The following is a 72,089-nucleotide window of genomic DNA, read 5'->3' as shown; positions in this document are numbered from 1 at the left end:
TTTCAATGATGCAATGATTAAGTTGCAGTGATAAAGGAACTTTCATTGGATGGGTTTTCTTCTACTATTCCACTTGGTCAAAAGGAATAAGAAAGGTATAAGCGAAACGTTTGTTGATATTCTTTCTAGGTTTATTTTTTGTGTAAATACTTTCCTCAGGCATTATTTTGTTTTACATGAAAGTTGTGATCTGCAAAATACATACTTTCAAGATGTACATTCAAGCTTGAGCCAAGGGAATCAAGTAGAGGAATTTGTTTACCATTTGAAACATAATGTGTTATATGATCTTGGTAATAAGGATGTTGCTATTGATGGTAACATGGAAAAAGCCAAGAAGTTCATTGAACGACTCCAAATGGTACATCAAATAGTGCAAGATCAACTTGAAAAGAGCAAAGGCAAGTACAAAGAAAGGCACGACAAGCATCGAGTAGATCACAAGTTCCAAGTCAGTGATGAATGGATCAAGATTGGAAAGGTGAGGGAACTATACCCTCACCTACTGGATAACTAAAATTGATCTTTTGGGGTACAAAAGGCTTCCAGTGGGGAGGAATGATCAGGTGCTCAAAATTTAGCTCAAAATTCAAAATTGTCAGATTAGTGTGGAACCTTAACGACTGCATAGTGCTCGTCATCCTAAATCTGGAGCAACTTGTTTTGCGTGAAACAGACACCGTATGCTCCCAGAATCATGTTCTATTCACTTGACCAAACATGAGAATTTTTGCAAAAATTTGACAACACCATGAGCAGTCTGTACTGCTAACTGGGTAGGTATATGTGGTAGGTTGACTGGTCAATGGGCTCGGGGATTCGTATTGTGCCAACTAGCACATTCTCATTGGTGCAATTCGGTGATTTTTTATTGGTTGGATTGGTGGCCAACCACAAGCTGACACGTGGCCCAGCCAAAGGCCACCATGTGCTAGCCCGGGGGCCACCAAAATTATGGGGTTCTGAGCAGCAGCAGCAGGTCAAAGCCGCGACCACCAAGGAACGAGAAAATCCAACCACCAACTGTTACGTAAAAAATTAGTTAGTATTTAATTTTAGGTTAATTAGATGAAAGGGCACGATCATAAGATCATGCCCTTTCCCCAAAGGGTGCCCATGGTGATATATAAGCCAGGAACCCCCACTGTAAACAATCATCTTCGGTCAATTAATCATTAATACATATTTGGTATCGGAGCATTTCGTTCTTAGTTTAGAGCTATAAAGTTCATATTCCATTGTTCTCCGTCACCCTCTATCTACTCATCTTCGCTGTCGTGATCCAAAATCATTGTTCCACATTCATCCATCCTTCCACCGCATTTTTTTTCCCTTCCCACGCTTCTCTCACCGACAGTCCCCGACCACTGCCCCCTTGTTCCTTGTTCCAATTCCGCCGCCTTGTTCGAATTCTGTCTCTGCTGCTCATTTTCCTTGCCACGCAGGACAACAAACCTCCTGCCTCAACCTTTGTACTCGTTCCCTCATGCTCCCATTGTTTCGTAAATCATCGTCCACCAATTGAACTTCACCAAATAGCCACCTATTCCGCGGGTCTCAATTCATTGTGCCGTCCAAATCCGTAGCCTGCGGTGATATTCGATAGTTTTTTGAACAGTCAAAGGTTCCCATCAGTCAGACGTGACTGTTCAGGATAGTAATATATAATATATATTTATATCATTAATTTATATATATATAAGTTATATATATATATATTACATAACTTAATCTAATTATAAGTTATATATATATATATATATATATATATATATATATATATATATATATATATATAGATAACGTCAATTTAATTAATAAAATTAAGCTGGCAAATAAATACACGCCCCCACAAACTCGCTCAATGTCGACAATGACAATGGCGGATTTCCAAAAAAAATTGGTTGAGGTGGAGCATAAGATAAATAACAACAATGATGAGGTCAATAAAAGATTAGATGATTTCCAAATCAAGCTTAAGGGGCAGGCTGACGATATCAAAAGTCTTCAGGATACGACAAATCAAATAGAAATAAAGATGGAGCATCAACGTGTCCAATCAGAAGTGGATCACAAAGAGACCTTAACATTGCTGAAACTTATGTGTAAAAAGATGAATTATACACCTGCACAACTACTACAAGCAGATGAAGAAAATTAAGAGCACAACTCATCAGATTCAACAAAATCAACAGAATCTCAAGAAAAAGCTGAATCCCCAAAAAAATCAGCGACACCCCACCAAGAAATGAGGAACGCGACTCTTACAAACAAGCAACTCTGGGATACCTTGACCAATCAACACCCCTTTTTTTCTCAACCATTAGCGACATACCAACAAAGGGCAAAAATCGAGATGCTTAAATTCGATGGAAACGAAAAAAACAATGTTGCATGGATAAATAAAGTAGAAGAATACTTTGAGATATATGACATCAATGATGATGATGAAAAGCGCAGGCACGCATCCAAGAAAATGGAAGGGGAAGCATATAATTGGTATATGTGGTGGAAAAATACAACACACGTCATTAGTTGGAGAAAATTTAAGGATGCATTCTTTAAAAGATTCCAAGGTGTAAAGGAAGAAGATTTCTTTTCAAAACTCATCGAATTACGACAAAAAGGAAGTGTGGATGAATACACTCAAGAATGGGAGACCTTAGTAACACGATTCACTGGGTTATTAGAATCTCGTCTAATTCAATCATACGTCTCGGGACTCAAAACCCATTTACAAGTAGAACTTGAGATGCATGACATTACATCAATAGAAGTAGCAAGATGAAAAGAAAAAATAGCTGAAAAGAAATTCGAACAAATACTTTGGTCAAAATCAGAAAAAACATATTCAAGATGAAGAATACCCCAGTATGTGGACTCAAATAAAACAAGATATGTTCCACCACATCGTCGTGAAGATGAAAAATCTAATGTGGAAATGCAAAGGATAAAAGAGGGTAAATGCAAATGTTATGGTGAGAAGTAGGACCCCAAACATAGATGTGCTAAAGGAAAAGAACCAAATAACCTATATAATTGTGAAGCAACCAACGATTCAAACAGTGAAGATTCTGACATAGAAGAAACAGAAGATGCCCAAGAATTCTCACTAGAATTAGATGACAGAAGTATTCCGCAAGTGTCACTATCATCTATGACATGTATATCACAACCTCAAACCTTAAAGTTAAAAGGACACATAAAGAAGAACAATGTAGTGGTTCTCATCGACTCTGGTAGCACACAAATTTTTTTAGATGCAACCGTGGCAAAGAGACTTAATATTTTTTCATTTCCCTTACCAAACATGAAAGTGATGGCAGCTGACGATAAGAAGATTGAAAAGGTGGGGAAATGCCATAAGGTCAAATTGCAGATTCAAGACTTTAATTTAGAATCTTCGTTCTTCATGGTACCGTTAGGAGTAGATGTAGTCTTAGGTATCCAATGGCCACGAACTTTAGGTACTTATGCTGCCAACCATCAAATACAATTTATAAAATTCAAATGGGGAGGTCAGAAGTACAAATTACACGGATTCCAAGCACCAGAGAATCAAATTGTATCATCATCTCAGATGATGAAGTTGTTTCAAAAAGGAGCACCCGCTTATGTAGTACAATGTCACCAATTAGAAGTGTTATCTGCAAATATGACCAATGAAGAGTCACCAGAGATACAAGATCTAATTCAAAAGCATGAAAAAACATTTCAAGACCTACCTATGAAAATGCCACCTAATAGGGAAATTGAGCATACAATAGAAGTCAAGGCAGGGTCAGACCTCGTTAACATCAAGCCATACTGATATCCACATCACCAAAAAACAGAAATTGAGAGATTAATCCAAGACCTTTTAAAGTGTGGGATCATCTCAAAAAGTAAAAGTCCTTATGCTGCTCCAGTGGTATTGGTAAGGAAGAAGGATGGTTCATTCAGGCTATGCATTGATTATAGAGGATTAAACAAAATAACAATCAAAAACAAGTTCCCAATTCCCTTTATCAACGAAATGTTGGATGAGCTACATGGTGCAAAGTACTTCTCAAAATTAGACTTAAGATCATGCTACTATAAAATTAGAATCAGATTGGAAGACATACCAAAAACGACATTCCGAACACATGAAGGTCACTATGAATTTAAAGTAATGTTGTTTGGATTAACCAATGCACCAGCAACGTTTCAAGCAACTATGAACGAATTATTTTGTCTAGATCTTAGGAAGTTTGTATTAGTATTCTTTGAATATATTCTAATTTACAGTAAAACTTGGAAAGAGCACTTGCAACATCTGGAGAAAGTTCGTACACTACTTAAAGAACATTAATTTTATGCAAAAAAATCCCAATGCACCTTTGTAAAGGAAGAAGTAGAATACCTTGGACACATTATATCCCATGAAGGCGTAAAGGTGAACCCTAATAAAATCAAATCTATAAAAGAATGGACCAAACCTGTTAATATATCCAAGCTAAGAGGGTTCTTAGGTTTGACGGGATATTACCGAAGGTTTATTAAAAACTACGCACATATAACTGCACCTATGACAAATCTTTTAAAGAAGAATTCGTTTCTATGGGATGAGGAAGCAGGAAGGTGTTTTGAAAAATTAAAGGAAATTATGTCTAATGCTCCCATATTAGCAACACCATATTTTTCTAAACCATTTATCATTGAGTGTGATGCTTCCGGATTTGGTATAGGTGCAATATTAATGCAACAAGGACATCCAATAGCTTTTGAAAGTAGGAAGCTCAACAAAAGAGAACGCCTCAAATCCACATACAACAAAGAAATGCTCGCTATCATGCACACACTAGCTAAGTGGAGGAAATATCTTTTGGGAAGTAAGTTTTCCATTCAAATAGACCACAACAGTCTCCAGCATCTCCTTCAACAAAAAACACTTTCTGAAGAACAACAAAAATGGATTGAAAAAATTGCCGCTTTTGACTTGGAAATACTACATAAAAGAGGTAAAGACAATGTAGTAGTAGATTCCCTATCCAAGAAAGATGAAGAACCAACACTAATTGAAATTTTGGTTGTTGTTCCTGAGTGGCTTAACGAAATTCGAAGTGAGTATGCCAAGGATCCAGAAATAACGACAATAATCAATAACCTTCCCAACAACTCAAAATTTGAGTGGAAGAATGATATCCTATGGTACAAGGGAAGAATCTATCTAAATACAAATTCCAAGTTTAAATTTAAGATACTCAAGGAATCACATGACTCATTGTCAGCTGGACATATAGGATTCTTTAGGACTTATGACAATGCATGTCAATCCTTCTTTTGGAAGGGAATGAATAGCGATATTCAGAAGTATGTAGTAGAATGTGACACATGTCAAAGGAATAAAAGTGAAAATATTATGACACCGGGATTACTTCACCCTTTAAATATTCCAAATCAAAAATGGGAAGAAATATCGAAGGATTACCAATATCTGAAGGCAAGGACAAGATTTTCGTAGTAGTCGACAGACTCACCAAATATGCTCACTTTATGGCAATAAAGAAATCATACTCAGCAAAAGAAATCGCTGAAATATTTTGCAAAAATATATATAAGTTACACGGTTTTCCGAAAGTCATTGTGAGTGATAGAGATGCCAAGTTCAAGGGTAATTTCTGGAAGGAATTGTTCAACCATATAGGAACCTACCTAAATATGAGTTCCACTTATCACCCTCAAACAGATGGCCAAACAGAGGTTGTCAATAAATGTTTGGAGGCCTACCTACGTTGCTACGCTACAGAAAAACAAAATAAGTGGGCTCAATGGTTACATCTTGCTGAGTGGTGGTATAATTCCACTTATCATATGTCAGAAAAAATGACACCATTTCAAGCTTTATATGGGTATGAACCCCCAAAATGGAAGGATCTAGCTGTTGTCCAGACAAATCTACCTGCTGTTAAAGATCAACTAGAAGAAACCCAAAAAATCGTCCAAATATTAAAAGAAAACTTGAATAATGCAAGGAATTGTATGAAGCAACAAGTAGACCGTAACAGAACCGAAAGAGAGTTTGAAGTTGGAGAATGGGTGTTTGTCAAGCTCCAACCATACAAACAATTATCCTTAAAACAAAAAGGAAAAAACAAATTGGCACCAAAGTTCTATGGACCTTATCAGATCAACAAAAAGATTAGCCAAGTTGCGTATGGTTTAAGCCTTCTAGAGACAAGTTGTGTTCACAACGTCTTCCATGTATCCTACCTTAAAAGGGCACTAGGCAACAATCAATCAGCGCAAACAACGCTTCCATCCCTGGATGATGAGGGAAGGGTCATTCTAGAACCAGAAGGTATTTTATCTACTAGAGAAAGAAAGCTTCGACATCGTACAATCAAGGAATATCTGATCAAGTGGAAGGACTTACCCGAAGAAAACGCTTCTTGGGAGAATGAAGCATTTTGTCAACAACATCTGTTACGTATGCTTTGAGGACAAAGCATTCTTTCAAGAGGAAGGCAATGTTATGTAAAAAATTATTTAGTATTTAATTTTAATTTTATTAATTAATTTTAGGTTAATTAGACGAAAGGGCACGATCATAAGATCATGCCCTTTACCCAAAGGGTGTGCATGGCGATATATAAGCCAAGAACCCCCACTGTAAACAATCATCTTCGGTTAATTAATCATACATACATACATACATACATACATACATACATACATACATACATACATACATACATACATATATATATATATATATATATATATATTTCTCTGCGTATCAAGAAGTTTTCACTTCACCAATGCACCATGAAAATAGTTCTTAACTACATTAGAACTCCACGTATATTTAAATTCAAAGAGCGCGCCAATCTAGGGAGAGGGCCAGCTGTGGGGGTGTCGTCCCTTGGGCATGTGCTACCATACGTCCATCGCAACGGAGCGGGGGCTCGGCTGGTAGGGGCGAGTTGTTGGCCTTACCCTGGGCACATGGCCCCATATGGCCACAATTTTGGATTTAAGGCGCTAGCGAACATTTAAAGTGTCCAACAATTTTGCCTGAAAACCAGTGAAATTGTTGCTCTGTTAGCATAATTTGTTTGGGGAATTTGTGGTGCAATTAGTAAAAAACTTGAAAAGGCCATAACTTCTTCAGTTTTTTACCAAATCAGGAGCATAAAGAGCCTACACAGGAAATTTTGGGCATTCTGGAGCCACTGGAATAGGTTTCAAAGCTTTCTGAGCATTATAAACTGATGTATTCACATTTTTTAGCATAATAGAGAGGGCCAAGCCATTGGAAGTTGGACCAAGGAGACGTAGCCCAGGAGGGGTGAAATCCTTCATCATGTGTTGTTGTGATACTATTTATGGTGATGTTTATGTCTGTTATATGTTGTTGTTTAGTCATTTGTTTATGTTAATTTCCACATAAAAATTACCTAAAAGCACTCAAAAAGTCATGTTTAAAATTGCAAATAATCTAATGAATACTTAGGTACATTTAACATATTTTGAAAAGGAATTTAGCACAACAAAACTAATTTTCCCAATCAAATTAAGCGACAAAGTTTTACCCCCAAAAAACATCATTTGATACCTCAAATTGCTCCTAGAAGGTGTTAGACCCCATTTCACCAAACTGGGTCCCACTGGTAAAAACGGTCTCGTGAGTTGATTCCTAGACTTTTTCCACTCCAAATGCATCAAGATGGATGTAAAAAAATATAATGATCCAATTCGGATCACATCTCCCCATTTTGGGAGGCTTTGGGTTCCCAAAAGCTTTTAATGAGTGAGGTGAGGAGATTTTTCCTCCATCTTCTCTCTGGTGTACCATTCAGCTTTGCTTGGAAGTTATCCCTTCAACCCAATCTACCAAAGGTATTGTTTCCCTTGTCTTGTAGTTCTAGACATCTTATGTAAAATGGTATCTTCTGTCAACTCTGCCTAAGCATTTGGTGCCAAATCCTCCATGGAAGGTAGGACATGTTCCTCTTCCTGATCTAGCATGGAAGGCTCATAGAGTTTCAAATTATCTACATTTACAATTGGGTAAATGCGCATATATGGTGGTAAACTAAGTCGACAGGAATTATCACCCACCTTTTCCAGTATCTCAAAGGGACCATACCTTAGAGCCTTGATTTTCTTACCAGGCCCCTGCAGCCTCTCCTTGTTCAACTATAGCCATACTCTATCTCCCACCTTGAATGATTTCTCTATCTATGTTGATCGTGCCTGGCCTTATACTTCACCTGTGACTTCTGCAGTGTTTCTTGTACCTGTAGATGGATCTACCTTATCTTGTCTATATATTTTTCAGCCCTCAAAGCATCTCATGTAAGGTCTTCCTTCACTCCTCCTTGTTGCCCATATGCAATATCCAATGGTGAAGGTGGAAAATATCCAAAACAAGTTTCAAATGGGGACTTTCTTGTAGAAGTGTGGACTACTCTATTATAAGAATGTTTTATATATACCATATTTTCTTCCTAGGTCTTCGGATGCTTCTGGTTGTAACTCCTCAGAAGTTGCACCAAAGTCCTATTGACTACTTTTGTTTGTCCATCTGTCTGTGGATGGAATGTTATAGATCTCTTCAACTTCGTGTCCATCTTCTCCCATAATGTAACCCAGAATGCACTGAGAAATATCGTATCCATGTCTGAAATGATGCTCCTTGGTATCCCAAAGTGTACCCAAACCTGTCCAAAGAACAAGTTCACTGCTTCTTCTCCGCTGACGGTTATTTTACATGGCATCAAAACACCCGTCTTGTTGAACCTGTGAACTACCACGAACAAGTAGTCATGTCCCTTCCTGGTTTTCGGTAAACCTCCCACAAAGTCCATGGAAATTCTTTCCCAAGGACGAGTAGGTATAGGTAAGGGATGATACAAACCTTGTTTCCTATTGCTAAGCTTGCTTGTACAACAAAACATACATTCTCTTATGAACCTAGCTACCTACTCTTACATCTTGGGCCAATACACATACCTCTGCAAGTTAGCCATGGTCTTCCCTACACCAAAGTGCCCTGCAACCTTGGAGGTGTGAGCCTCTCTAATCAGCTACAAATGCTCACCTTTAGGAACACATAACTTATCCAAACTGTAGAGTAATCCAACTTAGAGATGGTAGTCAACAGTGTTGTTATCATCGTGCACATGACTCTGACTCTGCAACTGATGATACACCTACTTGAAGTCCTTATTTTCTGAATATGCCTCTATGTATGCATCATGGGTGAATGGCTCCATGTGCATAAGAGTCCCCAAAGTTGTAATCTTTGATGTGGGTGGCGTTGAAAGAATATTGGCCAACTTGTTTATGCTTCCCTTCTTATACTTGATCACCAAATGAAATTGTTGTAAAACCCCCATCCAGTTGTACTGCCTGGTTTTCTATAGCTTATTATGAGCCTGCAGGTACTATAACAGTTGGTGATATGTGTGTATTATTGTCTCCTTTCCCACCAGATAGTGCTTCCACTTCTTCATAGCTTGCACCTTGGAATAGAGCTCCTTATCGTAGGTAGGGTAGTTAAGCATTTCCCCATGAAATACTTCAGAATGGTAACAAACGGACCTTCCTCCTTGCATCAAGACAACTCCCATAGCATACCCACTCGCATTTGTCTCCACTTCAAAGGGCCATTGCAATTTTGGTAATGCCAGAACTGGTGCTTCACTAATATTCTTCTTAACTCATCGAAACTCTTTTGCTGCCCTTTTCCCCATTGGAAAATCTTGCCACTTTCTGTTATGACATGGAGCGGTGATGCTACTGTTGAAAACGAGGCTATGAATTTCCTTAGGTACCATGTTGCTCCTATGAAACTCCTAACCTCAGTAACATTAGTAGGCACTGACCATTTCATGATGGCCTCCATCTTGGAAGGTTCTATCTTCAATTCTCCTCCACCAATCACATATCCCAAATACACCAAGGACTGATGCGCAAACTCGCACTTCTTGAGATTTTCTAGCACCTGGTGCTTCTTCAATGTTTACAACACCTGTGTCAAATGTGAAATATTCTCCTCCCAGGTAACACTATATACCAGTATATCATCTAAATAGACAATAACAAATGAATCTATAAAAGGGCGCAGTACATCATTCATTAATCTCATAAATGTAGATGGTGTATTACATAGGCCAAATGGCATAACTAACCACTCATACAAACCTTGCCTAGTTTTGAAGGCAGTCCTCCATGTATCTTCTTCTTTGAATCGAACCTTGTGAGTCCAGCTTAGTGAAATACTTTTCTTGTTGCAACTGATCTAGTAGATCATCTATCCTAGGTAGGGGGTATCTGTTCTTGAGCATGATTTTATTCAACACCCTGTAATCTATACACATCCTCCAAGTCCTGTCCTTCTTTGGCACAATAATGATGGGTGACCCACATGGTGATGTACTCATTTGAATGACACCCTATTCCAGTAGTTGTTGCAACTGTTTCTTCACCTCACTTGCTTCTATAATAGACTGCTTGTACAACCCAATATTTAGCAATGGGGAGTCTGGCAATAGTTGGATCTCGTGCTCCACTTCTCTCTTAGGGGGTGACCCTTTAGGCTCTCGAAACACGTCCTTGTATGCCTGTAACAACTCCTCCAATTGCTATTTTTCTTTCTTAGTACACCCCTCTAGGGAAACATTACCTCTTATTAACTCCTCTACAAACTCACTTTCTCTTAAAAGCAATAAAAATTCTTCTTGCTGGAACTGATCAATTTCTTGGCTTGGTTGGCACTTACCAGTGAAATTTTCGACTTTCCTTTGTGCGCTTTGATGATGAATGATTTTCCATCCTTGATGATTCGGCACTATTTAGCTCTCCTCATGAATATTGCATCACACATGTACATGTATGGACTCTCAAACACAAATCCACATACATCAAGGGGAACCACATCCATATCTACTTCATCAATAAAATCAACACTAATAGAAAATCTAATTTTACACTGTTTTGTTACCTTCAACTTTGCATCCTTATGTACCCATCCTAGTGGATATGGGTTTGGATGATCACAAACTTCTAGTCCCAGCTTCTTGACCAGATATGCTAAAATGAGATTTGTCTGCAATCCTCAGTCAAACAAAGCATCAAGATTTGTCTTCTTGACCTATATCTTTACATGGAAGAGTTTGGTCATTTCATTCTCTTCCTGTTGTTTAAGGATACTCAGATTCACCTCCTTCTGCACTGATGTACAGATGATCTTCTCATCCACGTCTGAGTTTCTTTCAACTTGGTTTCTCGAATCAGTGGCCATGAGATTCTTCTTCTTATTATCTTTCTTCTTGTTCTTCGAGTTTAGCTCTAGATGCAACTTCCAACACTTCTCCTCTATATGGCCATCAATGTTGCAGTCGTTGTTATGATATTTTCACTGGTGTGTTGTGGCTGTCACATTTTTATCTTTTCCCCCTTTTTGCTTCTTTTGCCCCTCCTTAAAAGTGTCTTGTTGCTCCTTTTGCTTCTATCCACTTGATTGTGCTCTCTTTAGGCCTATGTTCTCTAAGTACTGTGCCTGTACACAAGCCTCATCCACCATTTTGGGCTTGATTAGAATCACTTGCTCATGTAGATGGTGGTGCAGACCCTGTAAATACTTCAGGAGTACATTTGGGTTCTTTGGAGAGATACCCAACATTATAGCCATCTTTTTGAATTTTGTGGTGTACTCCTACACGCTTTGGCCCGACCTTTTCCTGAAGTAATGCCATCGAATCCACTGGTATTCATCGTACCCAATGGGATAAAACTGTGACTTAATGAGGGTTTTGAAATCCTCGCACTTAGTCATTAGAGGTTCTCCCTCCAACCTTAGAGTTTTCATGTGGCTCTCCCACCAAGTTAGTGCATGGCCCTCCAATTTCAGCCACGTGAATGAGATATTTTTCCCTTCCTCAATCTTATGGACATTGAAATATACTTCAAGTAGCTGCAACCAATGATTGAGCTTCAGAGCATTGAGCTTTTCATGGTACGACTTGATATCAACTTTTGATTCCACTTTAAACAAGGATTGATTCATGGCACTTGAATTGGGTTGATCTCTTTCCGGTTCTTTCTTCATCTGGTTCCCTGTGTCTTCCCGATATCTCGATCCCCCTTCTAATTTGTCCTCTGCATTCGAACCCCCTTCTGATTTTTCCTCTGCATTCGAACCCCCTCCTTCTCCAAATATGCCCAGCTTATTGCTTAGGGCCACCATGAGGAGGTTTATATTTGTGACTTTTCTTTGAGCCACGAAAACCTCACCTCTGCAGGATCATGAGGTTCGTTTACATATTCATTGCCCGTGATTAGGGTTTTACGATTTTATACTTCACCAATATAAATCCATGCAATCTCCACAAAATACCCAAAGAAAACTACTTTGATACCAAATGATTCGTAAATTGCCGTGGATATTCCACTAGACAGTTTGTCACAACATATTTGATAATTGTATATTAAAAATCATGGATTCTACACTAATACAATTTTATTTAATTTCTAGATATGTAAAATTAATTGTACTTAGTGCATGCATGTTAAAGTAAATCAAGTAGAAAAGTAGAGAATGAAAAAATAACCTCTCACACACATAATACACAAGATATGCTCTTTGGGAAACCATTTTAGAGAAAACCCAACTGGAAGGTGAGGCCGCTTCGCTCTCTTTCTCTGTTTGGAAATATGGCTGCAGATAAAAAGAAGTAATGCATGTGGCCTATGGGCTGTGACAATGGACAAATCCTCTATTTGTTCTATACTTCCTATCTCTCTTGGCTAACTTTGCTCATCTATGGAACAAAATTCTCTTGAAAGAATGGAATGCCTCTTCCTCCTAGTGGCCCAGTTATAACACAACTCGGTAGCCTACTAGTGGTTAACTTTGACTACTTCAACTATTAACTAGAGTTACAAAATAGACTCTTATAGAGTATTTTACATCACAAACAAGTGGCTAAACCATTTTCCATGAATAATGGGGTCCGACATGGCATCCTCCCGAACTATAGGTGTGAAAATAGGAAGGTCAGCTTATGAGTGGCATAACTTTTGCATACGGACTCCGATTGATACAAATCTTGCAACGTTGGAAAGATTTCTATGTGTAGAATAGCATGGAAAGGTGCAGAACTTGAGAAGAAAATTTGTACCCCAAAAAAATTTCATTTGATTCTTGAAAACGCTTCTGGAAGGTTGTAGACCCCATTTCGCTAAACTGGGTCCCGCCGGTAAAAACAGTCCCATGAGCTGATTCCTCCACTTTTTCCACTCCAAATGCATCGATATAGATACCAAATAATATAATGATCCAATTCAGATCAGTCCTATTGTCCACTAATCCTTCATTGAAACCCTTAAGAGACAAGTGGTAGAAGACCTACATCCAATACTTGAGCAAGATAGACTTACCACATGGGTAAGGATACACACCCTATCTCAAGTCACCTCCATCAATTAGCCAGATGGGGAGGTCCAATACCAATAATCTCATCTTATGGGTAGGATTCCAACTAGGGTATACTCTATCAAAGCAATAATAGGTGAGATCAACTTACCATAAGGTAAGGATTCACACCCTATCCTATTGTCCAGAGGTCCCTCAACCCCAGGAGACCATACTACTACATTCTGGCGTTAGGAGCTCAACATGGGGGAAGAGAATGCTCAATGTTCTTTATTATTTGGGACCCTTACCTAGGAGGGTCACGTCCATCAGTCCAAGTTTCTCTTTGAATACCAATAACTTCCCTTTTGGAAAAGCCTAAGTGAGTATATTTGTTATCTGCTCCTCAGTTGCAGCCTCAATGTTGTTGTCTGCACCATGTCTCGTATAAAATGATACATGATATCAATATGCTTGGAATTATCATGAAATGTGAGATTATTTTCCAATAGTATCCCACGCTTTTTGTTTCAGTATATCACGGTCGTATCAAGGACCTAATTAAATAGCTCTCCAAAGAGCTTCCTCAACCAAACTGCCTCACAGCTAGCCATGCTAGTAGCAATGTATTATGCCTCGATCATGCTCAAAGCTACTAACTTTTCTTTCCTACTCATCCAAGATATCATGGTGGAACCCAAACTAAAGAAACACCCTAATGTGATTTTCTTATCAATAGAATTTATGGCCCATTCAACATGAGTATACCTTTAAAGTCGTACATCTCTAGTAGTGTATCTCAAACCAAGTTTAATAGTCCCATGCAAATACCTTAGTATGTGCTTGGCAACAATCCATTGTGCATGAAGGGGCTTAGTCATGAATTGAATCAAAGTGTTCATTGAAAATCATATGTCCAGATGGGTTTTCACAAGGAACATCAATGCCCCAATCAACTGTCGATACTCAAAAGGGTTTTCCAAGTCAGGTCCAACAACATATTCGCACAACTTCTTGAAGTTTATCTCCATTGGTGTGGCCAGGGACTTGCATTCTACCATTCCAAATATTTCCAAGAGCTTCATGACATATTTTCCTTGAGAAAGGAAAATCTCTTTGGGTCTTTGCCACACCTCTAGTCCCAGGAAGTAATGCATCAAACCAAGATCCTTCATCTCAAACTTAGAGTCCAACTCCCTCTTACATTCAAGGATCAGGGCACCATTACCTGTCAAGAATAGACCATCAACATATAAGACCAAAATTAAAGTCATACCTTGGACCACTTTGAAGTAGAGGTTTGGGTCAGCACTGCTTCTCGTGAATCCAAGCTTCACTAGGTAATTGTCAATGCGGGCATACTAGGCTCTGGTGTCTTGCTTCAAACCATATAATTCTTTCTTCAACCTGCAACGTGATTCTTCCTTTCCTTCAGTTCAAATCCCTAAGGTTGCTCAACGTATACTTCTTCCTATAGTATGTCATGAAGAAATGTTGTCTTTACATCCATCTGATGAAGGGTCCATCCTTGACTAGCATCAAGGGAAACAATCGATCTAATGGCAGTGGGAAATGGGAGAAAGTATATCATCATAGTCTTCTCCCTCTTTCTGGGAGAAACTGTTGGCATTATGGCTAATGTGTTGTTCTTGATGACAACCTACCTGATAAAGATGTCAACATTATTATAACATGATGATTATGCAGTCTGGTGCAAATGTTACAGGTGATGTGGACAAAGGAATCTTAGTTCAGAGCTAGTTGACTGGTAAAGTTAAAGTTTGAGAAAGTATATGCAGGGCTTGTGAAGAATTATCGCGTACATACACAATTATTGTGAATAAAAGTCGCATACAAAATCACATCATGGTAATTTGGATACCAAGGGTATTTACCATGGTATTTTCCCATAGTAATATTGGGTGTGGTAATGGTTATTTGATCCTATCAAAGAATACCAATGGTATTACTAAGGGATTGGCCTAAGGTATTGGCTAAAGCTAATGCTATATAAATAGATGGAGATCAAGGTGTTGGGTGTGCAAGTATTGGGTTGTCTATGAATGGTTTCATCTGAAACATGTGTGCACCAGACAACAAGGAGACGACTCATATCTGACAGATCTAAAGTATCTTAACATATATTCTTGATTGATTTAATTTCCACAAATGTCTAAGTAGCTAATGTTGATGAAACTATGATGATGGTAATACTGCGATCTAAATGATTTATTTATAAGTCTGTAGTATTGATAGTAAAGGTTGCCGAAAGTGAAATTGTGTTTGTAGCGAAATTTTTTTCAGATCTATAAGCAAGTTTGTTTGGGAATAATCGCGTACATATGCAGATCTATCTCTATAGGGTCGCGTATATGTTCTGTGAAATATTTTTCAGTATGTGAATATTTGTATGGGGGCGTTGTGTATGGTAAGCGTGTACATACGAAGATATTTTTTGTGGAAGTTGCATATACAAACTAGGGTTTGAAATGATGATTGATGGTGATGTCTAGTTTATTTGTTGTTGTTTGTCAATGATGTCTCTATCATGATAATTTGTGTCTAACAGTAAGTATTGAGTGATTGGTTGAATTGATCAGTTTTAATGGTACAGATTTTTGACTGGGTGTGTTTCAATGATCTATGGTCTATAATTGGTTCATAAATATGTGATCGGTTCAATGATGTGTAACTAGTGAAATGGTATATGTATGGTTCAGTTATTGATGATTAAATATTTACTATTCTGAGATTTGTATGCAGGTGTTATACAAAGAAGGAAATTACATACACGAGTCTTATTTAGTACAGTTGCATACATAATTTGTTTTGTTGATTCTGGTTGGGTTTTGCATTCAGCGACTTAATGCTTCAAAAATTTAGTTGATTTGCAGTGTCACGATGCCTCAGATTCAACGCTTTAGTTTGACAGGTTTTCTTGGGTTTATGGTTGATATGGGTCTAGTTTGAAATTTTTATGAATCGTGGCCTACATGTTGTGTGATGGTTGTTTGACAAGTGGATCCAGACTAAAATATTCTAAAAATTGGTCCACAAGGAGATGAGGGTTGCAACCTTTGGAAAGGGGGTGGGAGCTCCCTTCTAATAGGAGCTAGTAAATGATTTAAGGGGGTTGAAGCTCCCTTCCAGTGGATGTTGGAGAACAAGAAAAGGTTATAGCCTTCTGCAAGCGGGTGCATGCATACTAACAATAGCCTGCATTAGTACAAATGTAATATTTTTCTTTATATCATAAGAAAGAAGATAGAGACAACAATCATGGTGGTTTTCTCCCACATTGGATTTCCACCTAAACTCCTGGTGTTCTATGTGTGTTTGTTGTGATTTATTTATGTTCTTTACTGCATACTAAAAATTAATTAATTTATTGATGCAATGATTAAAGATAATTGTTTAGTCAATTTAGTTTCCTAAATTTCTTTGCATAAATTATCAACCGAGGCTCGTAAGCTGATGAAGTGTATTGCACTGTATGTGCTAGTTAACCCTTCTTACTTCGTTGTTTTGTATTTTTTTATATTGTTTTGTTTTGGGGATTTCCTTGATTCCTAATGATGTACAGTCTGAATTATGATAAACTGAGTCTAAATTTCCTAAAGGTGAACTAATCAAAATCTAAGTTAAAGGAAGGAAAAATAGAGCATCTATCCTATCTTGTCATTTGATCCTAAGTCAAAAATTACAAGGTGAAAGTTGTAAGGCCAATCAAAATAATTACATAGAATGAAACTGACTAAAGCACTTTTAGTTGTCCAAACCTTCAATTTTGAAAGATAACTTTCTTGAGATGGCATACAAGCAACTTGCTGTACTTTATAGTCCAAAGAACTAAATCAAATATGCAGAGAGTAACTAATTGATTTCAATCCTCATGTGAAGTGAATGTTTAAACATTTAGTTTAGGATGGATATCAGCTTGAAATGGTGACCAAAACATATATTCACACAGTGCATTAGCAATCTGAACTAGGAAATAAATAACAGAGGAAACAAACAATAAGTAAACTAATCAACAATGCATCCTTGTTATTCTCCACCTTACCCTGTTAAAATAAAACAAGTTTCATTTATGAAATAGATAGGAGAAACAAGACTGCACCATTGAATTCTAACATTATGCTATTGAACAGAATTAAAAGAAAAAAAACTACAGGGAATCAACCTAAACTACAAATACTGCTAAAAATAAATAATGAAACTAAACTGAATAGTAAACAAAATAAAAAAAAGAAAACCTTCCTTTAGTGCAAGGACCCTCTACAACTGACTGAGTTGAGCTGCTAACTAGTTGAACATACTCTTTCAAATTATCACTTGCTCAAATACGACTTCATATTATTAACAGGAAAATAAGTTCCCAAATTACAGAGCTATAAGTCTGAGCTTAATACATACAAAAATTCAAACTTTTTCTTAGTTCTATACAACTGATATTTAAAGAAACATTCCTAACTGTCTTTTGAGAGAATTTAGCTACAGGTGGTCTCCACGTATTACAACAGATCTGCGTAAATGGTTGATCAGCTACAGGTGACTTTAAGTCAGCAAGATGGTTGCGTGAAACTGTTATCACTGGTGGCTGGTTCGAGTCAATGCTACAACAAAACTATCAGATTTATTAATTAGCCACGAAGAGTGGACACAGAGTCCTATTGCTCCCGAGTTTCTTCGTTTGACTCCACCTTTGACTATGGTCTTGAGCTGGCTTTTTTGTCGATCTGGGTTGGGTGACTAGGATAGGATCCATGTCGAGACAATTCCAGAGATGCCCATGTGGCCAGTTTCCTCGTTTGACACCTGTAACCTGTTCAACCATGGAAGTAGCTACGGAACACATGGTTAGCTACAGAATGGGCTATGTTCCGTAGCTAATTTGAAAAAACTTATTTCAAATAGAAAAAACATAAAAGTATAACATTTCAATCATTTAATGTCTTCCTTGAGACAAAATCTATCATTTATCAGTGATGGAGATCTGTCTTTTATGAAAAACAAGAGAAAGAAGTGAGAAAAGTTGTTAAAGAGACAGTAATTCTGAGGTCCAACATATCCCCACTACAAAATCATTGCATGTCCCCATGAAATTTTTCCAAAACTATGAACTCTTCTTTCTTATTGCATCTGCTCAAATACCTCTGCTAGTACATCTAACTTTCTTCTCTTGCTCCTCTTTGAAGTGACTGCCATCTTGGGTTTCTTCATGAGAAGTCTATATTTAAGGTTGATGACTATTTTTTTCAAGTTTCTATTCTTCCTCTTCAACTTCCTATTCTTCTTGTACCATAGCCCTAGGTGCAGTATTGTATTATCATGAATGGCTTTATCCAATTTGCTTTGTTCCTTCAGGGTTTCATTTTCTTTCTTGATATGCCTATTCAATATCTCTAACTCGTAGATTTCCTGTTTGAGAGAGTCAGTCAGAGGTTATTTGTGGATTGATAGGTTGTTCTGTATTGGCTGAGGATCGTAGATCCATTGAGGCACTTTTCTTTTCCATTGATTCTATGTAATCATAAATTTATTGTTGCACTGGGTCTATGTCTGGGGATCCTCTGATGGGGCTGCCTTCAAAATACTGCTTAGGAGAGTTTTGAGGACTGTATGTAAATGGAACATTTTCAGGAGATGGTACTGGGATTTCTTCTTCTAGATTTATGAACTTTGTTCCCTTTGATGATGCCTTCTTTACCATACCTTGAAGTTTAGAGCTCCTTCTAAGTTGTAGGGGGTTTATGTTCTCCTCCTTTGTACCCTTTTTCTCCTTTCCTATCTTTTCCTTCCTCTTGATTTGTTTCCTAATCTCTGTCAATTTTTCAGAGATTAGTTGTTCATCATCTTGTTGTAATGGAGATTCAGGTTTGTTCTCAATAATTCCACCAACTTTCTTTTTTATCTTCCTCTTCTGCTTGATTTTCTCCTTGATCTCTGTTAATTTTTCAGAGATTGGTTCTTCATCATTTTTCTATATTGAGGGCTCAGGGTTGCTTTGAATGGTTAGATTAGTCTTCTTTCTCCTACTCTTTCTGATATTATCTTCTTCAGGAGATTCTGGTGCCTCTTGGAAATGGTTTCTTATCAGAAAATTTTCCCAGGTATCTCCTATTCTTTTCAGATGATACTCAACCAGTATTTTGACCAACCCATGATGGTACATGGTTGTCTCCAGGGATTCTATTTTCTTTTGTACATTTGAATCCATCCTCCTTAGACTGTTTAGAAGGAAGAAAGGGAGGTTGATGTTTCCATTTTCTAGAAAGTTCATCAATAAATGTATATGATAAACATACATGCATCCGAATCTTCCCTCACAGGGAATAAATTTTTGTGATATCAAAAGCATGCTTCATTTATTTTTAAGTGCTCAAATAGGAATTCCTTTTCTAAACACAGTGACATCCATACCTAGGTTCCTGAGGGTTACCTTCCATGAGTCACTATGAAATTCTTTGTTTTGAACCATCTCTCACCAAGTCTTGGCAGTTTTGTAGCCTCTTCTATGTAAGATTCTATTACTGCAAACTTAATGTCTCCAATATCTACTTATGTACCATCGAATGATATAGAAAAAGATTTTGTGATCTCCTTGTGATATCCATCAAACTTTTCAATGAAATCGAGCCATCCAGTCTTTTGTAGCATCTCCTTGAGTTGTGGGTACCCTTCCATAAACTTTTCCCCTACGGACTCTACCCAGACAATGAGTCCCATGGTCTCTGTTTCGTAGAATTTTCTAACCTTCACAATTACTCTCTTGGTCTATGAAATGGACTGACTATAGGTATGGTGAAAAAGAACTATGGGTTTGTGTGGAACAAGTAGACGGTGAGGGTTTGGAAAAACATGAATACGTTGGTCACATCATAGTTTTGACCGTTAACAAATGGAGTTATTAGAGACCGTTTAAGTACGGAGTATGGAGAACGTAGCGGAGGTGTGGTATGATGAAATCATTATAGACCGTTTGGTATTCAATGAGGAAGATGTGGTATCGTGAAGTGGCAGTCAAATCAAATGATGACTTATTAAGGAGACATATGATCATTCATATTATACATGACTTATGTTTATGACTTGTTGTTTGAAATATATTTGCATTTTATCTTTAGAACTTAACCTTTTTCTTGATAATCCTTTTGGTGTTGATCCATAGGTACTTTGAGCATGGTTGATCTCCAAAACTTGATTCTTCAATTTCCCTGCATTCATGATTTATTTGTGAGCTATACAATTGTGCCAAAGTTGATAAGTAAGTTGTAGCTGCAGAATTAGATTAGCTGCAGAATGGAATCAGCTACAAAATGTGAAAAGAAGGAAAAGTGAAATATGGCTTATGAAATATGGATGTAAAAATAAAATGGAAATGAGTTATGACAGTGAGATGGAATGAGATGTAAGATAAAATGAAAAATAGGGTGAAATGGAGTAAAACTGTAAAAATAAAATGTAAATGAAAGATGACAGTGAGATGAAGTGGAACTGTAAAACAGAATGAAAATAGAATGAGATGGAATGAGACTATGAAATTGCAGACTCTATACTGCAAATAAATGTAGCTTTTTGTCACTACTTATTACAGAAAGGAAATGGAAAATATAGGATGTCAGAAATCTTTGATTTTCACCCTGTATTTTCTGTATAAGTATGCCAATCAATGATTGGTTTTCAACCTTATACATTTTATTATCATTTTTTTTTCTTTTTTTATCATTTTTTTTAGGAAAAATAAAGACTAAGTTAGTGGAGAAGAAGGATTCTTCTTCACTAGCTTCATTTCAAAGTTATCCTGGAAAATCTTAATGAACTCCTCTCTTGAAATTGGATTTTGATATATCTTCAACCAATGACCATTCAAAAGAAGAGGTACCTTTTCCTCATCTATTGTTCTTATTCTCCCCGCTCCATTGTTAAAAACTTCTTCAATCTCATATGGCCCAAGCCAATGAGTTTGAAACTTCCCTTGAAAATCTTTAAATTTTGAATCGAACAACAGTGCCCAATCCCCTGCTTGAAACTTCTTCTCCTTAATATATTTATCATGCCATTTAGCCCTCTATTGTTGGACTATAGTGGTTCTTTGGACTGCATCTTGCCTGATTTCGTCAAGTTCATTGAGTTGCTCCAATCCATGTTTCTCTGCCTCTGATAAATCTAGTCCCAATTGGACTGCCATCTTGAAGGTTTTGATTTGAAACTCTATAGGGAACAGGGCTTGTTTCCCATAAACAAGTTCATAGGGCATATGTCTTGTTGTGTTCCTCCATGTGGTTCTATAGGCCCATAAGGCTCTAGGAAGCCTTTCTGCCCAATCTCTTCTATCTAGATGCACAATCTTAGTGAGAATTCCTTCAATCACCTTATTTGTAGATTCAACTTGACCATTTGCTTATGGATGATAGGGAGTAGATTTCCTATGTTTGATCTTGTAATCTTCCACAAGACCCTTCACCATTTTAGATGTAAATTGAGATCCCTGATCTGTCACAATTTCTCTTGGAACACCAAAACGAGTGAAGATGTCCTTAGAAAGAAAATTAACTACAAATTTTTCATTAGCAAAAAGTAATGCTTTGGTCTCTACCCATTTAGTGACATAATCAGTGCATACTAATAAATACTTCTTTTACTTAGATGAGGGATTAATTGGCCCAACAAAATCTAAGGCCCATTTTTCAAAAGGTTCAATGAGTACCTAAATTTGTAGTGGCATTTCATTTGAAAGAGCAGGTTTCCCTACCCTCTGGCAGCTGTCACACCTCCTGACATATTCTTTGGCATCTTTGAAGATCGATGGCAAATAATATCCTAAAGAAAGGATTTTATAGGATATCCTCTTGTCAGCAAAGTGTCCACCACACGGCTCATCATGACATGCCTTAAGAATCTCAGGCATTTCATATTCCCTAACACATCTTCTGATCATAAGATCTGGGCCTGTTTTATACAATTCATTAGTGATCCATGAGTATCTTGCACTTATCTGAATGATTTTTCTTTTTTCTCTAGGAAACAAATGTGAAGGAAATTTCCCTGTGACTAAGTAATTAGCAATATATGCAAACCAAGGAGTTTGAGTAGTCATTACAAAAAGATATTCATTAGGAAACTTATCTTCAATCGGAGTGTCATCTTTGATATTCTGAACTCTGGACAAGAAATTAGCAACTGTGTTTTGTTTTCCAGGTCTATCTAGCACAGTAATATTGAATTCTTGCAAGAGTAAAAGCCATCTTGTAACTTTGCCATTAGTAATAGGTTTATTCATTAAATATCTAATTGCAGAGTGATATGTATGAAAAAAGGTTTCATAGCCTGTTATATAATGTCTGAACTTATTGATTGCATGAACAACAACTAAAAATTCCTTTTCAGTTACAATATAGTTCAACTTAGTGGGAGTCAAATTCTTACTTGTATAGTAGATGGCATAGGGAATCAAGTCTTTTTGTCCTAATACAGCTCCCAGAGCTGTATCTGAAGCATCTGTTGAAATGTGAAAAGGTATTTTCCAATTTGGACCTCTCAAGATGGGTGCTTCAGAAGTTTTTGTTTTTAAAGTCTCAAATGCTAACTGGAAGTCAAGATTCCAATTGAATTCACAATCCTTGGTGAGTAATTTGAAGAGTGGGGATGCTATTTTAGTGAAATTTTCTATAAATCATCTATAATATCCTGTGAATCCTAGAAAACTTCGAACATCCTTTTGGCAATTTGGAATTGATAATTTAGAGATGACTTCTACTTTAGATTTATCAACTTTAATCACATCTCCTGAAATGTGATGCCCTAAAACAATACCTTCTATAAACATCATAAAACATTTTTCATGGTTTAGTGAAAGGTTTGCTTCCTTACATTTTTTAAGAACTCTTTCCAAATTTTCCAAAGCTTCTTCAAATGTATTCCCATAGACTACAAAATCATCCATATATACCTCTACACAATCATGTATTAGATCAGAAAAAATTCCTAGTACTGCTCTTTGGAATGTTGCAGGTGCATTACATAACCCAAAAGGAAGTAGTCGGTAGGCATAATTTCCCCATGGACAAGTAAATGTGGTGTATACAAGTCTTAGGACTAATTCCTTTCATGTCGTTATATTCCCATGCATATGCAACATAATGATGTTGTAATGTATTGATTAGCTTTTCCTGTTGTAATTTCTCCAATTTATTGTTTATGTTCAATGTTCTCCCTGGAAAGATTTCAATTGTAGAGCTACCAAATTCTTCCATAGAATAAAGAGACATCTACCTAGATGACAAATATTCAATATTGGATTTTTCTTGAAATTGATCATGTTCATATTCTGGAGATGATTCAAAATTTTCTATTGTATTTAAGATTTGACTATCTTCATTAATATCTGAAATAGAAAAGAGAGGCTGAATGTCATTTTCATCATCAATCCATTCTTTGTCATATATATATATGATTGTTTTTGTTGGAGGATATAGAGTGAATTTCTTTGTTGAATTCCCATCAGAAATATACATATCACCAGATCTACAGCTAATGAAAGCATCAGTTGTGGCCAGCCAAGGTCTTCCTAATATGAGTGGATGTCCTCCTAGATTGTTCTTGGGGTTTAAGATCATAAAATCAATAGGATATTCCCAAGAATCTAAGGATACTGAAATATCTTCTAACACTCCATTTGATTTGATTACAGATCTGTCTGCTAATTGCAGTAATGTAGGGTTGTAAAGAAGATTAGGAAGCTTGAGTTGTTCCATGGTTTGTTTGCTTATGATGTTTATCGCTGCACCTAAATCAATCAACGTATTTGGAATTTCAACTCCATTGATATGTGTTTTCACAATTGGACTTCCTGGATCAACATATTTTTGTATGGAAATTTTTCCCATCATTATATTTGCTACTTTTTCTACCATGTGAATTCTTTTTGTTTCTTTTTCTTTTCTTCCTGTTTTCTTTATGATCAACTCCTTTATTTCTTTAGCTAGGATTGGAATCTCCTTAATGGCTTGTAACAAAGGAATTTTGATATAGACATTTTTCAATTCATCTAGAAAATCATAATTGGGAAACATGATCTACTTTTCTACTCCTTTATCAACTTGTAGTCTTTCAGGAAAAGGAGGTGCAAAAGTAGATAATGTCTGCTCAATGATAGGGGTTGAGTTCACTGGTTCTTTCTTTTTTCCATTTTTAGTATTTTGGTTTTGGAGAGATGTTCCCTCAAAACTTTTATTGGGCTATAGAGAATCTTCCTCAGAATTGTCTTGTTCCTGAATAACTACATAAGGTCTTTCCTTTTCTAATATCCTACCAGATCTTAGTTGAACATCATTTAGATCTAGAGGAGTGATCATATAAGTTGGAAATTGTTGTCCTTCCACCATGTAAGTATTCTGAGGATTTTTTATTGTTGGGGTTTGGCAATGGTTGGTGAGGTAGCTGATTTGGTCTCTACTGAAATCACAGTAAGAGTTGAGGACTTTGGTTTTGTTGTGGAATTTGTTGTGGAAATGGTAATGAAAGTTGAGGGTTCTGATTTTGAAGTTGTGGTTGTTGATTTTGTTGTGGAATGTGTGGGGGAGGATAATTCTGATATGGTGGAGAATATTAATAATATTGAGAAAATCTCCCATAAGGATTTTGTACTTCTTGTGCCCAAAGTTGAGATTGATATTGAGGTTGAGGCCAAGTTTGAGATTGAGATTGAGGTTGAGGCCAAGGTTGCTGCCAAGAATTCCAATTTGGTGGGGGTTGAAAATACATCTGATTGTTAAATCCTTGATTTTGTGGCCCCTGCCAAGGTTTTCTAGAGACAAAGCAAATATGTTCTACTGAATTTGGAACTATTTCTTCTTGAAAAATAACCTTAAGCCCTGGAATCAAAGGACAACCCTTGGTTTCATGATTCTCTGAGCAAATCATACAAGTTTCTATAATTTTTGCATCTAAAGGGCATTCTCTTAGAGCGTGCTTTTTTCTTCATTTTGGACAGAAAATAGCTAAAGCATCAGCCTTGGTTTTCTGCTTGTAATGCAACTTAAGGGTGTTTATTTTCTCACTAAGACTCCCTAGAATATTTGTTTTTAATTCATCAAGCATATTAACAATTTCTACCCTACTCACTGATCCAGTTGCAGATTTATTTACTCTAACAAGAGAAAGATCTCTTGGACCTTTCCCAGTTTTGGATTTCCCTCTTGAGAGATGAACACATAATTCTCCTATATCATTTAATGGGAGTTGAGAGATATCTCCCTTCCCCATCATTAATGATATCTATCCACTCATCTCTAATGGATTTCAATAAAAGATCTTTTAAGGTATCTTCATCTAAATTGTCCATCTTTTCTCTTTTCAAACTATAGTTGAATCTCTCAATCAAATCCTCTAAATTTTCATCCTCTCTTTGCATCATTTTTAACACTTCATCTTTGTGATTGGTAGGCATGCAATAATCTAAATACCTATCCAAAAACACTTTTTTCATGTCATTCCATGTTCTAATGGACTGAGTGACTAACCCCATGAACCACTTCAAAGTAGCTCCTTTCAGTGTTGAAGGGAACAAATTAAGTTTTTGAGAGTCTTCTAGATAATCATAGGTTCTGCACAAGACTTCAACCTTAATAAAAATGTTTCAAGATCCTCACTTTTTAACCCATGGAAGTTTAGGAGGACAAAAGATGAGATATTTTTCATTGTGGCATTTGTTTCTTCATCCACTATAGAGAATCCAAAAGAATTATCTATTTCCCTATTTCCTCTGCCTCTTCCTCTACCCCCTCCTCCAAACAGTGTGAATTCTCCATCCTCTCCTTCTTCTGACATTATAGTTTCTTCAGGGTCGGTATAGGATTCAACCTGCAAGGTTACTTTCTCCTCCTCTGGTTCTTCTATTAATGGGATACGAGAGAGAGGTTCTACTTCTTCTTCCTCACCAGGTATTCCTAATTCTTCAACTAAAATGTACTCCCCTATAGAGGTGAAAAAGGTTACTCCTGCTGTTGGAGATTCAAGATTTTTCTCCTCTAGGACTGACTTGGTAGCTGAAGTAGGAGATTCTTTTGATTGGATTTCTGCACCTGGAATTTGAGGAGTTCTATGGCTGGGAGTATGAATTTTGGATGGAGGTGTATCTTTTCTTTTTATTGATGGAGTCGGTGGTGTTGTTGGAATTGAACTCCTGCCTCTAGCTATAAATCTACCCCTAGAGTCTCTTTCTCTATGCATATCAAATTTTTTTTTTTGAATGTAAGAGATAAAGTTACCTAGTTACACTTCCCCGACAACGGTGCCAAAATGTTTAGTCAATTTAGTTTCCTAAATTGCTTTGCATAAATTATCAACCGAGTCTCGTAAGTTGATGAAGTGTAGTGAACTGTATGTGCTAGTTAACCCTTCTTACTTCGTTGTTTTGTATTTTTTTATATTGTTTTGTTTTGTGGGTTTCCTTGATTCCTAATGATGTACAGTCTGAATTATGAGAAACTGAGTCTAAATTTCCTAAATGTGAACTAATCAAAATCTAAATTAAAGGAAGGAAAAATAGAGTGTCTATCCTATCTTATCATTTGATCCTAAGTCAAAAATTAAAAGGTGAAAGTTGTAAGGCCAATCAAAATAATTATAGAGAATGAAACTGACTAAAGCACTTTTAGTTGTCCAAGACTTCAATTTTGAAAGATAACTCTTGAGATGGCATACAAGCAACTTATTGTACTTTATAGTCCAAAGAACTAAATCGAATATGTAGAGAGTAACTAATTGATTTCAATCCTCGTGCAAAGTGAATGTTTAACCATTTAGTTGAGGATCGATATCAGCTTGAAATGGTGACCAAAACATTTATTCACACAATGCATTGGCAATCTGAACTAGGAAATAAATAATAGAGGAAACAAGCAGTAAGTAAACTAATCAACAATGCATCCTTTTTACTTTTCCACCATACCCTATTAAAACAAAACAAGTTTCATTTATGAAATAGATAGGAGAAACAAGACTACACCATTGAATTCTAACATTATGCTACTAAACAAAATTAAAAGAAAACAAACTACAAGGAATCAACCTAAACTACAAATACTGCTAAACGTAAATAATGAAACTAAACTGAACAATAAACAAAATAAAAATATAAATAAATAAATAAAATTCTTCAGTGCAGGGGCCCTCTACAACTGACTAAGTTTAGTTGCTAATTAGCTAAAGATATTCTTTCAAATGATCACTTGGTCAAAGATGGCTTCATATTATTAACAGTAAAATAAGTTCCCAAATTGCAGAGCTGTAAGTCTAAGCTTAATACATACAAAAATTTGAACTTTTTCTCAGTTCTGTACAACTGATATTTAAAGAAACATTCCTAACTGTCTTTTGAGAGAATTTAGCTACAGGTGGTCTCCACATATTACAACAGATCTGAGTAAATGGTTGATCAGCTACAGGTGACTTTAAGTCAACAAGATGGTTGCATGAAACTGTTATCACTGGTGGCTAGTTCGAGTTAATGTTGCAACAAAACTGTTGGATTTATTAATTAGCCACGAAGAGTGGACACAGAGTCCTATTTCTCTTGGGTTTCTTTGTTTGACTCCACCTTTGATTGTGGTCTTAAGCTGGCTTTTTTGTCGATCTGGGTTGGGTGACTAGGATAGGATCCATGTCGAGACAATTCCAGAGATGCCCATGTGGCCAGTTTCCTTGTTTGACACCTATAACCTATTCAACCATGGAAGTAGCTACGAAACACATGATTAGCTACAGAATGGGCTACATTCCATAGCTAATTTGCAAAAACTTATTTCAAATAGAAAAAACATAAAAGTATAACATGTCAATCATTTAATGCCTTCCTTGAGACAAAATCTATCATTTATCAGTGATGGGGATCTGTATTTTATGAAAAAAAAGAGAAAGAAGTGAGAAAAGTTGTCAAAGAGAGAGTAATTCTGAGGTCCAACAATAATCATCTGATAGAATGCATGAAAAAATTAGTAATCTAGATATACACTGGTTTCCTTCTCTAAAGTAGTGTACATACGCAAGTTTCTTTAATAACAATAGCATACATATTTCATAATATAAAATTTGGAAGTTTGATTTTAAAATACTAATTCAGCCCCCCACCTCCCCTCTCAGTATTGTTCCCAACAATTAGTATCAGAGCAGGTCCCTCAAAAGGAGCTTGATCGCTTAAATGGAGATCCATAAAGATGAAGAGTCAAGAGGGAGTATCTTCTATCAGACCACCTTTGTTTAATGGAACCAACTTTGCATTTTGGATATTTTTAGTCACTTGGAGTTGATATATGGGCAATCGTTGAAGGAGGATATCTATATCCATCCTCTATTCCCACTGATGATGCAGGGAAGAAACAGTATGAGACCAATGCAAAGGCAGTCAATGTTGTCTTAGGAAGCTTGGCTAAATCATAATTTGTGAAGGTCGTGCAACTGAATACAACAAATACTATATGGGACATGATTGTCCATAGCTATGAAGGTGACACTAAGGTAAAGAACACTAAACTTCAAACATTTAGAATTCAATATGAGACTCTCAAAATGCATAATGATGAAAGTATTGCAAGATTTTTCCTTAGAGTAGATGAGATCCTTAACTTGATGAAAAATATTGGTGATGAAATAAAATATTTTAACTGTTGTTGAGAAAATCCTAATATCTCTAACCTCAAATTTCGAATCCAAAGTATCTTCCATTGAAGAAACAAAAGATTTGAAGAATATCACTATTGAACAACTCCATGGGATTTAAATAGCTTATGAAATGAGAAAAGGGGGTCCATCAAATATCAGAGAAGAAAAATTCAAATCTACACACAAAGGGAAGGAAAATGAAGAGCTTAAGGAAATAGGTTACATTTCATACGAAGAAGAAGTGAATTTTGTGAAGAAACTTTAAGTAGGAATTGGAAAGTTTAGAGGTAAGCTTCCTTTTAAATGTTTTACCCATTGAAGGGTAGGTCACTATGCTACTAAATGTCCTTATAAAAAAAATCATGAAAAAGGGAATAATTCTCCAAAATGGAACGCTAAAAGAATTTTTAATAGCAAGAAAATTTTTATACTCATGAAGATAGTGAATATTCTTCCAATAATGAGGATGTTGAATCTGATCAAGATTATCAGTTTCTTATGGAATTTGAAGAAAAATGTGTGGATGAATTTGATGATGTCTTTATGGATGCTCTAGAAGAAAAGGAAATTTGTATGTATAAGGAAAATACTCTTGTTGAAGAAATAACTCAGCTAAAAATTGCCCCATGCTAACCTAAAGGGAGCGTCCAGAGGTTTGACTATAGTTGACTATCGTCTGAAGATTTTTGAAGTTTTATAAACTCTTAATCAAGATTTTCACCTAGAAGATGTCAGTTCTACATAAAAGTAGCAGATATCTAAAAGATTTGAAAACGGGGAAGTTTGAATATTTGCAAGTGACCATGATATACATATAGATATGTAATTATTTTGTGTTACAAAAGTTTGACATGATTTGGCTCACTGATATATATGAGATGTATGATGTATGATGTATGATGATAATATAGCTCTTTGACTCAATGATTGAGATATGTCTTGGACTATAGATCTTACTAGGATAGAAAATATGGATATTGACATGATCTCTAATGTTTTGACTTGACGACCCATGATTTGCCTTGATGACAATGATATATGAGCATAGTGACTTCCTATGACTTGTATTATGGGAATGACTTAATTTATATTGCATGGTTGATGACAACCTATTAACATGATAATAGATGATGTCATGACTTGATGAAAGCCGTACCTATCATCAGGTTCAAAGAATTGACATTGAGATATTGATGACTATTAATATTAGTATTGATCTAGCCTATAAACTTTGATGAGTTTATTGGCTTGATTTAGTTGATTTAATTTCACAATAAGGATTTATGGAAGGCTGAGGGTTTACTAAAGTGTTATGGTTGTAGTGAGAATTACATGAAGCAAGCTCCCCCGATCTAGATATGTCTGCATTGACAGTTATCTGATGAATCTGAATGATGTGTTGATCCAAGCCTTTACCTCGTAAATGTTCCAAGATAAGACTTTGATTTTGTTTTTTGTTTTTTGTTTTTATATACTAACGATCTAATTTTTTAAAGTAAATAACCTCTGATGATATAAGAGGGAGATGGCTTCTAAAGCTCGTAATAATGTATCATGGCATGATGAATCGATTTTTGAAGTCCAGAAAAGATAATCCATATTGTGAAGTTATTAAAGAAACATTGAAAATTGGAAATGCAAATCCTTGGACACTCTGATTTGAAGTTAAATATGTTGTTGAACATGACATGGCATCTGACAGTTGATTGAAGCATTAATGATCCATTTTGAACATCCATATGTATATATATGATGTTCATAGAACCTACGTAAGTTCATGATTGAGCCACTTCATACATATTTCCGCCAAGAATCCTTCGATATGTTTGCATGATATGATCTATTCTTGGTTTGAGATGTTTTTCCTATGATATATGACTATATGGATATGACAATGTTGATTATTCATGAGAACATATGATTGCTGCCTTAGTATGAAATATGACATCATGATAGGTTCATGACACAACCGAGGTTGAGTACGATGTTTCCCACATAACTAGCTATGAGCAGGTTGAAGAAGGTCCTTAGAGAGTTGTCTGAGCATGATATAGATATGACATGGATACATTACGATAATAAAAAGTGGGATCCGACTGGCAGAGAATCCCATATATATATATAGCTGTTACCACAATACTCTCATATATTGAAACAATGCAGTTGTACAAGACAAGATTAGGCTTTTGGTTGGCACCTCCTTGAGAGGGACAATGATTATGGTATCCTTTTGTGATTTATATGATTATTTATGCTCTAACATGATATTTGATTTGATTTCATGTATAAACAAGAGACAATTGCTATTGATAGATAATGATTACTTGATACAAGTACGATGATATAAGTATGATGAGAGCAATGTTGATCGAGGACACTGAACCATACTCTTCCCCCCTGTCTAAGCTCCCAGGGCATGAAATTGAGATAGAGGGATCCTGGGGTTAAGGGAACTATGGAAAATAGGGGGTTACCCCTATATCTTACCCATAGGGTTGGACTGGTATCTCACCCTATCTTGGTCATTGCAGAGTATACCCTAGTTGGCATTATACCCACAAGCTAGGTTTGTTGGGATTATCCCTCTCCTTTTGGCCAACGGTTGAGGAGGCTTGGGGACGTGAGATCCTTACCTTCGTTAAGTCGCATATCTCACCAAACTTATAGGATTATGATGTAGTTGTTCTACCACTTGAATATTCAGGGTCATTGATGGGAAGATCAGTGGGAAATAGGATGGGTTGAGTAGTAGCTCCCCTATATCACCTATTTCTCGATATGGGGGCATAGTAGTAGCTCCCCCATGATATTCTTGGTTGAGTAGTGGCTCATTGATGTGGTTCCAAGCTAAGATGTGCATCCTGACGATATGCTCTCTGATGATGATGCAAGTAGGTTTGACTCCCCGATGATATTTCTGATTAGTAGCCCAATAGTATTTCTAAGTAGTAGCCTGATGGTATTTCCGGGTGGTAGCCCGATGGTATTTCCGAGTAGTAGCCTGATGACATATTTTTGGGTTGTATCCCATTCACATATTTCTAGGTAGTATCCCATTGACATATTTCCGGGTAGTAGCTCGTTGACGTATTTCTGGGTAGTAGCCCATTGACATATACTCTGGGTAGTAGCCTGCTAACAAACATTTCGGGTAGTAGCCCACTAGCAGAGGTTCCAAGTTGTAGTGTGATGAATAGAGGGTGGTATCGTAAGCTCCCCTTTGAAGGAAAATTCTTCTTCTTAAAGATCTGAGAATATTTAGCATATGAGCAGGAACAATCAAGAGATAAGTAGGCATAATGAAGAGGTGTACATTGATGATCCGAAATGATGAGATACTTGAGATGGGACGTATGTCATGTGATCGATGGTCCGATATTAGCAGGTGGAATTATCCCTAGTTGAGAGGGAGTGTTAAAAATATGACACTGCGGTAAAATTCCACTTTGGACTAGTCATTTTATGGAGATGATTATGGAATCAAATTCCTCTTTTCAAGAGAACCAAAATTGACCTAAAGATCACCTCATTTGGACAAGTGGAAGTTGAGTTATGAATTATTTTATTCATACATATGTTATGGATCAAGTCGACCCTATGCACATGTACCAATGGATATCTCAAGTGCACCCTCATGGAAACCTATAAATAGTAGAGACCTGTTATGAAACGAGCTCACAAAAATATAGAACAAAAAGATCAACGCCTTAGAAATCAGCCTCTTCGAGGGGCAACCTCCTTTACATTACACAAATGAACAATTCTTGGATTATACAAATGACAAAACCTCCTTTCTATATATATATGAGTCTAAGGGGTCACAATATAATCAAATACGACACAACAACAATAATATAAGGGCACAACAATAACAATAGTGGGCTTTTATGGGGCACAATAATAACAATATGGGGATAATAGGGGCACACCAATAACAATAAGGGCTACAATGACAATAGTAATGGGGGAATCACTAGTATTATAGGGACCTAACATGCCCCTCTCCTTCAAAAAAGTGTTGTTCTCAACGCTTGAGTAGTTATGGATGCTTCTATATAAAATTATCATCCTCCCATGTGAAATCTTCAGCGGGTAAGTTCTTCCACTTGACAAGATACTCTGAACTTGATAGATTTTTTCGCTGTCGAGTTCTTGTTTCTATGACTGCTTCAGGTTCCAATATGATTTTTCCTTCCTCGTCAAGTTCTGCAATATTGTTTGAACTGGGAGCTTGTCACCAATAACCTTCTTTAAGCATGAAACATGGAAAACTAGGTGCACTTGGGAAGTTGTAGGAAGCTCCAATTTGTATGCCATAATACCAATCTTTTGCAACACCTTGTATAGACCATAATACTTTGGTGATAAATAATTATCCTTCTTAACTTGCTTGAGGGACATTTGTTTATATGGTTGTAGCCATAGAAATACCCAATCACCTATATCAAAACTTCTTTCGCTACAATGTTGATCTGCCTATTTTTTCATTCTATTCCGTACCAAAGTTAGGTTATCCTTTAAGAGTTGGAGAACTTGTTGTTGATGCTCGATGTGATCTTCCACTGCTTCAACTTTAGAATTTTGTCTTAAATATGAAGTGATGGATGGTGGGTGATATCCATAAAGTGTCATAAATGGGGTCATTTTTTCTATAGTATGGAAGGAAGTGTTATACCACCATTCAGCCAAAGGCAACCATTTGACACATTGTGTCTGGTTACCATATACAAAGCAACGGAGATATCCTTCCAAACATTTGTTCACTATCTCAATTTTCCCATCAGATTGAGGATGATAAGATGAGCTATGAGCTACCTAAGTACTAAGACAAGAAAATAATTCTGTCCAAAAATTTCCAATGAAAATGAGATCTATGCTGCTTACAATAATCTTTGGGTTTCCATGTAGTTTTTGATTTGTTTCCATAAATGCAATAGAAACTGTATTGGCTTTAAATGGATGAGATAATGCACAAAATTGTGCATACTTGGTAAGTCTGTCAACTACCACCATGATGGCACTCTTTCCTTCGAACTTGGGTAAACTTGTGATAAAATCCATTGAAACCTCCTCCCAACGTTGACTTGGAATGGATAAAAGTTGTAATAGACCCAGGGTCTTAATTGTTTCAACTTTATTTTGTTGGCAAATCAAAAATTCCACCACAAACTTTTAAATATCAAATTTAAGGCCATCCCCAAAAAATTCCTTCTTAACCCTGTGGTAATTTTTTAAAAATCCCGAGTGCCATCGTAAGGGAGAGGCGTGCAATTCCATAAGAATATTTTGTTTGAGTTGGGAATTCTGACATAGGTATAAGAGATTTTTGTACCATAAGGAATCATTTTTCCAACTAAATGTATCAAATGTATTAGGATCTTGTCGTAACTTTTAAATGAGTGCCCACACTTCTTCACCATTCTTCCATTCATCCCTTGCTTCATTTATCCAGTCTAGTTGGATAATAGAAATGGAACAAAGAAATGCTTCCACATCCTCATCCTTTCTTGAGAGTGCATCTGTCACAACATTTTGCTTCCCTTTTTTGTATATGATTTCAAAGTCATAACCCAACATCTTTGTGGCCCATTTTTGCTACTCTTCTGAATATAATCTTTGTTCTAAAAAGTATTTAAGACTATCATGATCCGTTTTTACCTTGAAGTGTCTTCCCATTAGGTAGGGTCATCATTTCTTAAGTGCCTGTAGTATTGCCAATATTTCCTTCTCATAAATAGCTCTGTGTAAATAATTCCCTTTGATTGAACGACTTTCGAAAGCAATGTGTCTTTCTTCTTGCATTAAAATAGCACCAATTCCATTTCCTGAGGCATCACATTCCACAATAAAGCTTTTTGTGAAGTCCAGCGTATCTAAGACCAATGCTTGGCACATTGCCTCTTTAAGATGTTCAAAGGCCTTAGTTGCTTCTCAAGTCCATAAAAATGCATATTTCTTCAATAATGTTGTTAGAGGTGTTGTTATTCTCCCATTTTTCTTGACAAACTTAGGATAATACCCTGTCAACCTAAGAAATCCTTGCAAATGCTTTATGGATGTGGGGATTTTCCATTCCTTAATGGCTTTAATTTTTCTAGGGCCTACCTTAACACCTTCATGAGATACGATATGACCCAGATATTCCACCACTTGTACTCCAAAGAAACATTGGGATCTTTTTGCATATAATTGTTTCTCCTCCAATAGTTTGAGCACCTTGTCAACATGTTGAACATTATCCTTCCAAGACTTGCTATAGATTAGTATATCATCAAAAAATACTAACACAAATTTTCTAAGGAAGGGTTTGAAAATGGAATTCATCAAACCTTGAAATGTAGAAAGTGCATTGGTAGTGCCAAAAGGCATGACCAAAAATTCATAATGACCCTCATGAGTTCTAAATGTTGTTTTCAGAATGTCTTCAGTCATCATTCTGATTTAATGATATCCTGAATGAAGCTCAAACTTGGTGAAGTATATTGATCCATACAATTCATCCAACATGATATTTGATTATTTATGTTGTAACATGATATTTGATTTGATGTCGTGTACAAACAGGAGACAACTGCTATTGATAGATGATGATTACTTGATAAAAGTATGATGATATGAGTATGATGAGAGCAACGTTGATCGAGGACACTGAGCCATACTCTTCCCCCCGTCTGAGCTCCTAGGGCATGGAATTGAGATAGAGGGCTTCTGGGGTTGAGGGAACTATGGAAAATAGGGCGTTACCCCTATATCTTACCCATAGGGTTGGAGTGGTATCTCACCCTATCCTGGTCATTGTAGAGTATACCCCAGTTGGCATTATACCCACAAGCTAGGCTTTTTGGGATTATCGCTCTCCTTTTGGCCAACGGTTGAGGAGGCTTGGGGACATGAGATCCTTACCTTCGGTAAGTTGCATATCTCACCAAACTTATAGGATTATGATGTAGGTGTTCTACCACTTGACTATTGAGGTTCATTGATGGGAAGATCAGTAGGCAATAGGATGGGTTGAGTAGTAGCTCCCCTATATAACCTATTGCTCGATATGGGGGCATAATAGTAGCTCCTCCATGATATTCCTCGTTGAGTAGTAGCTCACTGATGTGGTTCCAAGTTGAGATGTGCACCGTGATGATAGGCTCTCTGATGATGATGCAGGTAGGTCTGACTCGCCGATGATATTTCTGATTAGTAGGCCAATGGTATTTCTGAGTAGTAGCCCGATAGTATTTCCGAGTGGTAGCCCGATGGTATTTCCGAGTAGTAGCCTGATGACATATTTTTAGGTTGTATCCCATTCACATATTTCTAGGTAGTAGCCCATTGACATACTTCCGGGTAGTAGCCCATTGACATATTTCTGGGTAGTAGCCCATTGACATATACTCTGGGTAGTAGCCCGCTAACAAAGATTTCAGGTAGTAGCCCACTAGCAGAGGTTCCAAGTTGTAGCCTGATGAATAGAGGGTGGTATCTTAAGCTCCCCTCTGAAGGAAAATTCTTCTTCTTATAGATTCGAGAATATTCAACATATGAGCACAAACAATCAAGAGATAAGTAGGAATTGTTATCACCTAGATTGACCTCAGGCTAAAGGGAGGCAATGCCAGGGTAACCACAAACCAAGCTTAGCCAAGTAGCTAGCCCTACTAGGCTGAGAGAGGGCTCTCTCCATAAGGATCTCAGTCAAGATGACTGGATCAGGTAAATTATTTTAGGCTAGGTATAGTGGCATGAAATTTTTGATTGGATTTTGTAGGGGTTTTGTCGGATCAGGAGGAGCTGGGCAGTTTAGGTATAGGAAATTAGATCAGAAATGCAGGATGTTCTATGGAGGAGGGTAGGCATAGGCCTTAGCACTCTAGGGCTTAATGAGGTGAGATGTTTAAGACTAGTGAGAAGTTAATAAGGGCATGTGACAATCATGGATCCTTCCTAGACTGCAAAAAACATGAAATGGTGAATGGTTTCCCAAGGCAGAGCACTGATACAATGGATTCTACCTATCAAACTTGAAAACATTCAACTAGAAGCAATGAAATGATTGATGGAATACATAAACATATAAGCATATAATCACAGAAGAATAAACTGTACTAGTCCATACCACAGGGATCCCATAAAAATAGCTGCAATTCTTATTAATTTCCTGTCAAACTACTTACAAAGGTGTACAATCAAGCTCTAAGCATCCAACTAAGTCCAACCCACAAAATGACTAAGAAAATACATGATATAGGCCTGAAAACAACTAATCCTAGCCTCAAGGGTCGAATCCATGAGAGAAGGAGCAGTTGTACAAAAGACTGAACTGAAAGCTAAAGACTAGGGTGGTCAAACTGACTCATCCCTAATATAAAGCAAACTGATTCATTACATGCCACTTAGGCCATTCATCTGATGTATCTACCCTAGGTAACAAAAATACATTTTAATTGCATCATCATTATGAATTACATTAGTGAAAAATCAAAATCCCGCAGCGAAAAAGTATTTTTTGAGAGAAATGATGAAAAATTTGGCTACCTATCAAGTGCGTAGCGCCAGTGTCAAACGTGCAGCGCCTGAAGGAAGTGCATAACTCCATGTTCAAACCCACTTTTGACTGCCTTCCCTATGTCAAAATTGAGCCCAGGATAGCTCATTGGAAAGCTTATCCTGTCTAGTTTCCAAATCTATCTTCATTTTTCAAAATGAACTTCATTTGACCCTCTAAAAATAGATTCTCCCAAGAATGGTCAAACGTGCAGTGCCTGATCCAAAAATGAGGCAAAAATGTGATTTTTTTGCTATTTTTGCCTTTTCCACCAACCAATTTTGCCTTCCAAAGCTGGAAACATAGTTTTCCTTACTATCTTGGGCCTTCTAAATCCAATGGTGGTGGCCATTCCTTGAACAAGTGCCTCCAAAAAGTGAGCTTCTGATATAAAATTGCCTCAAAAACACAGGAAAAGACAATATTTGCTAAAATGTGTCAAGAGTCTTCAAAATTGGTCAAGGAGATAATGTTCAGTGTATCTAGGCATGGAGTGAAGCCTCTGCAAGTGTATCAAGTTTTTCCTTTTTACATTTCTTCAATAACTTCTCCAAGTGATCATTGATGGCCTGAAGCCAACCTTCCTTGTCTTCTTTGATCATATGATCATCAAGCATAGCTTCATCAACTATCTCTCTTTGCCTTTGCCCTTTAAGTTCCAAGGCTTTTTTCAAACCTCTGGTTCTAGGTCTGCCTCACTGTATGGTCTGTTTTCTTCTTCTACCATGGTGTTTTAATGTCAAACCCTAGGGAGGTATTAGGTTGTTGGAATTTATGTAACGGAGGAGGGGATAGGGAGTATTAGTATGATGGATATGAGGGTTGGGGTTTGGGAGCCTAGGTAGTTGTAGCACCTAGGGTTTAGGGTTTTGGGACAAAGGTTTAGAGAGTGTTGGATGTAAAGGTTTAGGGAGAGGGAAGGAAGGTATAGGGGAGTATATGAAAGGGATTTTGAATACAAGGATAGTGTTGGGGGAACCTAGGGTTTAGATGTGAAATTAAACTAAATCTTCAATAAAACCTTTCAAACACTTAGAAATTGACTTGAGGAGGAAAAAGAACATCCCTTAGCTGCTACTTACTTGTCTTGAGGTTGAAAGCACTTTAGTAGAGCTGAGGAGGCAATTTTAATTCTCCTGGACAAACATGCAGCGCCTTAAGGAAACGTGCAACGCCGACTTCAAATCAATTTTTGAGTGCCTTCCCAATTTCCAAATTGAGCATGGGATAGCATGTTTGAAATCTTGTTGAGTCTAATTTCTAGAAAATCTTGAATTTTTCAATTTGGAATTCATTTTCCCTGTCAAAATCTCAATCTCCCAAGACTGGTCAAAATGTGCAGAATGAGGTTGCCAAAATGCAGAGTGATGTTGCAGTCAACTTTTGAAGGTCTTCCTCAACTCCAAATTGAGCTCATGATAGCTCATTGGAAATATTTCTGTGTCTAGTTATCATTTGACTCATCAAGAAAGTAATTTGGTCATTCCATCTAGCATAAATCATGATTTTCCCAAAGTCACTCTACAAGTGCAACAACTCTCCTGAGGAAAATAATGTTTTTGACATTTCTCCCAAACCATGAGACCTATGTAAAAACGGAAGGCATTTTTTCTTATTGTGTCTATGATGGACACAACCCTCTCTCAGTTTTTTCAAAATCACTTTTCTTGCTTAGAAACATCATTTGAAGAAAACCTATCCCAATGTGTGGAACAGGGGATTTGTAGAAATGAAGGGAAATGAAGGGGATGAGGGGCTTCTAATTTCTTGAGAAAATTTTGGGAAGTAGGGAGGAATGTTAGGAAGTAGGGGAAAGTGGAATTTCAAAGATTGAGTGAGGGGAAGGGGTCCAAAAGGGCAAAACACAGGCCTAACCTAGAAAAGTGTCAAATTGTAGCAATAGGCTAGGGTTTGTGGGAAAATGATGAATTTAAGGGATATCAGTGATGGAAAGAGTTTAAGAAGGTATTTTAAGGGTAGGGTAAGGTGTATAAACATCAGGATACAATTTTGTTGATGATTTGACCATCCAAGGAAATTACCTTCAAAACCCTAGGAGAGGGAAATGAGTCTTACTTAAGCACAAGTGAAGCACAAACAAGATGTAAAATGAACCTTTGGAACATGGAAAATTTTAGGGGCGAATTTTCACCCTTGGGTGAAATTAAGGGGTTTTATATTTTTATTGAGCGAATATTTTGTATCACAGTACATTGTTACAAATCGCCTCAAATTTATTTTATAAAAAAATTAGGTATGGAGGTTAGCCCACCTTATTTTAAGGGAGAGAGTAAAAAAAGTAAATTTAGCCCTTGAAATTAGGAGTTACAACCTTCCATTTTCCCTAATTTTCAAGAATAGGTATTTATGAGAGTTATTTCACCCTCCACATTCGGTGTAAAAAATGTCTTTTCTTTCATTTTCCTGTATTTCATGGTATTGGGGTTAATTTTGAGAAAATGACCTTATTTTTTGGAACAAATGGTCACAAAAGAATAATTCATTTTATTTAAAAATTCAAGTCTCTTATTTTCATGTTTATTTAAAGATTGAATAATGTTCTTGCCATATTCCAAGTTTGCATTTGTTTAGTCATAATCATATAAAGAATAATGAAAAAAAAAAAAAAACATTTACTCCATAAGTCACCTTATATTTACGTGTAAATAAATAAAAATATAAATAAAGTGGAGTATGGTAAATAAATAAAACCTCTTTTTATATTTAGTCCATAACCCTCTTTCTATTTAAGAAGGCTCAAAAAAGAGGTTTTATTTAAGTGAATCCTATGGGCCAAATACCATATTTATAAAAGAGGTATGGTAAATTAATAAATATATAAGTCACATTATATTTAAGAACACTCAAAAAATGTGTTATATTTGGGTGAAGCCTATGGGCCAAATACCATAGGCCAAATTATTATTAATACCATGCAAAAAAAACATTATTAACCCATTATTAACCCTAATATTAGTATTAATAAAAAAAAAGATGGCACATGGTATTGACCCATGGTATTCACATGGAATGTAGGTTATTTAAAGGGGGGAATTAAACCAGCATAGATCCATCTTTACTCTGGATCTACTAATCCTCGGGAGGGATCAAATATCGTGATATGCAAACTAGCATAGAGCGAAAGAAAAAATTGATCCTGGGGCTTGGTAGATCAAGGGAAAAATGGATCTTGTAATTTAATGTCACTTAAACATTTTAATTTGGTTAAAAAAAATCAATCATTAATTTTATTAATTTTTATAAATTACTAATAGTATTTTTTAAGCTCCAGGGTTATGATAACCCATGGTATTGACCCATGGTAATATCATGGTATTCATGTGAGCATAGCCTATTTAAAGGGGAAATTCCATCAGCTTAAATCCATCTTAATTCTAGGTCTACCAAGTGCCGAGAGGGATAAATAGATTTGTCTTAGGAAATTATATTATAAAAAAAATCATAAGGTGAATGGTTAAAGCTACATTTAGTCACTTCACAAAATTTTGTAAAAAATACCAATATCTCCATTAATATTGGTTTTTTTGATTTCACAAAAAAAAAACTCAAAACAGTGAAATCTTATTACTCTTTCCGCATCACCCTAACATAAGAGAGATAGTCACTGACCAAATTTCCCACCATTTTTCAAACGTTCTCAATATGATATCTTCATGAAAAAGTTAAGGTACTTATGTTGGATTAGTTGTTTGAAAATTATGCTGGTTTGTACAACCTTTCATCTTCTCTATTTTTCTTAATTTTTCGTAATGATTTGTAGGGGTTGGGTCAGTGCACCATATGGGGTTGGGCCAGTGCACCATATTGTCCTAAAAGGCAGAGATTGTGCACCAAGAAGGAAATTAATCCACATGTTACAACGTTGTTAAAAAATGCAAGACATATGAAGGTAGTGAATTATTCTAATACGCAATCTTGATTGGGAGAGACGTAATTAAATTTTATTATTTAATTGAAGATTTCCAATTAAAATAATAATAAATCTATATGTATATATTAATATATTGATTGGAAGGATTCTGACAACGGTCACTTCTTTCCATTAGATCCGTTGTCACTTCTTTCCATTAGATCCCCTTCAGGCCTTTGGGATACCTACTACTTTCCTATATTATATAGTTTGGGCTTGCTACTTGTTGGCGTATTGGGGTAAACAAAATGTGTTTTTTTTTTTATCTTGCAGTTGGAGTTTATGGAATAAGAAAGAAATTTGATAGCTTGACAAAAGTGGTACAAAATATGTTTTTTTTTTAATCTCGTAGTTGGACTCTATGGAATAAGAAAGAAATTTGATAGCTTGACAAAAGTGGTAGAGAAAAGATTAATCTCTCCTACCTTGACAGAACTGGTGGTCAAGATCAACACCTACAAGAACTTTATTGTGGAATATTATCAAAACTAATAGAAGGATATGAAAAAGTGTACAATGAGAACCTTGACAAACATGGCCACTAAAACTTGCAACATTGTTTGTAGGAAGATAAAATTATGTTTCTTTTTTCCAAACATGTTTGTTAGTATATTACAATTTAATGAATATGTTTTCCTATTATCATATATGGTTTCATACTTTAACAAAACATTCGCCAAGACTTCACTTTTTATTATTCAGTGAAAGATTTGCCAAGATCTTACAATATTTTATAATTCAGTGATAGATTCGCCATGACTTTACAAGATATTATAATCTGGTGAGAGATTCGCCAAAAAAATTATATATACATATTATATTATTGACAAAATCGCCTCCCATTTTTCCTATGTATCATGGGGATTTGCCCATTTATTATACATATAAATTTAGGGTGGTTCTTAAAATTTTCCCTGCTTTGGAACTTGAAATAATGATGAAAACTCTTTGAATGATGGTACACTCAGCCGAATGGTGAAATGGACCAATATTTGGAAAACTTTGGAAGGAGTGAAAACAATCCTAGACCTAAACCAATCCTATACCTAATACCTAGTGACCAAATTTTACTTGAAGACTCACTGAAATGACAAAATTTGACTTTGACACCCTAAGACCACTTTGTAAGAGCATGTTTGATCTCTGGTGGAAGGCTGCAAAGACTTACTCTAACATTGGCTCCATTAGGGATGGTAGCTCCTTGAAGGTGCCAAGAACACTATAGACCAAGTAGCCTTATCCATTGGGCATGGAGTAAAAAAAACTCAATCTGAAATACATGACTGAATATTGACGACTCAAAGACACAAACTGACTTTTACTCAACTAAAAACGGACTCAATACTAAAACATAGCTGAAAAACTGGAAAAGATGCTTGAAATGGAGCTTATTCAATAAAACCTACTCTAACTGTTCCATTCATCACCTGATCAAGTGAAATGAAATAACCAATGCAACCAAGTAAGCATTCTAGCTGTTGTTTGAATTCTCCACAAGTGCTTGTTTATGAACAACAAGAGAGAACTACTGAAAGGCAACTCCCATGAAAACTTGTAAACAGATCCAAATTTTCCTAGATTAAATAATATGGATGCTTTATCCGACTCCAAAAGTACTGCATGAGTATCTTTAAATTCATGTGCACTGGGACTTATCTCATCCAATGAATTACTTTGTTTCTCCTCATACCATGAATGCAAACTTTCATTTGAGCTTTGTGACGAGACTCCTACTGAAAATGACAAAGAAACCGGCTGTTGTATCAAGTTTGTATCAATACCTTTTCCAAGCTCACATTTATCTAATTGAGAAGGACTTTGACTACAGATATTATCCAACACATCAACTATTGGATCGTGAAAAACTTAAGAATACTGTTTCAACCCATTTTATTTTGGTTCCAATGAGATTGCATGATTTTCTATAGGCTTCTCATCCTTTATTGAAGATATACTATGCAAATTTCCCTTCAAAAACTGAAATGATTCAAAACGAATTGGTACGAAATCATCTTACATCATTTGATCATATGTTCCAGCTTCCAAGTCTTCATCTACAACCAGACATTCAATGGAATTCGAGGGCTGCAAATATAGATATGAAAAGTCTTGAACAAGGATTTCATTGCCCTCTAGATGGCCAAGATCAAAACTTATCGATGGTTGATTTCTGATTGCACAAAAGTGGTCTCTGTTGAACTGAAACGAAGTAAAACAAAGAGGCAAAGATCCTTCACTTACTTCAAAATTTTCTGCACTTTCCTCCTCACTTCTGTAGCTGATATGCATCGGCTCATCACTGTATTTGATTTGATGAAAGTGAACTTCCTCCTTCCACAAACCAGCTGCTGATTTGTCTGCAAGATTAGCTTCTATTTGGAGAACATAATCATCATCATACTGATCAAACTTAGGCAAATCGTCAGTATAAAACACATCATCAAGCATACATGTCAGATCAACAAATCTCTCTTCTACAAGCTGATCTATAAAACAATCATTATCAGATCTATGACAACTAGGATAAGAAAGGAAATGTTTTGGATCAACGACTTGTCTTTCCTCAATCAGTGAGCCATGGTCTTGAACATCATACTCATTCCTTGTGGTGATCTTTTGCATCATCTCTTCCACTACACTTACCAAAATGTCAAGCTTTACCTCTAAAGATGTCGATTCCTCTGGTTCTATGTTCTTCCTCTCTTCTTCCTTCAACTTTTCCCTTCTGATCAGCAGATTAGCCTCTACATATACTGCATTGTTTTGCATCTCTTCAAGTGTTGCAAGGTTCCTTTCTCTTAGCTAAAACTCAATTTCTAGATCAAAGGCTTCCGAATAATGCAAGAGAGTTGAATCAGGAGGAGGTCTTATATTAAGAGGCATCGAACAAAGGACCTGGTTAAATCTAGTAGAAAATTGTTGTAATGTCTCCCCTAGCTATCTTTTCAGCTGGTTATACTCTTCAAGAATCAAGAAAGGGTTTTTTTTTACCACTCACTTGTCGAGGAAAACTTTGATGAACTACTGGAAATATGAGATGCTCACATCAAGCAGGTTTTTGAATCAACTCTTGACTTTGCTTTGCAAAGAAAGACCAAAAAGCCTAATACTGACATCCTCTTCATCAATTTCAAAAAGATAAAGAAAAGACTCAAATTCAGTACATGTCTCTTAGCAGTGATCTTGTGACATTCACCATCAAATCTTGGTAGATATAGGTAATGATTTTTAGGGAAAGCATGGGATATAGGAGGTAAAATCATAGGCTTGTATCTATCTGGAATTTTACAAGGTATAGGAATATGTACAGAATGTGTAGAATCAATCTTGGTCCCTTTAGGCTCATCAATTTGAACACAATCATCATAAAATTCAGAAGAAGGGTCTTAATCAAGATCAAAGGCATGCAAACATTTTGTATTCACAATCTTCAAAGGGAAAGAATCAAATGCAGGTCTAGGATCTTTTCTCAAATACAGTATACTTTGTAAAGCCTTCTTGACATTCTCGGGAAAAGAGAAGAAATAATTTACAACAAAGAACGTAATGTCTTGGATGAAATTCCAACTTGAATACCTGATCTTTCCATATTTTCCTTTCATGTTTCTACTGGTTTGGTTCATCCTCCAATGGAGTCCTTGGATCTGATCTCGAAACTGATTTAGAGTCACCAGGTGAATGATTTTAGCCTTCCGGTGTCTGATCGTTGTCCACCATCAACAATCAGATCTGAACTTGATACATTTTGCTGAGGAACATAAAACTACATTCCCCAGTATGGTCACCACTATGTTATCACCTAGATTGACCTCAGGCTGAAGGGAGGCAATTCCAGGGTAACCACAAACCAAGCTTAGCCAAGTAGCTAGCCCTACTAGGCTAGGAGAGGGCTCTCTCCGTAAGGATCTCAGTCAAGATGACTGGATCAGGTAAAGGATTTTAGGCTAGGTATAGTAGCATGAAAGTTTTGATTGGATTTTGTAGGGGTTTTGTCGGATCAGGAGGAGGTGGACAGTTTAGGTTTGGGAAATCAGGTTAGAAATGAAAGGTGTTCTATGGGGAAGGGTAGGCATAGGCTTTAGCACTCTAGGGCTTGATGAGGTGAGATGTTTAATATTGATGAGAAGCTAAGAAGGGCATGTGACAATCATGGATCCTTCTTGGAATGCAAAAAACATGAAATGGTGAATGGTTTCCTAAGGCATAGCACTGATACAATGGATTCTACCTGTCAAAATTGAAAACATTCACCTAGAAGCAACGAAATGATTGATGGCATACATAAACATATAAACAGATAATCACAGAAGAATAAACTATACTAGAACTCCATACCACAGGGATCCCATAAAAATAGCTGCAATTCTTATTAATTTCCTGCCAAACTACTTACAAAGGTGGACAATCAAGCTTTGAGCATCCAACTGAGTCCAACCCACAAAATGATTAAGAAAATACATGATGTAGGCCTCAAAACAACTAATCCTAGCCTCAGGGGTCGAATCCATGAGAGGAGGAGCAGTTGCACAAAAGACTGAACTAAAAGCTAAAGACTAGGGTGGTCAAACTGACTCATCCCTAATATGAAGCAAATTGATTCATTACATGCCACTTAGGCCATTCATCTGATGTATCTACCCTAGGTAACAAAAATACACTTTAATTACATCATCATTATGAATTACATCAGTGAAAAATCAAAATCCCACAGCTGAAAAGTATTTTCTGAGAGAAACAGTGAAAAATTTGGCTGCCTGTCAAGTGCACAGCGCCAGTGTCAAATGCGCAATGCCTGAAGGAAGTGCGCAGTGCCATGTTCAAACCCACTTTTGACTACCTTCCCGATGTCCAAATTGAGCCCAGGATAGCTCGTTGGAAATCTTATCCTATCTAGTTTCCAGATCTATCTTCATTTTTCAAAATGAACTTGATTTGACCCTCCAAAAATGGATTCTCCCAAGACTGGTCAAACGTGCAATGCCTGGTCCAAAAATGAGGCAGAAATGTGATTTTTTGCTAGTTTTTTGCCTTTTCCACCAACTATTTTTCTCTTCCCAGGCTGGAAACATAGTTTTCCTATCTGTCTTGGGCCTTCTAAATCCAATGGTGGTGGCCATTCCTCCAACAAGTGCCTCCAAAAAGTGTGTAGCGGCTAGGGCGTTGCATGTTTGACCAAGCTGCTGATATAAAATTCCCTCAAAAACACAAAAAAAGACAATATTTTCTAAAATGTGTCAAGAGTGTTCAAAATTGGTCAAGGAGCTGATGTTTGGTGTATCTAGGCATGGAGTGAAGCCTCTGCAAGTGTATCAAATTTTTCCTTTTTACATTACTTCAATAACTTCTCCAAGTGATCATTGATGGCCTGAAGTCAACCTTCCTTGTCTTCTTTGATCATATGATCATCAAACATACCTTCATCAACTATCTCTCTTTTCCTTTTCCCTTTAAGTTCCAAGGCTTTTTTCAAACCTCTAGTTCTAGGTTTGCCTCACTGTATGGTCTTTTTTCTTCTTCTGCCATGTTGTTTTAATGTCAAACCCTAGGGACGTATTAGGTTGTTGGAATTTATGTAACAGAGTGGGATAGGGAATATTAGTATGATGGATATGAGGGTTGGGGTTTGGCAGCCTAAGTAGTTGTAGCACCTAGGGTTTAGGGTTTTGGGACAAAGGTTTAGAGAGTGTTGGATGTAAAGGTTTAGGGAGAGGGAAGGAAGGTATAGGGGAGTATATGAAAGGGATTGTGAATACAAGGATAGTGTTGGGGAAATCTAGGGTTTAGATGTGAAATTAAACCAAATCTTCAATAAAACCTTTCAAACACTTAGCAATTGACTTGAGGAGGAAAAGGCACATCCCTTATCTCACCAAACTTATAGGATTATGATGTAGGTGTTCTACCACTTGACTATTCAGGGCCATTGATGGGAAGATAAATAGGCAGTAGGATGGGTTGAGTAGTAGCTCCCCTATATCACCTATTACTCGATATGGGGGCATAGTAGTAGCTCCCTCATGATATTCCTGGTTGAGTAGTAGCTCACTGATGTGGTTCCAAGTTGAGATGTGCACCCTGATGATATGCTCTCTCATGTTGATGTGGGTAGGTATGACTCCCTGATGATATTTCCGATTAGTAGCCCAATGGTATTTCTGAGTAGTAGCCCGATGGTATTTCTAGGTGGTAGCCCAATGGTATTTTCGAGTAGTAGCCTAATGACATATTTTTGGGTTGTATCCCGTTCACATATTTCTGGGTAGTATCCCATTGACATATTTCTGGGTAGTATCTCGTTGACATATTTCTGGGTAGCAGCCCATTGACATATACTCTACATAGTAGCTCGCTAACAAAGAATCTGGGTAGTAGCCCGCTGGCAGAGGTTCCAGGTTGTAGCCTGATGAATAGAGGGTGGTCTCTTAAGCTTCCTCTAAAGAAAAATTATTCTTCTTCTAGATTTGAGAATATTCAACATATGAGCAGGAACAATCAAGAGATACATAAGAATAATGAAGAGTTGTACATTGATGATCCGAAATGATGGGATACTTGAGATGGGACGTATGTCATGTTGATCGATGGTCCGATATTGGCAGGTGGAATTCTCCCTAGTTGAGAGGGAGTGTTAAAAATATGAAACTGCGGTAAAATTCCACTTTGGAATACTCATTTTATGGAGATGATTATGGAATCAAATTCCTCTTTTTGAGAGAACCAAAATTGACTTAAAGATCACCTCATTTGGACAAGCAGAAGTTGAGTTATGAATTATTTTATTCATACATATATTATGGATCAGGTCGACCCTATGCACATGTACCAATGGATAGGTCAAGTGGATCCTCATGGAAACCTATAAATAGTAGAGACCTATTATGAAACTAGCTCACAAAAATATAGAAAAGAAAGATCAACACCTTAGAAATCAACGTCTTTGAGGAGCAACCTCCTTTACATTACACAAATGAACATTTCTTGGATTATACAAATGACAAAACCTCCTTTCTATATATAGGAGTCTAAGGGGTCACAATATAATCAAATACAACATAACAACAATAATATAAGGGCACAACAATAACAATAGTGGGCTTTTATGGGGCACAATAATAACAATATGGGGACAATAGGGGCACAACAATAACAATAAGGGCTACAATGACAATAGTAATGGGGGAATCACTAGTATTATAGGGACCTAACATGCCCCTCTCCAAAAAGTGTTGTTCTCAACACTTGAGTGGTTCTGGATGCTCCTATATAAAATTATCATCCTCCCATGTGGAATCTTAAGTGTGTAAGTTCTTCCACTTGACAAGATACTCTGAAATTGATCGATTTTGTCAATGTCGAGTTCTTGTTTCTATGACTGCTTCAGGTTCCAATATGATTTTTCCTTCCTCGTCAAGTTCTAGCAATATTGTTTGAACTGGGAGCTTCTCACCAATAACCTTCTTTAATCATGAAACATGGAAAACCAGGTGCACTCGGGAAGCTCTAGGAAGCTCCAATTTATATGCCATAATACCAATCTTTTGCAACACCTCGTACAAACCATAATACTTTGGTGATAAATAATTATCCTTCTTAGCTTGCTTGAGGGACATTTGTTTATATGGTTGTAGCCTTAGAAATACCCAGTCACTTATATCAAAACTTCTTTCATTGCAATGTTGATCTGCCTATTTCTTCATTCTATTCTGTGCCAAAGTTAGGTTATCCTTTAAGAGTTGGAGAACTTGTTGTTGATGCTCGATGTGATCTTCCACTGCTTGAACTTTAGAATTTTGTCTTAAATATGATGTGATGGATGGTGGGTGATATCCATAAAGTGTCATAAATGGGGTCATTTTTGCTGCAGTATGGAAGGAAGTGTTATACCACCATTCAGCCAAAGGTAACCATTTTACCCATTATGTCTGGTTATCATATACAAAGCAACGAAGATATCTTTCCAAACATTTGTTCACTATCTCAATTTTCCAATCAGATTGAGGATGATAAGATGAGCTATCAGCTAACGAAGTACCAAGACAAGAAAATAATTCTGTCCAAAAAATTCCAGTGAAAATGGGATCTATGTTACTTACAATAATCTTTGGGTTTCCATGTAGCTTTTGAATTGTTTCCATAAATGCAGTAGAAATTGTATTGGCTTTAAATGGATGAGATAATGCACAAAAGTGTGCATACTTGGTAAGTCTGTCAACTACCACCATGATGACACTCTTTCCTTCAGACTTGGGTAAACCTGTGATAAAATCCATTGAAACCTCCTCCCAACGTTGACTTGGAATGGATAAAGGGTGTAATATACCCAGGGTCTTAATTGTTTCAACTTGATTTTGTTGGAAAACCAAACATCCCACCACAAACTTTTGAATATCAGATTTAAGGCCATCCCAAAAGAATTCCTTCTTAACCCTATGGTAAGTTTTTAAAAATCCCGAGTGCCCTCCTAAGGGAGAGGTGTGAAATTCCATAAGAATATTTTGTTTGAGTTGGGAATTCTGACATAGGTATAAGAGATATTTGTACCATAAGGAATCATTTTTCCAGCTAAATGTATCAGATGTATTGGGATCTTGTTGTAACTTTTGAATGAGTGCCCACACTTCTTCATCATTCTTCCATTCATCCCTTGCTTTGTTTATCCAATCTGGTTGGATAATAGAAATGGAACAAAGAAATGCTTCCACATCCTCATCCTTTCTTGAGAGTGCATCTACCACAACATTTTGCTTCCCTTTTTTGTATATGATTTCAAAGTCATAACCCAACATTTTTGTGACCCATTTTTGCTACTCTTCTGAATATAATCTCTAAAAAGTATTTAAGACTATCATGATCTGTTTTTACCTTGAAGTGTCTTCCTATTAGGTAGGGTCGTCATTTCTTAAGTGCATGTAGTATTGCCAACATTTCCTTCTCATAAATAGATTTTTGTAAATAATTTCCTTCGATTGAACAACTTTCGAAAGCAATGGGTCTTTCTTCTTGCATTAAAACAACACCAATTCCATTTCCTGGGGCATCACATTCCACAATAAATGTTTTTGTGAAGTCCGGTGTATCTAAGACCAGTGCTTGGCACATTTCCTCTTTAAGATGTTCAAAGGCCTTCGTTGCTTCTCAAGTCCATAAAAATGCATATTTCTTCAATAATGTTGTTAGAGGTGTTGCTATTCTCCCATAATTCTTGACAAACTTGCGATAATACCCTGTCAAGCTAATAAATCCTTGCAGATTCTTTATGGATGTGGGGATTTTCCATTCCTTAATGGATTTAATTTTGCTAGGGTCTACCTTAACACCTTCATGAGATACAATATGACCCAGATATTCCACCGCTTGTACTCCAAAGAAAAATTTGGAGCTTTTTGCATATAATTGTTTGTCCTCCAATAGTTTGAGCACCCTGTCAACATGTTGAACATGATCCTTCCAAGACTTTCTATAGATTATTATATCATCAAAAAATACTATCAAAAATTTTCTAAGGAATGGATTGAAAATGGAATTCATCAAACCTTGAAATGTAGAAGGTGTGTTGGGAATGCCAAAAGGCATGACCAAAAATTCATAATGACCCTCATGAGTTCTAAATGTTGTTTTTAGAATGTCTTCAGTCTTCATTCTGATTTGATGATATCCTGAACGAAGTTGTAACTTGGTGAAGTAAATTGATCCATGCAATTCATCCAATAGTTCATCAATGACAGGAATGGGAAATTTATCTTTAATAGTGAGCTTATGGAGATCCCTATAATCTAGACACATGTGCCATGATCCATTCTTCTTGTGCACCAATACTACTGGAGCAGAGAAAAAACTTTGACTAGGTTACAACAAAATATCTTAGCCGAGCCTTAGCTATCAAATCGACTAGCTTTCTCAGCCTGGGATGGCTCTGTGGCCCAAAAATGACTACAAAAGATTAATTGCTTCATTAAATGATGACACATTACATGATAACAAAACAAGCCAATAATCAGATGAAAATGCTAAAAATGTCTCCATGCCCATCCCTGTGATCGCCTTTGCTTCGAGTTGTTTCTTGACCATGGGCTAGCCTCCTATGTCCCTCATCTGATTCCCACTGCTTCTGCTTTTATTGCTTGAATCATTTGTTCTTCAAAACTGGGAGTGGTCAACTATCAGTTCAATGCCACCATACAGAAGCAGAGGATGCATGGGTGGTACTTTGTCTTCCCTCTACATGGAGCACCATGCTGGATAATCAAGTCCTCTCGAGCTTTCATGTCTTCATTTACTCTATCAACATCGACCCTGGTTTCATGTCAAAAGGGACCTTTCTAAGTTAGCCCATGTCGATTTTCAATGCTACATCTCCTTTCTTAAATGCCTCAGCTGCCGACCCACCACTTCTTTAAAGTTTTGCGTTACTTTATCACAAAGTTATCGCATCGGGGTTTTCCATTAAATGGGACGGGACATTTTGATCTAATTTAGCCCCTTTTTCTTCATGTGACCAGGGGCTACAACCAAACTTTCATTCCTTGGGTGCTAGGACCTTTAGGCTCGTGTCTGTGAGGCTCGTCCCTTTGTTAAATAGTTACCCGCATATCAGTGATTTCTGATGCTTGCCTTCGGTGTCTCCCCTTGACACTTGCAATCACCGATATGCAGGATTAGCCCTACTCGGGATATCGCAATTAATCATTTCATAGTATCTCCTATGTTTTATCCCCTTTACACTTGTGATTGATGATATGTAGGGTTGGGCCCACCTGGGATATCGAAATCAGCCATTTCATAGTATTACCTTTGTTTGCTCTATTTGATGACCATGTTCCTAGATATACGGTGAAAAACACCCTTGCCATCCCACTGAGCGGAAGCGAAATAGAAATTTTAATGTTTGTTGATCTAGGCCGTTTTTCCGAGTCAATTCAATTTGGTTCGTTGATCCAGGCCTATTGGTATCGCAATCGCAATACAGGATAGCGCCTTTTTACCATATTCCATAGTGCTTCTCGATTTTCCTGACGCGAAACTTCATTAAAGCATGATACATAAAATACCGCATTTGGGAGGGTTCTCGCACATCACAATCGCAAATGGAAGGGACTTTGGTGGAGGAGGAACTTTGACTTGTGCGATCCCCGATTTAGATATCGCAATTAGTAGGGGCAAGAATTATTGTAATCGACGAGGCTGAGGAGGGACTTACGACATGATAATCAGCGGGGAACTTTGTGATATGCGATATCGGCAGAGGAGGGATTTTATCGCATTCGATGAGAAGGAGGGGTGATGGGACTTGGATATGGAAATCAACAGGGAAACTTTGTGATATGTGATATCGCAATCGCAAAAGTTAAAAAGGGAGATGGGCGGATATGTATCACAAAAAGGGAAGGGGCTGATAATGATTATGGTTTGTGGGTCCCGATGCTTAAAAAGCATTTCGACATGATTTTTTAATGTTTTAAAATATTTCAAAGGGGAATGGGAAATGACTAGAGTTGGATATATAAAGGGATTTCGCCTAGAGTTAAAAATGGGTCACTATGGCTAGAGTTTAAAAAACAAAGGAAAAAATGAGGTTTTTGAAAGAAACGGTTTTAAGAGAATATGGAAATTTCTCCAAAACAATTGAAATTGGACATGTTCTTCCTCCTTTAATCTCCAAGTTGCAAAGCACAAAAACCTCTTTCATCTATGTTCTTTTTCCCTCTTTGTACAATTGGAACTATCTTTTCAAAAGGTGACAACATTGGCTCCACCTAGGGATGGGGCATTGGATTGCAATGCGTCAAGAACTTGCAGACTGTGAACTTCTCTTTTAGGCATGGAGTCTTTTCTAAACAAATGATAATTTTGTGAAAGTGGAATTTTCAATAGAAACTGGAAATTTCATATAATAATTACAATACACACATCGGTATTTACAATGGGTGCAAGACAGGTACCTCTAATTCTGGAAATAGAGTTTGAGGAACTGGCCATTTACTGGCAGTTCCAACAATTCACCGTCCAAATTTTCGAGGAGGTATGTATTATTTATTTTCTCTTCTAAATTTTTGAAAGGGTCGAACCAAAGTGGATCGAATTTTTTGTGTTTTCCTTTTTATTCCCGTTAGATGACCCATTAGAGAACTAAATATCCTAGTTGAATAGGTCTATCCTTTAACCGCCACCTATTATATATTTTCATGAAGTTCAACCAGTGGGTTTATCCTTCGTGTCAAGGCACTTAGCTCTTCCTTAGCTTCTTGCAGTAACTTCACCACCATCATTACTAATTGGATTGGGAAGACTGCAATGTTACCATACACTAGCTCGAAAGGCAATTTTCCAGTGGATCGTTTAGGAGTTACTTGGTTATCCAAGAGGGAAAAATTAAATTGGGAGTCCCAGTTCCTCTGATTCTCGGTGATGGCATTCTTCAGCACTCTCACCAAAGTTTTGTTTGAGGACTCAGCCAAGACATTACCTTGAGTATAGTAGGTAGTGGAGTGCCCAATGATGATATTGAATTTCTGACAGAAGCTGATGAATTTTGCAGATTTGAAGACTTGAGCATTGTCAATGATGATTTTGATAGGGAAACCAAAGTGAGATAATAGGTTCTCATCCATAAACTTGATTACCACTGAGTATGTAGCATTTCTAGCTAATATGGCTTCTACCCACTTGGTGAAATAATCCGTGGCTATTAATATCAATTTGTGTTGGCCATTGGAAGGTGGGTTTATTTCTCCTATGAAGTCTAGTCCCCATTGTTTCAAGGGTTCTTCCACATGCACTAGAATCAGGGGAGAGGAGAAATCTTCTGTTTCTCAACAAAACTTGACACTTATGACCTGACCTAATTTCCAAATAGTGTAGGCCAGTAGAATCTCGCCTTGAGAATTTTGTGAGATGTGGTATTCTAGCTGTAATGACCTCCACAAATTCCTCCATGAGATTCCTCAATCACTTTATGAGTTTTGCTTTCTACCAAACATAATAGCAAAACACCCACCGGGTCCTTCCAGTAGAGTTAACCATTAGATATGATATACTTTTGAGCTTGCAGTCTCATAGTTTTGTATTTGGATTTTCCAGCCCTAGTGGGCACCTCCAGAATAAGAGATAATAGATGATATTATTATACAGGGTGATCCCTCATATTTAGTATAGACCTTTTGCTCTGACGTTTTAATCATGTTCTGTTGAACCTCTGTTCTGCCTTCCTCTGTTATCAGGTGTATACCTAAAGCATGGCAATTAGATTATGATAAAACCTTGGCCAACCCCTAGCCTTTTATGAGCTTAGTAGGCTTTATATTCAATTCATATTCTTGTATCTTTTCTATCCACCTATCCCTTTTTCCTTCACTGTCTCCTTGCACAAGGATGTCCTTGACCATTGTCGTTGGGAAAAATGTTGTGATCTCTAATTGTAGCACATACATTCAAAATGCCTTCAAAGCCTTGAATAGTGCATAGGCTTGTTTCTCCAAGATGTTATATTTCATCTCAGCATCCCTCAGGACTTGGTTGAAGAAGGCAATGGGCTGCACATAACCATATTTATTCTTGTGTAGCAGAATTGCGGCAATAGTATGTGGAGAAGCAAAAGAAAAGATATAGAAAGGCACTGAGTAGTCAGGGTTGACTAGTACCGGGGCTTCAGCCAAAGCTTCTTTAATTCCAGTAAAAGAATCTCAGGGGGCAGGGCTCCACTTGACTTCATTTTCCTTTTTTAGCATATCTGTAATACCCTTTACTATTTTTGCCTAGTTGGGTATGAACCTCCTCAAGAAATTGATTCTCCCCAAAAAGGCTTGGACCTCTTTCTTATTTTTGGGTAGAGGAATATGAGTGATAGCTTCGACTCGCTTAGGATCAATTTTCACTCCTTCTTGCGCTACTATGTTTCCTAGTAGCTTCCCCTCACTCAGGGCGAATTGATATTTCTTGGGATTCAAAGAAAGATCATACCTCCTGCATTTCTCAAAGGTGAGCTTCAAGTGGAGGATGTGTTCTTCATCGATCTTAGAGAATATTTTGGTATCATCCAAATATACCACTACAAACTTGTCTTGCTCCCCTACGAAAGCTATATCCATATCTCTCTGAAATGTGGTCCCTGCATTAATAAGACCAAAAGGTATGTGAGCATACATGAATGTTCCCCATGGGGTGGTGAAAGTAGCCTTCTTATGATCATCAGGGTGGACTGCCACTTGGTTATAACCAGAGAACCCATCCATCATGGACATTTTGACTAACCCAACCACCTTCTGCAATATGTAATCCATCTTAGACAGTGGGTAGTTTTCTTTCAACGATGCCCTGTTACAATTCCGAAAATCTACAAATAGCCTTATTTCTCCATTCTTTTTCCAGACTGGGACTAAGTTGGCCACCCACTCTGAGTACCTTAAAGGCACTATGATTTTAGCCTATAGAAGTTTTCTCACTTCTTTTTCAATGGAGGGGATCAAGAGTGGATTAATCTACTTGAGCTTCTGCTTGCATGGTTTTATTTTGCTATTTAAAGGAATATTATGTTGTATGTATCAAATGCTTTTAAATCCTCATAAGACCAATAAAAAACATCCTTATAGGTTTTAAAGAGATTTAAATACCTTTGTTTATATTGCGAGAGGATTCCTTTTGATAGTTTGACCATCTGGGGTTCATCCTCTGAGCTGATATTGCAATCTTCTACTTATTCATCCATCTCTGGAGCCATTGTTTTGGAGGCTACATCATCCTTGTTAAATAATCTTTCAAGTGGGACCAGCCCACGAGGAATGATATTCCATTTCAGTTGTAGAATTTTATGTCCAGCCACTGTGTCTTCCCACGAAGTGGGTTCTTGATCTGCCTCTTTTTCCTCTCCTTGATCATTGGTTGAGTTAGAAAACTCCCCAACTAATTATATAAATAATTTGATCTTCTAATTTTCCTCGAATACCTACCATTGCTTGACATTATCAGGTATAGAGGGTCTATATATAACCTCCACCTCGTACTTGAGAAGGGGATTTTGAGGGGTTTTAAATTTCTTGTTGCTACAGCAAGGGAATCAGTGATTCTGTATCCTTCTCTCTGTAGAAATTGGACATTAAAGGCCAGTAAGAAGTTATCAATCAAATCCCACGCTTCATTCTGGTAAGTCCTCAATCTGGGGTGTTTATCTTGGCACTGATTTCGGATATCCTTTACAATTAACTCAGAGTCTCCATGCACAGTTAAGCATTCAACATTCATATTCCTTGTTGTTTGTAGCCCAAGGAGAAATGATTCATACTCTGCCACTTTCTTGGTTGCCCCAAACTCCAACTTGAATGAGAGAGGTATCAAGCTGCCCTCAGGACTTAACAACAATACTCCTACTTCATTTCCCTCTTTGGAATTTGTTCCATCAAAATATAATTCCCATACTTTGTTTTTATCTGTGTGTTGTTCATCTAATGACAAAGTTAGATGTACTTTTGTTTCTTCTAAGATGGTCTCATCTTCTTCTAGGAACAAGCAGGAGAGGTCACTTTCTTTTCCATACACTGGAGAATTTTTAGAACCTTCAGCTAGGGTCACATTTTTTACAAATTTGGACTCTCTATACAACCTCCTTTCTTTGCCTCCAAAAGTGGGAATAGTGGCATAAGTTAGATCTAATTTGATAAATCCACCCACCTTGGAACCCCAAGACCTAGATATGAGCATACGGAATCAAGGGGGAATATCTTCCACTACCATGTCCATCACTATGCTCTTAATAGGGATCTGAGACAGGTTTACAACTAGACCTTTTATCATTCCCAAGCATTTGACCCTCTTATAGTCAAAGGAGTATAGGTCCTTATATGTCCTAGTGATCTACAAGCCAATTTGTTCCATCACGGCTAAGGGCATGAGGTTATGTGAGGCTCTAGAGTCCAACATGAAATTATGCAATAAGAGGTCATGAATTACCAGGGTCAAATAGAAGGGTGTAGTAGAAGGATCAAGTTCTTCAACATGAGGCCCAAAAACAACCATTTGTCTTTCTTCTTAAAGGTTTAAACAGCCATGGGTGGGTACTAAGGCGGAGAGACTTGGGCTTTATAAGTGGGATGCTTTAAAAGTTCAATTAAAGGAACATGAATCTTTACCTTTCTTAGTTCCTTTTGAATATTGAATGTAGGTTGGCCTTTTTCTACACCTCCTAGCTTTGCTTCTTTTTCCTTACCACTAGTAGTTTTTATCAGAACAGGTGCCTTCTTTTCTGTGTGTTCCTTGGAGCTATTTCATTCCTTATTCAAGGGGACTTTTACCTTGGATGAGTCAAGATTCATCTTGCCTTTCCCTTTATCTAGCACTAGGGGAATATCTTGGGGAGCGGTTCCCTCTTATTGTTCCAGTTCCCTCGACCTCTTTCTTGAATATCTTAGATCATACCTTCGGTGTAATTGTGCTTGCATGAAATCCACAAATTGCATCACCTATGTCCTCCTCATTTTTTGTTGCTTCTCTATCATGACTTGTCTCCTGGTGAGCCATATTTTCATGTTCTTCTTCAAAGAAAGAGGAATACAAGTTTCCCTGCATCTCATGTGTATCCGATGATTATTCATTGGGATCATCATCTAAATATAGAGGATGAGGGATCTAATCAAGTTGGTCCTTTCTTTCCCTTGGAAGTATATGCAATGGTGGCCTTCTGTACTGTGGGTTATAACCTCGGTTGTTACCTTGAGTATTCGGTTTCAGGAGACTCTTGTTCTCCAACTCAAGTTTCACCACCTTATGCGATAAACTCTTGATGAGTTTATCCATTTCTTCCCACTTTAGATTGGGCGATTCTTTAGCTTGACTAGAGGAGGATGTTTCTTCTTTCCTCCTTTTCTTCTAAGTAGGTTCATCCTTACCTCTTGACTTCCCTACGAAGGTAAAATTTTCTTCTACCTCCAAAGCATCAACTTTGAGTTGATCCAAAGTGCGAGACTTCCTTTCTCCTAAGGTAAAACCAAAGTCAAATTCAAAGGCTCCCACAAAAACTACACGATCAACAACTTGAGGAGGCTTTATCTCACCAGGTAGGTTATTATACTACTTATTGAACCTTTTTATGAATTCTAAAATATCCTCTTTTGGATTCTTCCTTATAGCATTGAACTCTGTGAGGACATACTCATGATTTCTCTTTTCACCCCACTTTTGTGTGAAAGAGTTTTCGAGTTCCTCCCAGGTAGTGATGGAGGCATTAGGTAGGGATTTAAACCATTTTCTGGCTTCTCCATCAAGGGATTGTACAAAGAGTCTCAGGACCACATCCAGTTGTTCTACATTTAGATTCTCAGCAAAAGCACAGAAGGTTTCAATGTGTCTTTGTGCAGTGTTTTCATCCTCCCCATTAAACCTAGGCAAAATATTTAGGTAGTCCTGAGGCATATAACTTAGGGGTTGAGGTAAATCAAGAGGGGAATATTATTCAGTAAAAAACCCAAAACAACCATCTGAATTAATGGAGGGGGGGTGATATTTGCTGGAGGAACTTGGGCCAAAACCACAATGGCTAGAGTGGCTAGACTGAGAATAGCATATGTAAGGATCTTAGGAGTAAATTCTGAGAAGTGAATGACAATGGGTTGGGAGTTGGGTGAGGAAGCTTCAAAGAGTGATGAGATAGTAACATAGGTAGTAGGATTTTTCTCCTTCTAAACTCTCCTGAAAATTAATTTATCTGGGTCAGATACAGATGGGGTTTTCTACTGAGAAGTATCTGAGTGAGTGTGAGAATTTCTAAAAGCCAAGGTGATAAATGATAATTGGATTTGTGGAGTTTCCAAGGTGATAAGGATGCAATCAGAATGTATCTGCTCACCTACACAAAGAGTACTTAATTTGTCGTATCCCAGGGAAAAAATCTTTCAATAAGTTCCCCAGCAACAGCACGAGAAGATGTTGTCACTCCCAAAGACAACCTCAGATTGCTTACAAGACCAGTGCCTGGAACATCTATATTTTTTGTGTCTCATAACAGCATGGGTTGGTTCATTCATCTAAAGGCGTAAGCCATGTATTTTTGGTACTTCTTCACATATACAGCTCACAAAAATATATGTATAAACTAGTGGAAGTCGAGTAGTTCGAGGACCTACAGTTTAATAAGCTTTGGCAGAGCAATGAGAGAGGATAAGGAGATAGAGTAACTCATCACATAGAGCATGAAGCGTTAAGGAATTCTACAATTATTGCATAGAGCTTGAAGCCTCCAGAATTCTACATTTATCTAAGTTAAAGGTAGACATAATGGATTAGAGAGGATGGGTGCGATGATTCATGGAGCGCAATTTTAAAGATATATTATCAAAGATCCATATAGGCACATGCATTAATGAGTCAATACAAATGAATCTATACGAACATGTGAAACATTTCTAGCGGCTACGATTACATGAGTTCAGAGAGGAAACATGAATATAATGGAACTTAACAGAGGGATAACATATTGTAGTACTCGAAGGAGGAAACACCACCATTTCCTTAATATTCTGAAAGATGCATATCATAAAGCTATACAGTCTTGAAAATAACATGTAGTTCTTTCTTTAGGATTATGAACATGTGTGAAGTGTTGCTTCCCACTATTTATCTAGATAGGGGAGCATTGAACAATAATTACAACAAAATATCTCAATCAAGCCTCAGCTGTTAGATCGACTAGCTGTCTCGGCCTGGAATGGCTCTATGGCCCAAAAATGACTACAAAATATCAATTTCTTCATTAAATGACGACACATTACAGGATAACAAAACAAACCAATAATCAGATGAAAATGCCAAAAATATCTCCATGCCCATCCCTGTGATTGCCTTTGCCTTGGGTTGTTGCTTTCCCATGGTATGGCCTCCTGTGTCCCTCAGTCAATTCCTATCTCTTCTGCTTTTACTGCTAGAATCATTCGTTCTTCAAAACTAGGTGAAATCAACTATCAATTTAATGCCACTGTACAGAAGCAGAGGATTCCTGGGTGGTACTTTGCCTTCCCTCTGCATGGAGCACCTTGCTAGATAATCAAGTCCTCTCAAGGTTCTATGTCTTCATTTACTCTGTCAGCGTCGACCCTAGTTTTGTCTCACAAGGGGCCTTTCTGGGTCAGCCCATGCCGATTTTGAATGTTGCATGTCCTTTCTTAAATGCCTCAACTACTGACCCACCACACCTTTAAATTTTTGCGTTATTTTATCATAGAGTTATCACATCAGGGTTTTCCATTAAAGGTCCTTACGAGTTGGGACATTCCGAACTACTTTAGCCCCTTTTGCTTCATGTGACCGAGGGCTAAAACCAAGCTTTTAGTCCTTGGGTGCTAGGACCTTTGGGCTCGTGTCTGTGAGGCTCGGTCCTTTGTTAAATAAAATCTCGCATATCAGTGATTTCAGATGCTTGCCTTTGGTTTCTCCCCTTGACACTTGTGATCTTCAATATGCGAGATTGGGCCCACCCGGGATATCGCAATTACTAATTTCATAGTATTTCATATGTTTTCTCCCCTTCACACTTGCGATTGTTGATATGCAGGGTTGGGCCCACCCCGGATATCACAATCGGCCATTTCATAGTATTACCTCTGTTGCTCTATTTGATGACCATGTTGTTGGATATATGCCGAAAAATACCCTCATTTTCCCACTAAGCGGAAGCAAAATAGACGTTTTAATGTTCGTTGATCTGGGTTGTTCATCTAGGTTGATTCAGTCTGGGTCGTTCATCCAGGCCTATTGGTATCACAATGGCAATACAGGAGAGGGCCTTTTTACCATATTCCATAGTGCTTTCCGATTGTTCGGAAGCAAAATTTAAATAAAGCATGATACCTAAAACATCGCATCTGGGAGGGTTCTCGCACATCGCAATCGCAAGTTGGAAGGCACTTTGGCAGAGGAGGGACTTTGACTTGGGCAATCCCTGATTGCGATATCGCAATCAGAGGGGGAAGGAATTATCACAATCGGCGAGGTTGAGGAGGGACTTATGACATGATAATCAACAGGTAACTTTGCGATATGCAATATCGGTGGAGGAGGGATTGTATTGCAATCAGTGAGAAGGAGGGGTGACGGGACTTGGATATGGAAGTTAGTGGGGAAACTTTGCGATATATGATATCACAATTACAAAGGTTAAAAAGGGAGACGAGCAGATATGTATCACAAAAAGGGAAGGGGCTGATAGAGATTATGGTATGTGGGTCCTAACACTTAAAAAGGGTTTCGGCATGATTTTTGAATGTCTTAAAACATTTCAAACGGGAATGGGAAACACGGCTAGAGTTGGATATATAAGGGGATTTCAGCTAGAGTTAAAAATGGGTCATTGCAACTAGAGTTTAAAAAACAAAGGAAAAAATGAGGTTTGTGAAAGAAATGGTTTTAAGAGAATATGAAAATTTCTCCAAAACAATTTAAACTGAACCTATTCTTCCTCCTTCAATCTCCAATTTGAAAATCATAGAAACCTCTTTCATCTATGTTCTTTTTCCCTCTTTGTAAAACTGGAACTCTCTTTTCCGAAGGTGACAACACATTCTAAGACATTCAAGTCACTTTCCCGCAACTTGTACATATTCTTTGTGACAATAGTAGCACCATAAGTATTTCTAAGAATCTTGTCATGCACTAAAAAACCAAGCACATTCCAATCAAATACCATTTTCTAAGAGAGCAGGTGCTTGAACAAAAGGTTAAACTGGAGTTTGTTCCTTCAAAGGAACAAGTTACAAATATATTTACAAAGCCACCTCCACTTGATTCCTTTGAATATCTCTGACAAAAATTAGGAATGATTCTTGCTTCATCACTCTATTAATTGTTCTAACAAGTATGTCATGCTCAGGGGGAGTTTTTATTGAAAAATACTATAATTTACTTTTTGTACATGGATGGTGCAGAGGAAAGTCATGTATATACACAGTTTCTAAGTTAGACAAACATGTATACATATCAGTGATTGATAAAAATGGCACAGATTTAGGGGGATCCTCCTTTATGCATTCACCACTTCATGTTTGGTCTTCTATTTCTGACATTGGTTTGTTGTGGTCTGTGGGTTCAAGGGGATCAGCTATTATAACCCTAAAGTCCCTAGTTGTCATTATGGTTTCATAAGCATTTATTGTTGCATATATTTGCTAATGTCTAGATACTTCTACTATTACCAATGGATATTTATATGTTGTTGTCACTAGTTATCAATGATGTTGAAGATTTTAATGCTACATTTTTGTATCTTACTTCTTGATGATGAGGATGTTCATGTTGCTTTTATGTTGTTGCTATCAAATATTCATGTTGCGGGTTCCTATATGGTATATGGTGGTTGTTGATGATTATCATGATCTTACAACCTCATTATTGAGGTCTTGGTTTTGGTTATAAATTTCATCTATGTCCTTGATGTAAAGGTCATGTAAAGACCCATGATGTAGTCATTGTAATATTCAATCATGTATGGGCTATTGGGATCAAGTCATGCTTTGTATGTAATCCCATTATTTTTGGAAATTGATGTAATGTTGGGTCAAATATGTAACCCCACTGTGTTGGGTGATTGATGTAATCATGAGTCATTGGTCATAGGAAAGGTCATTTTTGGTTAATTCATAAAGGTTCAGCATATGCTCAGGGGGAGCATGGTCAGTATGCAGTTTTCATATTCAGCAGATGAAATCTACAATGATCCTCTCTAAAAAGGGGGAGAGAAGCATTGGTCAGCCCTTTTCCCTTGATGTCAAAGGGGGAGAGAAGCTTGGTGTTTGGAGAAGAATTCTTGGTGAGAAGTCTTGGTATTTGAAGGTATTTATAGGTGATGACCAAACACAAAAGTGGTTTCCATCAAGTCCAAAGGGGCATATTGTTGGCAACAAAGTTTCTTCTAGGCAACAAAGTTTCTTCTAGGCAACAAAGTTTCTTCTGGGCAAGTAAAAGAAGAGGCTTCTTTTGAGGTAGCAAGAGAAGGATTCTTCTGAGAGGTCAAACTAAATATCTAGACACCAAGTTTCTCTAGAGGAAACTAGTGAAGACCTAGAGACTGAGATTCTCTAGGGAAGGTTGAGAAGAAGCAGTAAGAAGGATAGAGACCGAGTTTCTCTAGAAGGAGACAAGGAGAGCAGTTCTAGATCAAGAAGAAAGGTGAAGGAAGGAAGAGGTAAAGCATCAAGGTTAGTGACAAGATTCTTGGGAGGATACTAGAGTCAAGGGTATGTGTCATGGTCTTGGTACTTATCAATTGAAGATCTAGAAGAATAATTTTGATCGGGTTTTCCTCTCAAGAGGTGAGAGGTTTTGGCCTTGGCTGGAGAAGCCTACATACTATGTCACTTGTCTTTTATTATGCATATTGGTAATTGTCTTGATGAAAGAACACATTAATAAGCTAACAAACAAAATACTATAAGTAAAAGTGAATCACAAGCAATTATCAAGTAGAGAAATTGTTAACTTTGAATGCCCTAGATTTCTCAACATGGTATCAGAGCTTAGGTGTTGAAGACAAGAAGGGGCAGTCAAAGCAAGCTGACACAAGAGAATCGATCTTCAAAGAAGGATCAAAGCAAGTAAAGAGATCTAGTTCTTCATCAAACTGAAACCCTAGATCGAAAGCAAGAGTCTTGAAATTATCTTCAAGAAGGAAGCAAGAAGAAAGAACAAAACCCTAGAAGCACTCTAGTAATCTTACATCACCTAGGAAGTGGAAGCTCTTCAAATCTAAGGAATATTAAATCAAAAGTCAATCCTCCCTCTATTGAAGTAGAGATCTCATAGAAGGTAGTCCTCCCTCACTAAAAGATTTGAAGTAAGAAGCAGCAAGTTCATCATCAAGTTGAAGATTTGATCTTCACAAGTAAGTACCTCTTATTATAATACAATCTAGTAAAAATGACTTCATGTTTCAAGGAAGACCAAAAGCTAGTTGGGATATCAAACTTCCTTGTATGGAAAAGAAGGATAGACATTGTCCTCGAAGTAAATGAAGTCGTTGATCATGTCCATGGGAAGGTATCTAAACCATCCGAAGAAAACGAATTATCTAAATACATGGAAATGGATCTCAAGGCTCAAAATATTCTTGAGTCTATCAAAGATCCACTCATTTCCTATGTAGCTAAGCTGGAGACATCTATATAAATATATGATAAGTTGAGAGAACTTTTCTCTAGAAGCAAGATAGAAAAGATCTTATCACTTAGATCTGATCTTCACAAATTGAAGGTGTCAAAGTATGAAGGGATATCATCATGTCTCTCAAAATAATCTCAAATAAAAGATAAATTGAAGGATCTAGGAGAGATGGTATCTGATAACGAAACAATCTCTATTATTCTAAATGCATTAAATGATCAAAAATGTAACCTCATTTATACTAGGGAAGAGGAATTTATCCCATTCATAAAATTATGGTCTCTCTGCAAGGTAGAAGAAGACAAGGTGAAGAAGGAAAGTGATGAAAGATCAAATAGAAGGAAACAATTAGTGTCAAGTCAAAAGGGAAAATTTGGAAAGTTTAGTACTCCGAAGAAGAAAAAGAAGAACATGGCTAAGAAAAGATAATATAGTTGTCATTATCTTGGTCACTATAGAGAATACCGTCCTTATCATAAGAGAGACAGAGAAGAAGACTATTCTACTAGTGATGTGAAAGAACCAAGGACAAAGAAGAATAAGAAGGAAGAAGAAAAAGGATGATAAATATGATCTTATTTGTTATAAAGTACCCTTCACTTGTAATTTATAGCTAGGAATAGTGTAAATAAGATAGGATGAATCAAATTAGAAATAACCATTGTGATAAAAGCATTAGAAATAAGAGATCATGAGATGGGAAGCATAAAGCATGAATGGTACAAATCCTACTGATTACAAAGAATAGGAAGCTCTTACAAGACCTCATTGATACTTATAGAAAGAAGCAAAGGTCATCATCGATCGGGACCATTATAAAGAAAACATTTGTCGGGTAAGGATATCAAATATCCTCGAGTTTCTTTCATAGATTCCTAATCAAAGGATTCACCGATGTATAAATAAAAACAAGGTTTTCATCGGGAATTCCAACTCATGGGATTCAAGGGATGATGGCATGATGATAGAACAGGAAAGCAGGATAAAATCCTTTCGAATGAATCTTCTACAGTAAGTGTAGATGATTGAAATAAAAATAAGGTATGTATGCTTATATAGATAATTATGAAATCCAAGCCATATGGTTGTAGATAATATGGATCACTATTTCCATCTTAGGAAATGTGAACAAAAGAAGAAAGGGTCTCCTCCTCCAAAAGAATGAGCAAAGCATAAGTAACACTAGATGAAATAAACATAATATGTTCTCATATGAATCATGAGGAAGCTGACTACATTCAATGAACTATGATTGGAAGCTCCTAGAAATAAAGTGTGCATGAAAAGATAGGAAAATATCATGGTAATATGAAACTAAGGTATAATTCATTCAACATCCTAAGTCCAAGAATATTTAACTAGAATATCTCCCAGAAAGATGTGAAGACTCTAATGAAAGTCGGAAAAAGATAAGACCCTTGACAATGGATATATGTGGGAGATGTGTCAATCTACATGTAGGATGATGATACTTACAAGAAGATGTCATCACAAAGGTAATTTTGATTTGGAGTGTTCATTGATTATTTTTGAACTAATATCTGGATAGCCTTATGTAGGACTGCCAAAGGGAAATCTGCGGATGACTTCCAAGTGGACCATATAGAAGGATGTAATATCCCTCCAAAAAATATGGCTTGAAAGAAGAATGAAATAAATCAAAGCCAAATGGAAAATATGTTGGATCACTTTCTAATGAGTTGAGAACATTACTAACTCATGGATAAAAGTGATGAATGATTTGTTCCCTATGTAGAAAGTTCCCAAAATGAAGATTCCTTGAAAAAGAAGAGATTCATGACATCGAAGGAAGGAGCTCTTCAAGCAATTGACTGTTCCAGGATCTCCACATGCGGAATTGTGTTAGGTCTCTAGTTAAGAGGGAGCCTGAAAAAAAATTTCTTACTTGGAAGAAACTTGGAAATTCCTAAGCAGAGAGCTTAGGTACATTCATTTGTGATAGGAATGAGTACATTCCGTTAATGGAATATGTCCTCATGGTTTGTAAAATGAGAGATAGAATTGTTGTTATGGTCTTCACCTCAAAAGACATAATGGAGGATTTTGTAATCATTTGGCATATGATACTCTTAGGGGATGAGATAGGGCATCCCATGAAAGAGTAGTCATGGAGTACCAATATTCTTTGTGGGACTTGGGAATCCAAGAAAATAATAGTCCTCATGGAGCATATCCTAAGACAACCCAAATGGGGTATGTTGCGAGAGAGACAATGATGAGTATGTCTATAAATCATTAGTCTCTCCAACATTGTGCTCTGATCTTGTGGAGAGATAGAGTTGTTAGTCAAGGCCTTTGTATATAACAATGTTGTTTGATATGATGCTATACAAATGAGTTACAAATCCAAATTCTTCTTATGAGAGATTCTTCAGATTCAGAAAGTCCAAGTACTGTTATGAATACCTCCCTACTAAAGAGGGAGTGTTGAAAAGTGTAACTAGGTTCGGTCTTCATAATGTCTTGCAATTATGATTTTAAGTAATGAGATGTAAATAAGAAAAATAAAATTATTATATTGACACACTTCATGGGTTTCATAAGAAATGGATTTAGTTTTTGAGTCAAGACTCCAATTGAGAGTCTTTAGGATTTATTTGTCATCTAGTCATAAAATGTTAGAGTCATTATCATGTAAATGAAGTCATGTTACACTTTGAAAAAGGTAATCTTGTCTATGTAAAGTATCCTCGTATCCTCCAATAACTTGTCATCTAAGCTCTTCAAGTCAGCCTACAAATGATGAAGGAACTCTCTAGATTAATTTGGCCTAACTTGAGCTGTCAAGTCGGCCTAAATATCATGTGAAGTGGTGTATAAATAGCCTAACTCGGCCTCCATTCTAAACAAGTAACTTAATCTGAATTCGGTCTAGAAAGAAGTACAAAGAAAGGCTGGACATGAGTGCGAAGAAGGAGTTGTGAAGAAAAGTATGAATTTTCTTCTGGGAGACTATATTTTGGTATAGTGAAGTTTCCTCTGGGAAATGCGAATTTAGGGAAGCAAAGTTTCTTCTGGGAAATGTGAAGTTAGGGCAGCAAAGTTTCTTCTAGGTGGTGTGAAGTTAGGGCATTGAAGTTTCTTCTAGGTAGAAAAGTTTCTTTTGGGAAAGTAAAAGAAGAGGTTTCTTCTAAGGTAGCAAGATAAGGATTTTTTTGAGAGGTTGAAGTAAAGATATAGATACCCATTTTCTCTAGAGGAAACTAGTGAAGACCTAGATACTAAGATTCTCTAGGGAAAGCTGAGAAGAAGCAGTAAGAAAGATAGAGACCGGTTTCTCTATAAGGGGCCAAGGAGAGTAATTATAGATCAAGAATAAAGACGAAGGAAGGAAGAGATAGAGCATCAAGGTTAGTGACAAGATTTTTGGGAGAATACTAGAGTCAAGGGTCTGTGTCTTGGTCTTGGTACTTATCAATTGAAGATCTAGAAGAATAATTTTGATCGGGTTTTCCTCTCAAGAGGTGAGAGGTTTTGGCCCTAGCTAGGGAATCCTACATATTGCGTCACTTGTCTTTTATTATGTATATTGGTAATTGTCTTGATGAAAGAACACATTAATAAGATAACAACCAAAATACTATAAGTAAAAGTGAATCACAATCAATTATCAAGCAAGGAAAGTATTAACTTTGAATGCCCTAGATTTCTCAACAGAAGTTGTTGAACAAGGAGAGACTACTGAAGTGTGTTGAATCATATTGGAAGTTTTACTAGGTGGAGGAGGAAGGTCTTTGGGTCTAGGGTCTTGGTCTATCTCAACTTGAATTTTCTAGTGGAAGACTTTGACTTGGTTTTCCCCTATATAGATTTGTAGCCCTGACAAAGTGCCTACATCTGGTGTCTTCAATCTTCGTGTTTTGATTTTTATAATTTATTGATGAAAAAATGATAAAATAAGTACATAATATATTTAATAAGAACTCAAATATATCACAAGTAATTATCAACATAAGAAAAGATTTCCGCCTTTCCAATGTTCTAACATGGTATCAAAGCTAAGGTGAAGAAGAAGGGAAAGGGCGGACTGAATTTCTATTGAAGAAAGGGGGATCAAATAAAAGTCATTAAGGAAATGGATTATATAAGAAGAGAATCCTACTATCTACAGGAACTATGTTAGCTTCAATTAAGGGAAAAACAATCTAGAAGGAGCCTCCAACTACAGGACATGGAAAAAGAGGATAGATCTTATCCTCAAATAGCATAAAGTTTTGAATCTTGTTCAAAGAAAATTCAAGAAGCCTATTGATGAAGCAGAGAAAGAGAAGTTCAGAGAAATAAAAATCTTGGCCATGAACCTAATAGGGGATGGAGTAAAGGACAACCTAATTCCATACATATCCAACAAAGATTCCGCTCAAGAAATGTATGAGGATCTCTCCAAATTATTCACCATCAAGAATGTTGGTCAAATAGTAAGCCTCACGAATGAATTAAGAACTATTAAGATGATGAAAGATGAAGCTATATCATCCTAGTTCATAAGGATATCTATAGTTAGAGATTAACTCCAAGCAATAGATGAAGTTTTACTAGAAAAAGAGCTCGTAATTATTGCTTTTCTAGGACTACCAAAATCTTGGAGTGCTTTTGCATTAGTAATTAATAGTTGGAAGGATACTCAAACATTTGAAAAAATGTGGAATGCATGCAGTCAAGAAGAAGTCTGGATATCATTAGTAAACAACAAGAAGGAATATAAAGAAGAAAATACCACTAATTCCTATTCTACTCATCACAAGAAAAAGGAACCTTCAAGAAGTTCAAAGGGCCAAAGAGGAAAGTTAACCTATCCAAAATTGAATGTTACGGCTACCATAAAATGGGTCATTACAAGAATCAATTTCCTAATAATCCAAGGAATAAGAATAGAGATAGGGAATAGGAAAATATTACTGATGAATTTCCACCTAATAAGAACAAGACTAAGGAATTGAAAGTCAAGGACTTATACTACTAAGTCCTCTCCTACATATCCTTCTTAGTATTGTATTGTTTTCCTTTATGTTTTAATTTCTAGAGTTTGTAGGTCTAACATGTATTGTTATAAGATTTTTGAATTATTTTGATAAAGTTATAGGTATCCCTCAAGATTGGATTAAGAGGGAGCCTCCACCATTTTTACCAAAAGATAAGTATTTTGTTCCTTGTTTCATCTTTTCATGTTTGGCTTCCTCCTCACATCAAGATTTGTTTGTATTGTATGCTAATAACCATTTTCTTTATATTTTCCTTGGTTAGGAAATCTTTTTGAATGCTCAAAGGTTATGGAGGAGAATTCAAATGATAAACTTGAAGCATGGAAGAAGTTCTATTGCAAATAAATCCCTTCAGGATTGATGTCCTACAAGGTTTGTTAAATAATAATTCAAGGTATGTCTTAAACTACAAGTTATGTTATGGGGCTCTCTTCATTGAAAAGGTATATTCATTCTCTTTTGAAATTTTCTTTACATTACTAACATCGCTATGTCTATGATTTTGAATCTTAAATCTTCTTGTTAGGTTGATTAATCATTAGATTAAATATACCATCGTCATTCTATCATTTTGATAATTATTGTGAAATCCTAACCTTTAGGGTTCACTATAAAACTCTAGCCTCTTATTGCTAAGGGTATGCTAATATTGATCATGAAACCCTAGTCTACTTGGGTTTGTTGATGAAGTCTAGAAATCCTATTATTTTGATATTTATTGTTTTGGTATTCTTATGATAGAAACCATAGATCTTTAGGGTTTGGTGAATTTGGGTTTATGAACAAAACCCCTATAATATTTATAGTAAAATCCAAGGAATTAAACCTTAAGTATATATTCATCCGTATGATCAAAACCCTAGCCCAAAGAAAATTTGGTATATGATTGTATTGATGAGAAATGCTAGCGCATGAAATCCTAGATATGTATATGCGAGTATGCTAACCTAATTGTTGATACTCGTGTTTTAGTTTGTGAATTCTAGGGTTTGTAACAAAGCCTTAGTAGATATTGATATTCTAGGATATGATGATATTATTTTCATGATAAAATCTAGGTAGATTCTGACATGTAATTTTAAAAAGTACATTGTTGAAAACTTATATGTATAGTAGAATTGTTATTTGATTGAATTGTTGATATCTAAGGCTTTGTGTCTCAAATATGGAGTCTAGGGTTTATGAAAAAACTCTAGAAAAAAGGTTGAAGTCTAGTATGTAAAAAGATGTGTCTCTTGTTGATTATGAACCTAACTAGGTTTAGGTGTTTGATGTCTAAAGTCTAAATGCTTCCATTATAGTAACATGATTTTGATATAGTTAACTTCATGCTTTTGTATGTTTGTATTTGGTTGTACTTGATATTAAAGTTTTGTAGTTACATAATCTTCAGGATGATGAAGATGTTTGTATGATAATAATAAGTGTGATGAAGGAAGTTATATGAATGATGATAATCATGAAAGGTTCTCCAATGTTATAGAAGAAGGAAGTGGTTGATCTCCCTCAGTTAAGAGGGAGCCTAGATAGAATAAATGGTATAGCTCCCCAGTTGAGAGTGAGGGAATATTATGACAATGAATACCTTGAAGCAAAAGTATTATAGATGAATGTTCATAAAATTGCAAACAAAAGACTTGAGAATATCTGAGGATGTATTTGGTGTTGTTGAAGAAATCAAAGAAGAAGAAAGCTTCCGACAAATTGTATATGGATAACTTGATAATTAGAGTAGCATCAAAATGATTGAGGACCTTGAAGGTTTGTGTTTACTTAATTTAAAAGTTTATTACTGATTGGGGTTTGTTTTTGTATGGGTAAATCTCTTCATAAAAAGGTTAAATACTTTGGAAGCATGCTTGTAAAAATGGATATATATGGTTTAGTTAATAGGAGAGATGAAGAATCTTATGGCAAGATTCTTGGGAGTACATTTGGTCCGCCTATGTGCTGATGTCTAGATCCCGAAGAGGGAGGGTAGTGTTGGTCATGGAGCTCCTACCTTGGATACGCACCTAGATCCTTGGGTTTGGGGTAGCGCTTAAAATCCTGATGATGCCAATAGTGGCTAAAGCTTGAGTCCCCTTAGTCCCATCCAAATAGAATACCTTTGTCAATTATCTAGTCCGTAGCACTCAGTTTGCTATGACACTTCATAAAGCATATCATTTTTAGATATTTCACGTACCTATGTATATATGTAATTATGAATACATCCTTAGTTAAGAGGGAGTGTTGAAGAATGTAACTAGTGTCGGTCTTCATAATTATATTTGAGTCATGATGTAATGTATTTGTCAAAATAAAGAAAAATAAATATTATTATTAAAGAAATTGAAGTATTAAAGAATGGGTTTCATGCTTGGGTCAATTGTTTTTAGGTCATAGCCTCCATTAAAGGCTTCTAGGGTTTATGTCAAGTATCCTTGTCCATGTCAT

The sequence above is a fragment of the Pinus tabuliformis genome, chromosome 2_2, assembly GCF_031772625.1.
Source record: "Pinus tabuliformis cultivar Carrire ecotype Pingquan chromosome 2_2, CPIR1, whole genome shotgun sequence".
NCBI classification, from domain to species: domain Eukaryota; kingdom Viridiplantae; phylum Streptophyta; class Pinopsida; order Pinales; family Pinaceae; genus Pinus; species Pinus tabuliformis.
This window is presented reverse-complemented; position numbering follows the sequence as displayed.